Genomic DNA, 70,387 nt, shown 5'->3' on the forward strand with positions numbered 1-70,387 from the left:
TATCTATCTATCATCTATTTGTCTGTCCATCCGTCCATCTGCCTATCCATTCATGCATCCATCAAACCATCCATCCATCTATCCATTCTTCTATCTATCTCTTCATCTATCTGCTTCCCTCCCTATCTCCCTCACCAGAGTGTCAGAAATTAACCAAGTCCATGTGTGAAAGGCTTCCTTCCATAGGGCTCAAAATTACTATACTAGAAAGTTTCTTAATGTTCTCCTTGTAATGAAAACTCTTTAAAATATAGAAACTTGCCTCTTTTTGGCCTCATTTGTTTTTGACCTTTAAATTTTCTGAGATAATATCTTGAGATCATTTATTCCACACCCTCTCTACCCCCAACAAAAGTGGTGAAAGGAAAGCATTAAAGGAACAGAGCCCGGAGAGAGGAAATGATCTTTTCTCTAACCCATCCATTGAGACACGTGTATGTGTCCTAGAGATTGCTCTGGAATCTAGTAAAGACTAATCCCATTCATGCTGTGTCACCTTGAATAAACTACTTCCCCTCTTTGGGATTCAAAAAGGTATCATTCTAGTAATTTCGATTCTTTCAAAGAAATGATTTGACCTCTAAAATGGTAGGACTCCACAAGGGAAAGTTTTCTGTCCAGATTGCGCAGGACTAAGTTTTAGACGAATTTTTCCGCCCTATCTGCTTTTCTCCTTTCTCAGGTAAAGGGACATAACAATAATACGTCTTTTCTTAAAGGTTTGCAAAGATCTGGCTTCCCAACAACTCAGGGAGATGGTATTTTCCCAATTTATAATTAAAGATATTGGGAAATTAGGTAACATATATAGATTTATTGTAACTTACAAATGGCAGCGAAGTTATATGATTCCAAATTAGCCGATTCGGAATCTACAGCTTTTTAATCGCCCCAGAATAATTAAGCAACTATCCATATCATCTACATTCATAAGAAAATCCAGCTATGGAGGGGAAATTTTTTTTTTCCTAAATGCACCGCCTCCACTAATAGAAGCCATTGCCTCGTTGCCCAGAGCGATTGCTTGCCCTTGGCTGCAGGCCGCTCACATTTGGTGGGCAACCGAACTTCTTGCAGATTAGGAAAAGGACGCCTCTATAGGAAGTCTTTGAGCCTGAATACACTATTTCAGTCCCTAATTGCCTTGCTTAGCCTGACTGCAAATTGCCTCCCCCCCCCCCCACCTTGTAACCGGAGCCTGGGGGCTACCACCCACTTATGGAGGAAGAAAAAAGAGAGAGAGAGAGGAGGAGGAGCATCAAAAGAAAGAAAAGAAAAGACAAGGAAAGGAGAAAAGTCCTGAGAAACACGTTTTGGCAGGCAAGGACTTTCAAGACGACCATGTGTTCTCCATATTGTGAAGTCCCTGCCCTTTGATGTTTTTTTTTCTTCTGAATGTAAAGACATTATTCTTTTTCAAACCAAGCGTAAGTATTATAGACATTAAAACAATGAGGCCCGGACGAGGCCGACTCATTGTTTAACTCGCCCTTTCCCAAAATGCTTGCTTCAGGATATCTTTCCTGTGTGAGCACATAGTCAGGGGCAGCTAGAGAAACTGGGATACTTTCTCCCTAAATAGTCCTGGGTTTGTTTGGAACCCTTCATTTGGCACCAAGCTAGGAAAGAATTTTTTTTTCAGAGCAACAGGGGCAAAGTCCCCAAGCATCTTCTCCTCCAGCTAAACAAGAGGTCTATTTGATGCTGAACTTTCTTACCGGGAGCGTAGCAGGAGGATTCCCAAAATTCCCAAAGATGCTCTCCGGATTGCCAGGGGGAAATATTGGGGAAGGAACTTCTTGAAATGAGGACCCAGAATGCAAAGGACTTGCCAAATTCTTGGAAGCCCCAATAGGTTGAGATAGTATCTCTGACCACAGAATATCTTAATTTCCCATGAGGAGAGTCTTCTTCGGGTATTGGCTTCTTGCCCAAAGGACCTGAAAGGAAAAGAAAAAAGGGAGGTTTCAGTTTATGATGTGAGGAATTATGAATCGCAACCGAAGATCTTTGTGAATTACATTCAGATCTTTGGGGGAGTTGTTCAAATAGTCTTTGTCTCTTTGTCGTCTGTCTCTCTTTTTCTTACACACACACACCACCACCACCACCACCACCACCACCATCACATCCACTTTTTACTATTTTACCTTCCTAACAAGCAGTGGGAAGCTCTGAGGTCTAGTCATTTCATCAGGGGCCAGAAAACTAGACTATTTCTAAATCATTCAAACTGTATGGAAGGAGAAGTTTGACAAGGTGGGGGCAAGGGACAATTTTATTTCAAGAAGCATAGAGTATTGGTTTCTACCCCCACCACCCAGGCTATCGACTTCACTACTAAGACAGGGACAAGAAAGGTTCTGGAGTCTTTGATAAAAAGAAAACAATCTGTTCTACAGCACTTTGGATCTGAACTGCTTTCCAGAGAGGCTGGCACTACCTAATCTATGTTTGTTAGTAATATTGCTACTACTGGTGATGACAAAAATCAGATGAAGTCTGTAAAGCTCTTTGTAACTAGCTATTGAGTGTCATATAAATGTCAGTTATTCATAGCAACTCACTTACATGGTACTTATGTTACTAATGTTGTGAGATGGGAAACTATGATTTCTTCCTTGTGGGTGAATTCCTGGTGTGGAAACTTGCTGCATCTAGGCAGGTAGGCTGCTCCTTTAAGGAATTTGTATTGGAGGTATTTCAAGTATAAGTGACTTACCTAGGGTCATACAGCCTGTATGTGTCAGTCAAGACTTTGTCTAAGTCTTCTTTATTCAATGGCTGGCCCTCTAACTACATTACTAATTCACTCTAAATAATAATAGTGAGTAGTTACATAAGGTTTTGAAATTTACAAAGCACTTTACAAATATCTCATTTTATTCTCACAACCTTACAAATTTTTCCTCAACTGCCTCCAATCCTTGGCTTTAGGCCCCTTTTTACAGATGAAGAAACTGAGCCAGTCAGAAGCTTGATTTGATCAAAGTTACATAGTGAGTTAGGCAGGGTTTGAAATCAGGTCTTCCTGACTTTAAGTAAAAAGCTATATCCATTTTGCTATAAATAATGATAAAAATGATAGTGCACATAAAAGTATTTGTAATTATGAAGTAGTATACACATGCAGCTACCACCATTGTTATTAATAAGAAGGTCAATGGAAGTATCTTGTTGGGCAATTCATTTTCCTTGTTTTGTTATACCGAAAGCTCTACAATATATTATTATGTATGGCTATTTGGCCCTGGCTAGCTTGAGTCACTATTGTAGGATCTCTCCTGATCTTTACTGCTCCTCCCCAACTTTGGTAGCTGCCAATCATTCAGACAGAGAAGGTCATCCTTTGTAGTTTGCTCTTTGGGCAGAGGTTTAGATGCTTGCCAACTAAAGGGTAATATAGAAAGAATCTGAATTCAGTACATAATAAATTTACTCAAGGAACTCTGCTGTCTGCTTTGGGAGAAAATTCCACCACCAGGGAGAAATATGTTGGGTACTTGAACATTTAGAGCAAGTCCAGTATGTTTAGAGTCAATTTAGAATAAGTTAACCTAATTCTTGGTCCTCAGATGTTTGGATTAGCAATATTTGTAGGGTGGAATTTTCCAGAATAACCACACCAGTATTAAAAAGGTGAATTGGGAGCACATATTCCTAATGCTAATTTCTCTTAGACCTCTATACCCCAATTGGTGAGTGAAGGTGGTGTAAGATGGAATTGCTAAATGGCCATCCTTAAGACAAAATGATTTAGTAGAGGGAAAAAACAAAAACAAACAAAAACAACAACAAACTATTTCCATAAAAGGAAATTTCCCTCATATCATCTCTTCAAAGAAAGAGGTTTGGTTTTGGAGTCAAGAAGACCTATTTTTGAAACATAATAACTTTGTGATATTGGCGGAGTCTTAAACTCTCTGTGCCTCCCAGAAAACTTTCTAGAGCTACAAATTACAGACCGAGCCTCCACTCCAGGGAGTTCCTTACATTAATGAAACCTCTGCTCTGAACGACAAAATTACATTCAAATAATCATGGCTTTCAATACAATTTCTTGGTGCACAAACTAAATATTGAAGGGCTCAATGGAGCAATTATTTCTTATCTGCATGAGTTATAAAGGAAAGAGACTCATCTCTGTCCTTTACCTATTTAATAGGGAATACGATTGAGTAGCACTGGTGAAGGCAGAGGGGAACATGACTACTGAAATTCCTTTGCTATATTTGCCCTGGAATGAATCAAAGGCACGGCAGAAAAACTCTTAATATTGCAACTACAGAGCTGCGTTTCTTCCTTTCTGTGACCCTTTCCCAACCCAAGTCCCATTCCAGGAGAATTGGCGCCCACGATGTATTAAAACACACACAGAGAACCCACATCCAGGTATGGAGACCACATGGTTCTGCAAGTAGAGTGAAGAAAAATAATCTCCAAGTGAAACCAGGCCCGGAGATGGAGGAAGCGGAGAGAGCTGAATTTATTTCCTTTTTTTTTTGTTTCTTTTTTTGTTTTTCTTTCCTTTTTTTCCTTTTCTTTTCTTCTTCTTCTTTTTTCTTCTTTGTTTTTTTCTTTTTTCCTTTTTTCACTTTAAATTTTCTTTTCTTTTTTTTTTTTTTTTTTTTTAGCTATTTCTTTTTTTTTTTCTTTTCTCTTTTTCTTTTCCCTTTTTCCTTTTTTTCTTTATTAATTTTTTTCTTTTTCTTCCCCTTTTTCTTACATGCTTTTCTTTCTTTTATTTTTTTTTTCTTTTTTCCTTTTTCTTTTTTTTTTATGCTTTTTTCTTTTTTTTTTCTTTTTTCTTTGCCCTTTTTTTTTTTTCTTCTTTCTCTCTTCTTTTTTCCTTTTTCTTCTTTTTTCTTTTCCTTTTTGCTTTTGTTTTTCTTCTTTTTTTCTTCCCCTTTTTTTTCCCCTTCTTCTTCTTCTTCTTTTTTTTTTCTTTTCTTTTCCCTTCTTCTTTTCTTCTTTTTTTTTGTTTTCTGTTTTTATTTCTTCTTTTTCTTTTCCTTTTTCTTTTCTTCTTCTTTTCTTCTTTTCCCTTTTCTTCCCTTTTTTTTCTTTTCTTCTTGTTTTTTTTTCCTTTTTTCTTTTTTGGGAAATTTTTTTAACCCTTGGCCCCCTTTTTCTTCTTTTTTTTTTTCCCCTTTTCTTTTTTTTTTCTTCTTTTTTTTTTCCCTTTTCTTCTTTTTCTTCTTTTTTCTTCTTTTCCCCCCTTTTTTCTTGTTCCCTTTCTTCTTCTTCTTCTTCCTTTTCCTTCTTTTCTTTTCTTTTTTCTTTTTTTCTTCTTCCCTTTTTCTTCCCCTTTTTCTTCCCCTTTTTTTCTTCTTTTCTTCCCTTTTCTTCTTCTTTTGTTTTTCTGCTTTCCCTTCTTTTCTTTCTTCTTCTTCTCCCTTTTGTTTTTTTTGCTGTTTTTCTCTTTTCTTCCTTTTTTTTATTTTTTCCCCCCCTTTTCCTTTTTTTTTCTTTTTTTTTTTTTTTTTTCTTCTTCTTCTTTTCTTTTCTTTTTTTTTCTTTTCTTCTTTTTTTTTTTTTTTTTTTTCCCTTTTTTTTCCTTTCTTTTTTTTTTTTTTCTTTTTTTTTTTTTTTTTTTCTTTTCTTTTTTTCTTTTTTTCTTTTTTTCCTTTTTTTTTTTTTTTTTTTTTTTTTTTTTTTTTTTTTTCTTTTTTTTTTTTTTTCCTTTTCTTTTTTTTTTTTTTTCTTCTTTTCTTCTTTTTTTTTTTCCCGTTTTTTTTCCCCTTTTCTTTTTTTTCTTTTCTTTTTTTTCTTTTTTTCTTCTTCTTCTTTTCTTCTTCTTCTTCTTTTGTTTCTGCCTGCCCTTTTCTTCTTCTTCTTTTCTTCTTCTTCTTCTTTTCTTCCTTTCTTTTTGTATTCTTCTTCTTCTTTTTTCTTTCCTTTTCCTTTTTCCTTTTCCTTCTTCTTTTCTCTTTTCTTTTCTTTTTTCTTTTTTTTTTCCCTTTTCTTCTTTCTTTTTTCTCTTTTTCTTTTCCCCTTTTTCTTTTTTCTTCTTCTTCTTTCTTTTCTTTTTTTTTTTCTTTTCCTTTTTTCTTCTTCTTTTTTCTCTTTTTTTTTCACTTTTCTTTTTTCTTTTCCTTCTTTTCTTTTCTTTCTTTTCCCTTTTTTTTTGCCCTGCTTTTTCCCTTTTTTCTTCTTCTTCCTTTTTTTTCTTCTTCTTCTTCTTTTCTTTTCTTTTTCCTTTTTTTCTTCTTCTTCTTCTTTTCCTTTTCTTTTTTTCCTTTTTCTTCTTCCTTTTCTTCTTCTTTTTTTTCTTTTCTTTTCTTCTTTTCTTCTTTTCTTCTTTTCTTCTTTTTTCTTTTCTTTTTTTTCCTTTTCTTTTTCTTCTTTTCTTTTCTTTTCCTTTAAAATTTCTTCTTCTTTTTCTTTTCCTTTTCTTGTTTCCCCTTTTCTTCTTCTTCTTTTCTTTTCCTTCTTTTCTTTTTTTGGGCCCTTTCTTTTCCTTCTTCCTTTTCTTCCTCCTTTCTTTTTTTTCTTCTTTTCTTTTCTTCTTCTTTTCTTCCCTTCTTTTCTTTTCTTTTACCCTAATTCTTCTTCCTTTTTTTGTTTTTTGCTTTCTTCTTTTCTTCTTCCCTTTTCTTTTTTTCCCTTTTCTTCTTTTCTTCTTTTCTTGTTTGCTTCTTTTTCTTTTTCTTCTTCTTCTTCTTCTTCTTCTTTTTTTTTTCTTTTTTTTCCCTTTTTTCTTTGGCTCTTTTTTTTCTTCTTCTTTTTTTCTTTTTCTTTCTTTCTTTTTTCTCTTGTTCTTTTCTTTTCCTTGCTTTTCTTCTTCTTTTTCCCCTTTTTTTTTTCTTTTGCTTTTCTTCCTTCTTTTCTTTTTTCTTGTTTTTTTCTTCTTCTTTTCTTTTCTTCCTTTTTCTCTTAATTTTTTTTTTCTTTTCTTTTTTTTTTTTTAACCCCTTTTTTTTTCCCTTTTCTTCTTTTCTTCTTTTCTCTCCTTTCTTCTTTTTTCTTCTTTTTTTCTTTTTTTTTCTTCTTTTTTTTTTCTTCTTCTTCTTTTCTTTTTTTTTTCTTCTTTTTTTTCCCTTTTTTCTTCTTTTTCCCTTTTCCTTTTCTTCTTTTCCCTTTTTTTTTTCTTCTTTTTTTTCTTTCTTTTTTCTTTTCCCTTTTCCTTTTTTCTTCTTTTCTTCTTTTCCCCCCTTTTTTTTCCCTCTTTTTTTTCTTTTCCCTTCCCAACGCCTTCTGCCTATTTTTTTCCCTTCTTCTTTCTCTTTCTTCTTTTCTTCTTTTTTAATTTTTCCCTTTTTTTTTTTTTCTTTTCTTTTTTTTTTTTTTTTCTTTTCTTTTTTGGAAAATTCTTCTTCTTTTTCCTTTTTCCCTTTCTTTTTTTGCCCGGTCTTCTTTTCTTTTTTTCTTTTCTTCTTCTTCTTTTTTCTTCTTTTTTTTCCCTTCTTATTTTTTCTTCGCTTTATTGGGCTTTTCTTCTTTTTTTTTTTTTTTCTTCTTTTCTTTTTTTTCCTTCTTTTTTTTTTTTCTTCTTTTTTTTCTTCTTTTTTTTCTGTTTTCTTCCCTTTTCCCCTTTTCTTCTTTTCTTCTTCGTTCTTCTTTTTTTTCTTTTTTTCTTTTTTCCAAATTTTCTTCTTCTTCTTATTTTTCTTCTTTTTCTTCTTCTTCTTTCTTCCCCTTTTCCTTTTCTTTTTTTTCTTCCTTCTTCTTTTTTTGTTTGCTTTTTTTCTTTTCTTCTTTTGTTTTTTCCTTTGCCTTTTCTTTCTTTTTTTCCCTTTTCCTTCTTCTTCTTTTTTTTTTTTTCTTTTTTCTTTTTTGCCTTTTTGTTTCCTTTTCCTTCTTCTTCTTTTTCCCCTTTCTTTTTTTCTTCTTTTCTTTTCCCCCTTTTTTCTGCCTTCTTTTCTTTTCCTTCTTTTCTTCTTCTTTTCTTTTTCCTTCTTCTTTTCTTTTCCTTCTTTCTTTCTTTTTTGGTTTTTAACTTGCTTTCTTTTTTCTTTTTGTTCCCTTCTTCTTTTTTTGTTTTTTTTTTTTTTCCTTTTTTTTTTTTTTTTTTTGTTTTTTATTTCTTTTTTCCCCTTTTTTTATTTTTTTCTTTTTCTGCTTTTTCTTTCTTCTTTTCTTTTTTTTTTTTTGTTTGCCCTTTCTTTTCTTTTTTCTTTTTTCTTTCTTTTCTTCTTTTTTTTTTCTTAATTATTTTCCTTTTTTTCTTCTTTTCTTTTCAAAGCTTTTTTTCTTCTCTTTTTCCTGTTTTCTTTTTTTTTTCCCTATTCCCTTTTTCTTCTTTTTCCCTTTTTTTTCCTTTTTTTTTTTTTTCTTTTCTTCTTTTCCCCTTTTTTCCTTTTTTTCCCTTTTTTTTTATTATTTTTTTCGGGGCCTTTTTTTTTTTTCCTTTTCCCTCTTTTCTTTTTTTTCTTGTTGCTTTGGGCCTCTCTTTTTTTCTTCTTTTTTTCTTTCTTGCGCCTTTTGCTTTTTTTATTTTATTTCTTTTCTTTTTTAAACTTTTCTTTTAAATTTTTTTTCATTTGGCTTTTTTTTTCTTTAAAATTTTTCCTTCTTTTTTTTCCCTTTTTGGCTTTTTTCGCAGGCCTTTTTTTCCTTTTTTTTTTTTGCTGTTTTTTTTTTTTTTTTTTTTTCCCCATCTTTCTTTTCCCCTTTTTTAATGCTTTCTTCTTCTTTTTTTTTCTTTTTGCCTTCTGCATTTTTTAACCTTTCTTTTTTTTCTTTCCCCTTTTTTTGTGCGTGGCTTTTCCCTTTTTCCAAACTTTTTTCCTTCCTTCTTCTTTTTTTCCCCTCTTTTCTTTTTTCTCTTCTTCCTTCTTTTCCAATTTTTTTTCTTTCTTTTTTCTCCTTTTTTTCTTTTCTTCTTTTTCTTCTTCTGTTTTCCCTTTTTTCTTTCTTTTTTTTTTTCTCTTCTTTTCATTCCTTTTTCTTTTTCCCTTCTTTTCCCCCCTTTTTTCTTTTTTTTTTTTTTCCCTTTTTTCCCCCTTTTTTTTTTCTTTTCCCTTCTTTTTTTCCTTTTTGGGCCCGTTTTCTTTTCTTCTTTTTTCTCTCCTTCTTTTCCCTTTTTTTCTGGGGTTTTTTTTCTTTTTCTTTCCTTTTTCCCCCTTCCTTTCTTTTTGGGCTTTTTTTTTTCCCCCGTTTTTCCCCAAAATTTTCTTTTTGTTTTTTCCTTTTCTTTTTTCCCTTTTTTCTTTTCCCTTCTTCCTTTTTTCCCCCCCCCTTTTCCTTCCCCTTTTTCCCTTTGTTTTTTTCCTTTTCTTCCCTTTCTTCCCCCTTTTTTTTTTTGTTGGGTTTTTAATTTCCTTTGTTTTTTCCCTTCCTTTTTCCCCACCCTTTTCCCCCTTTTCCTTCTTCTTTCCTTTTTCCCCCTTTGGTTTTACCCCCTTTTTTTTTTTCTTTTGGGGTTTTTCCTTTTTCTTTTTCTTTTTTAACCCATTTTCCTTTTTTTTATTTACTTTTTAAAGGCGGCCCTTTTTTCAAAATTTTTTTTTTCCCCGGTTTGGTTTATTTTTTTTTTCCCCTTTTTTTTTTACGGAAACGTTTTTCATTTTTTAAAACTGTTTTTTTTTAATTTAAAACGCCAGGGAAGGGCTTTTTGGGCTTTTTTGGGGGGAAAAACAAGGGGTCTTTTCCCAAAAACCCCATTGGAACCCTTTGGTGGTGGTTTTTATTTCTTTTAAAACCCTTTGTTTTGCCAACCCCCTTTTAAAAAAAGTTTAATTTTGGGTTTGGGTTCACCCTTTTTTTTTCCCCCTTTTTCTTTTTTTTTAAAGGCCCTTTTTTTTTTTTTCCTTTGTTTTTTTTAATTTTTCCCAAAAAAGGCCCTTAATTTCCCTTTTTTCCCTTTCCTTTTTTTTTGTTCTTCCCCCTTTTTCTTTTTTTTGGGCCCGTTTAAAGTTTTTCCTTTTTTTTTATTTTAAAAAGGTGTTTTTCCTTTTTTCCCTTTTTTTTCTTTTTTTTTTTTTTCCTCTGTTTTTTATTTCCTTTTTTTTTTTTTATTTTTTTTTTTTAAACCCCCTTTTTTTTAAAGGGGGAAATTCTTTCCCAAATTTTTTTTTTCGGGCTTTTTTAATTTTTCTCCCAAAACAAATTTTTTTTTTTTTCCTCTTTTCTTTCCTTTCCCCTCCCTTTTCCTCCCCTTTTTGTTTTTCCCTTTTTTAGCCTTTTTTTTTACTTTAATTTTCTTTTTTTTTTTTTTTTTTTTGCTCTGCCCTTTTTTCCCTTTTTTTTTTTAATTCTCGGGTTTTTTTTTATTCTTTTCCCCTTTTCCCTTTCTTTTTCCCCCCTTTTTTTTTCCCCCCCCCCCCCCTTTTTCCCCCCTTAAACTAAATTCTTCTTCCCCCCCTTAAAAATTTTTTAACATAAAACCCTTTATTTTAAAATTTTTTTTTTGTTTCCCAATTTTTTTCTTCCTCTTTAAAAAACCCCCCCAAGTTTTACCATTTATTGGGCCCTGAATTTTAACGGGGAAAACTTTCCCTTTTTTAAAAATTTGCCCCCGGGTAAAAAGGAATTTTTTTTCCTTTTTAAAATAATTATCCTTTTTTTTTCTTTTTCTTTTAAAAAGTTGGATTTTCCCTTTTTCCTTTTTTTTCCCCCAAAATTTTGGGTTTTTTTTTTTTTCTTTTTCTTCTTTCTTTTCCCTTTTTCTTCTTTTTTTTTTTGCGGCCCCTTTTTTAATTTATTTTTCGTTTTATTTCCTTTTTTTTTTGGGGCTTTTTTTTTCCCTTTTCCTTTTTCCTTCCCCCCTTTTATTTTTTTCTTCCTTTTTTCTTTCCCCCTTCCCTTTTTCTTTTCCTTCGCTTTCCCCCTTTTTTTTTCCCCAACCTTTAAATTTTACAAACCCCAAAGGGATTTTTCCCGCCAAAAAACATTTAAATTTTTCCCAAAAACAATTGACTAATTTTTTTTTTTCTTTTCTTACAATTTTTTCCCTTTTTTTTATTTAAAATTTTACCCCTTTTTCCCTTTCTTATTTTTTTCCCCTTTTTTAAGCTTTTCCCTTTCTGTAACAAAGGGTTTTAGCTTTTATTTTGAAAAGGGCCCGGGGTTTTTTTTCCCCCTTTTTTTTATTTCCTTTTTACCCCCCCCTTTAAATTTTCCTTCCTTTTAACTTATTTTTCCTTTTTTTTTTTCCTTTTTTTCCCCTTTTTTTCTTTTTTTTTTTTGAAACTTTTCTTTTTTTTCCTTTTTCCGGTTTTTCTTTTCTTTTCTTCAACCTTTTCCTTTTTCTTTTTTTCCCTTCTATTTTTCCCCTTTTTTTTCTTCCCCTTTTTTTTTTATTTTCTTTTCCTTGTTTTTGGCTTTTCCTTTTTACCTTTTCTCAAAAATTTTTCCTCTTTTCTTTGGGCCCCTTTTTTTTCCTTCTTTTTTTTTGTTAAAACAAATTTTTCTTCTTTTCCGGGCTGTTTCCCTTTTCCTTTTTTTCTTTTTGTTTACCCTTTTTTTTTTTGCCACTTTTTCCGTTAACCTTTTCCCCAAAAGGGCTTCCAACACCTTTTTTCCCTTTTTTATCTTTTGGCTTTGCTTTTCCCCCTTTCCTTTTCTTTAATTTCCTTTTTTTTCTTTTTAATTCTTTTTTCCCCTTTTTTTTCTTTCTTTCCCCTTTAACCCCCCAATTAAATTTCAAATTTAAAAATTTTCCCCGGTTTCTTTAAAACTTAAGGGGTTTTAATTTATTTTAAAACTTTTCCTCTTAAAAGTCAACCTTTTTTCTTATTGGGATTTTTCCCCTTTCCAAAATTTTTTAAAGTTTTGGGGGGTTTTTTTTCCCGGGGGGTTTTTAATTTCTGGGCCTTATTTTTTTCCTTTAGCCCTTTATTCGGGCCTTCTTCCTTCTTCTTCTTTTTTATTTTTTTTCTTTTTTCCCTTTTTTTTTTGTTTCCCAAAATTTTTTTCCTTTTTTCCTTTTTTCCCCCCGTTTGTGTTTTTTCCTTTAAATTTTTAAAGCTTTTTTTTTCGTTTGTTCCCCCCCCTTTTTGTTTATTAAGCATTTTTTTTCTTTTCTTCCCCTTCTTCTTTTCTTTTTTTTTCCCTTTTTTTCTTTTTTTTTTTAAAAGCAAAGTTTTTTTTTTCCCCTTTTTTCCGGCCCTTTTTCCTTTTTTTTTTCCCTTTTTTTTTTCTTCTTCTTTTCTTTTTTCTTTTCTATTTTCCTTTTTTCTTTGTTCTTTTTTTTTCCTTTGGGATTTTTAAACCAAAATGGGTTTTTTCCCCTGTTTTTTTCTTTTTTTGCCTTTTTTGGTTTTTTTTCTTTTTTCTTCTTCCCTTTTCCTTTTCCTTCCTTTTTCCCTCTTTTCTTTTTATTTTCTTCTTTAAACATTTTCTTCCGCCTTTTTCTTTTTTTTTTTCCCTTTTCTCCCTTTTTTTTTTCTTCCCTTTTTTTTCTTTTTTTTTCTTTTCTTTTTTTCCCTTTTAAAAATTCTTTTTTTTTCTTTGGTTTCTTTGGGCGCTTTTTTTTTTGCTTGTTTTTCTCTTTTGGGCCCAAATAGTTTTATTTTTTTCCTTCTTTCTTTTCTATTTTTTCTTTTATAGTCTTTTTTTTTTTTTTTTGCCTTTTTTAATATTTTTCCTTTTCCTTTTTTTCTTTTTGGTTTTCCTTTTTTCTTTTCTTTTCTTTTCCCCCTTTTCCTTGCCCCTTCCCTTTTGCTTTTTCCCTTTCCTGCCCTCCCTTTTTTTTTTTCCTTCTTCTTTCTTCCTTTTCTTTTTTCTTTTTTTTTTTTTTCTTTGTTCTTTTTTTTCCCTTCCCTTTTTTCTTTTTTCCCTTTTTTTTTTCCTTTTTTTTTTTTTTTTTTTCTTTTTCTTTAATTTCTTTTTTTTTTTTTTTTTTTTTTTTTTAGTTTGCTTTTTTTTTTTTTTTTTTTTTTTTCCCCAGCCCTTTTTTCTTTTCTTCTTCTTCTTTTTTTCTTTTCTTCTTTTCTTCTTTTTTTTTCCTCTTTGTTCCTTTCTTTTTTTTTTCTTTTTTTGCTCTTTTTTTTCTTTTCCCTTTTCCTGGCTTTCTTCTTTTTTCTTCCTTTTTTTTTTCTTCTTTTGCTATTCTTCTTCTTCTTCCACAAAACCCTTTTTCTTTTTGCTATTATTCTTCTTCTTCTTCTTCTTCTTCTTCTTTTCTTATACTCTTCTTCTTTTTTTTTTACTTCTTCTTTATTTCGTTCTTCCTTTTTTTTTTTTCTTCTTTTCCTAACTATAAATTTTTTCTTCTTCTTCTTCTTTTTTTTTCTTTATTTTTTCTTCCTTTTATTTTTTTCTTCTTCTTCTTCTTCTTCTTCTTCTTCTTGTTCTGCTCCCTTATTTCTTCTTCTTCTTCTTTTCTTTCTTCTTCTTTTTTCTTCTTTTCTTTTTGTTTTTTGCTGTTTTTTTTTTCTTTTCTCCTTTTTTTTTTCTTTTCCCTTCTTTTCTTTTTTCTGCGCCTTCTTTTTCTTCTTCTTTTTTTCTTCCGCGCTGCTTTTTTTCTTTTTTCTTCTTTTTTTTTTTTTTTCTTCTTCTTTTTTTTTTTGTGCCCTTTTCTTCCTTTTCTTCTTTTTTTTTTTTCTTTCCTGGTTTTCTTTTTTCTTCTTTTTTCTTTTTTCTTTTGTTTTTTTCTTCTTCTTCCTTTCTCTTTTCTTTGCCTATCTTCCTTCTTCTTTTCCCTGCTTCTTTTTTCTTCTTCTTCTTCTTCTTCTTTTCTTCCTTCTTTTTTCTTCTTCTTCTTCTTCTTCTTTTCCTCCCTTTCTTTTCTTCTTCTTCTTCTTCTTCCTTTTTTTCTTCCTTTTTTCTTTTTTTCTTTTCCTCTTTTCCTTTTTTTTCTTCCTTTTTTCTTCTTTTCTTCCTTTCTTTTCTTCCGCTTTTCTTTTCCTTTTCTCTTCTTCTTCTTCTTCTTTTCTCTTTTCCTTTTCTTCTTCTTCTTCTTCTTTTCCTTTCTCTTCTTCTTGTATTTTCTTTCTTTTTTTGCTTTTTGCTTTTCTTCTTCTTCTTTTTTCCCTTTTTAACATTTCTTCTTCTTCTTCTTCTTCTTTTTTCTACTTTATTTCTTCTTTCTTTCTTCTTTTTTCTTCTTTTTCTTTTCTGCTAAATTTTTCTTCTTCTTTCCTTCCTTTTCCCTTCCTTATTTCTCCCGCAACGCCTTTCTTCTTCTTTTCTTTTTTTTCAACTATTTCTTTTCTTTTCCCTTTATTTTTCCATTTTATTTTTTCCTTCTTGTATTCTTCCTTTTTCTTTAAAAAGACCTTCTTCTTTTCCTTTTCTTGTTCGAAAGCCCTTCCTTCTTTTCTTTTTCCCTTTCTTTCCGTTTGATTTCTTCCCTTTTCTTCTTCTTCTTTTCTTCTTCTTCTTCTTCTTCTTCTCTTTTCTCTTTTTCCTTTTGCTTGTGTTCTTTCTCTTTCTTTTCTTTTCCTTTTTTTCTTGTTCTTTTCCTTTTTTTCTTCTTTTTTCTTGGGTTCTCTTCTTCTTCTTCTTCTTCTTTTCTCTTTCTCTTCTTTTCTTCTTGTTCTTTTGCTTTTCCTTCTTCTTCTTCTTCTTCTTGTTCTGTATAAAGCTGCTCTTTTCTTCTTCTTCTTTTCTTGTTTAAATTCTTCTTCTTCTTCTTCTTTTTTTTCCTTTGCTTCTTCTTCTTCTTTTTCTCTTTTTTCTTCTTCTTTATTTTCTTTCTTCTTCTTCTTCTTTTCTTTTCTTCTTTATTTCTTTATATTTTTTTTCTTTATAAAGCTATTCTTCTTTCTTTTTCTTCCTTTTCTTTTCTTCTTTTCTTCTTCTTTCTTTCCTTTTCTCTCTTCTTCTTCCTTTTTTATTATTTTCTTAATATTTCTTCTTCTTCTTTTGCTCTTAAAGCTACTTCTTCTTCTTTTTTCTTCTTTTCTATTTTTTATCTTCTTCCCCTTCTTGCTGCTATAAGTTTTCTTCTTTTTTCTTCTTTTCTTCCTTCTTTTTCTTCTTCTTTTTTTTATTTCTTCTTTTCTTGTTCCCATGCCTTTTCTTTTGTTATTCTGTTTCTTCTTCTTTTTTTCTTAACATTTTTTAATTTTTTTTCTTCCTAAATTTTCTTCTTTTCTTTTCTTCATTTTTTCTTCTTCTTCTTTTCTTCATTTTTGTTTTTTTCTTCTTCTTCTTCTTCAACTTTATTTGCTTTTCTTCTTTTCTTTTTTTTCTATTTTTTCTTCTTTCTTTTCTTCTTTCCCTTTTTATGCTTTTTTATTCTTCTTTTCTTCTTTTTCCTTCTTTTTTTTCCTTGCTTTAACGCCTTTTCTTTTTTCTTCTTTTTTCTTTTTTCTTCGCTTTTCAACTGTTCTTTTTTTCTTATTTTTTTCCCCTAAATTTCTTTTATTTTCTTGCTTTGCTTTTCTTCCCCTTTTTTTTTCACTATTTAAACCTAGCTTCTTCCTTTTTCCCTTTTGTTTTCTGGTTTTTTTTTTCTTTATTTTTATTCTTCTTCTTTTCTTTCTTTTCTTGTTACTTTTTTTTCTTCTTCTTCCTTTTTTCCCTTCTTGTTTCTTAAATATTTTTTCTTCCTTACAATTTTTTTTCTTTATCGGGTTCTTTTTTCTCTTTTCTTCTTTTCTTCTTCTTTTTTCTTTTCTTTTCTTGTTCTGTTATGCTATTTTCTTCTTCTTCTTTTTTCTTCCTTTTTTTCTTGTTTTTAACCCTTTTATTCTTCTTTTCTTTTTTTTAACATTTCTTTGGAAAACTTTTTTTTTTTCTTGTTTGGCCCTTTTCTTCTTCTTCTTCTTAATTTTTTTCTTTTTTTCTTCGCATTCTTCTTCTTCTTCTTCTTTTTTAACAAGCTTTTTTATTTTTTCTTTTCTTTTTTCTTTTTGGCTATTCTTTTCTTCTTCTTATTCTTTTTTTCTTCTTCTTCTTTTTTTTTATTTTTATTTTAATTTTTTTTTCTTCCTTTTCTGTATCATTTCTTCTTTTCCTTTTTTCTTTTCTTCTTTATTCTTTTCCTTTTTCTTTTATTTGTTTTTAGCTTTTTCTTCTTCCTTTTCTTGTTCTGTTATCTTTTTTCTTTTTTCTTTTTTTTCTTCTTGTTCTTTTGCTTTTTCCCTTTTCTTCTTCTTTTTTCTTTTAACTTTTTCTTCCCTTTATTTATTCTTTTCCTTTTTTCTTTTCTTTAAGTTTTCTTTTCTTTTCCTTCCTTTTTCTTCTTTTGTTTCTTATAGCTTTTTTTCTTCTTTTCTTTTTTTTCTTTTCTTTCTTTTTCTTCTTCTTCTTCTTCTTCTTTTCTCTTAATTTACATTTTTTTTCCTTTCCTTTTCTTTTCTTAAATACTATTTTTTTATTTGCTTTTCTTGTTTCTTAACTAGCTGACTTTTTATTTTTTTCTTTTCCTGTATTTTCTTTTCCTTCTTTTCGTTCTTATTGCTTCTTCCTTTTCTTCTTCTTCTTTTTTCTGTTTCTTCTTCTTCTTCTTCTTCTTCTTTTTGTTTCTTTAAGCTATTTTCTTCTTCTTCTTCTTCTTCTTGTTCTTTTGCTTTTCCTTCTTTTCCTTCTTCTTCTTCTTTTTTCTTGTTTCTTTTTCTTCTTCTTCTTCTTCTTCTTGTTCTCTTAAATAGCTTTTCTTCTTCTTCTTTCTTCCTTTTCTTTTCTTATACTTTTTTTTTTTTCTTCTTCTTCTTCTTGTTCTGCTTTTTTTCTTTTTTCTTCTTCTTCTTTTTTTGCCCTTTCTTCTTGCTTCTTCTTCTTCTTTTTTTTCCTGGCTATCTCCTTTTTTTTCTTCTTCTTCTTCTTCTTCTTTTTTTTTCTGCTCTTAACCTTCCTTCTTCTTCTTCTTCTTCTTTTTCTTGTTCCTTACATCTTTTCTTCTTCTTCTTCCCATTTGTTCTGCTTCCTTTTCCTTCTTCTTCTTCTTCTTGCTCACTTTTCTTTTTTTTTTTTTCTTTTATCTTTTCTTTTTTTTTTCTTTTGGCTTTTTTTTCTTTTATTTTTCTTGTTTGCTTTGCTGGCTGTTTTTCTTCTTCTTTTTTCCCTATTTGTTTTATTCTTTTCTTTTCTTCTTGCTTTTCGATTTCTTCTCTTTTTTCTTCCTTCTTGTTATTTGCTTCTTTTTTCCTTTACTTTCTTTTTTTCTTCTTTTTTATTTTATTTTTTTCTTTTATTTTTTTTTTTCTTTATCTTTATTTCTTCCTTTTTATTTTATTTTCCTTCTTCTTTTCTTTTAATTTTTTTTTATTTCTACTTCTTTTTTTTTTATTTCCTTATTTTTTTTTTTTCTTGTTTTTTAAATAGCTTTTTTTTTTTTTTTTTGGTTTGGCCCTCTTTTTACTTTTTCTTTTTTCTTTTTCACTAAAAATATATTTTTTTTTTTCTTTTCTTTTCCTTTTTTTTTCTTAATTTTTTTTTTTTTTTTTTTTTTTCCTTTTCCTTCTTGTTTTGTATTTTTTTTTCTTTTTTCTTCTTCTTCAATTTTAAATTTGCTTTTTTTTTTTTTTCTTCTTCTTTCCTCTTTTTTTTTTTATTTTTCCCTTTTTGGCTTTTTCTTCTTCTTCTTTTTCTTTTTTTTGGCCCCTCTTCTTTTCTTTTTTTTTTCTTTTCTTCTTTCTTCTTTTTTCTTTTCTCTTTTCTTCTTCTTCTTTTTCTTTTCTGTTAATGTTTCTTTTTTCTTCTTTTTTCCATTCCTTTTCTTTTCTTCTTTTTTCTGTGGCTAGCTTTTCCTTTTTTTCCTTCTTTTTCTTTTTGCTTATTTTTTTTTTTTTCTTTTTTAAGCTTCTTTTCTTCTTCTTCTTCTTTTCCTCTTTTGGTGCTTAATTTTCTTTTCTTTTCTTTTTTCTTCTTCTTTAATTCTTGCAACTTTTGTCTATTTTTTTTTTTTCTTTTCTTCTTCTTCTTGTTCTTAAATAGCTATTTTTATTTTCTTTAAATTTGGCCCTGTTTATTTTCTTTTCTTTTTTATTTCTTAACCTGCTTCTTCTTTTTTCTTTTTTTCTTCTTCTTCTTCTTGTTCTTTAATAAGTTCTTCTTCTTCTTCTTCTTCTTCTTCTTCTTTTCTTGTTTGTTCTTCTTCTTCTTCTTCTTCCTTTCTTTTTTCTTCTTTCTTTCTTCTTCTTTCTTCTTTTCTTCTTCTTCTTCTTCTTTTCTTTTCATTGGTTTTTTCTTTTTCTTCTTGTTCTTCCCTTTCTTCTTCCTTTTTTCTTCTTTTTTCTTATTGTTTTTTTTTCTTTTTCTTCTTTTCTGGCCCTTTTTTTCCTTTTCTTTTTTTTTTGTGGCCTACCTTTTTTTAATTTCTTATCTTCTTCTTCTTTTCTTCTTCTTCTTCTTCTTCTTCTTTTCTTCCCTTCTTCTTCTTCTTTTCTTCCTTTCTTCTTCTTCTTCTTCTTGCCTTTTTGTTCTTCTTCTTCTTCTTTTCTTCTTCTTCTTCCTTCTTCTTCTTCTTCTTCTTCTTCTTGTTCTGCTGCTGCTGCTGCTTGCTTCTTCTTCTTCTTCTTCTTTTCTCTTCTTCTTCTTTTTTCTTTTCCTTCTTCTTGTTCTGCTGCCTGCTTCTTCTTCTTCTTCTTCTTCTTCTTCTTCTTCTTCTTCTGCTTCTTCTTCTTCTTCTTCTTCTTCTTCTTCTTCTTCTTCTTGTTCTGCTGCCTGCTTCTTCTTCTTCTTCTTCTTCTTCTTCTTTTCTTCTTCTTCTTCTTCTTCTTCTTCTTCTTCTTCTTCTTTTCTTCTTTCTTCTTTTTTCTTCTTCTTCTTCTCTTTTTCCCTTTTCTTTTCTTGTTCTGCTGCTTTTCTTCTTCTTCTTCTTCTTCTTCTTCTTTTCTTCTTCTTCTTCTTCTTTTCTCTTCTTCTTTTCTTCCCTTTTCTTCTTTTCTTCTTCTTCTTCTTCTTTTTTTTTTTTTCTTCTTCTTCTTCTTCTTCTTTTCTTGTTTCTCTGCTTTTCTTCTTCTTCTTCTTTTGTTTTCCCTTATAACTCTTTTTTTTCTTCTTCTTTTTTGTTCTCCTTTTTTTTACTTTTCTTCTTCTTTTCTTCTTTTCTTTTTTTTTGTTCTGCTGCCTGGCTTTCTTTTTTTTCTTCTTCTTCTTCTTCTTTTCTCTTTTCCTCTTCTTAAATGTTTTTTCTTCTTCTTCTTTTCTGCTCCTTTTCTTCTTCTTCTTCTTTTCTTTTCTTCTTGTTCTGCTGTTTCTTCTTCCTTTTCTTCTTCTTTTTCTTTTTTTCTGCTTCTTCTTCTTCCTTTTCTTCTTTTCTTCTTTTCGTTCTGGCTTTCTTCCTTCTTCTTTTTTTTCTTCCTTTTCTTGTGTGTTTTCTTCTTCTTCTTCTTTTTTTTTTTTTGTTCTTGCTGTTCTTTTTTCTTCTTCTTCTTCTTTTTTCTTTTCTTCTTCTTTTTTTTCTTCTTCTTTGTTCTTTTTTCTTCTTCTTCTTTTTTTCCCCCTTTGCTTTTCTTCCTTCTTCTTCTTCTTCTTTTCTGCTTTTTTTCTTCTTTTTCTTCTTCTTTTCTCCCTTCTTTTTCTTCTTCTTCTTCTTTTGTTCTGCTGCTGCTTCTTCTTCTTCCTTTTCTTCTTGTTCCCCTTTTCTTCTTCTTCTTCTTCTTCTTCTTCTTCTTCTTGTTCTCTTTTTCTTCTTCTTTTCTTTTCTGCTTTCTTTTCTTCTTCTTCTTGTTCTCTGCCTCTTCTTCTTCTTCTTCTTTTCCTCCTTTTCTCCTCCCTCTTTTCTTCTTCTTCTTCTTCTTCTTCTTTTTCCCTTTCTTCTTTTTTTCTTCTTCTTCTTCTTTTGTTCTGTTGCTTCTTCTTTTTTCCCTTCTTCTTCTTCTTTTCTTGCTGTTTTCTTCTTTTTTCTTTTCTTCTTCTTCTTCCCCCTTTGTTCTGCTCCTGTTCTTTCTTCCCTTAACTAGCCCCCCTTCTTCCTTTTCGCGCTAATTTTTTTTCTTTTTCTTTTTTTTTTTTTGGCTTTTTTATTTCTTCTTCCTTCTTCTTTTTTTTTTTCTTCTTGCTGCTTTCTCTTTCCCTTTTCTCCTTGTTGCCTGCTTCTTTTCCCTTCTTCTTTTTTCTTTGTTTTCTTCTTCTTCCTTTTTTCTCGCCCCCTTCTTCCCCTTTTTCCCTTTGTTCTGTCCTGGCACCTTCTTTTCTTCTTCTTTTTCTTTTTTGTTTCTAACAAATTTGCTTTTTTTTTTCCCTTTTTTTTTTTCTTGTTCCTCCTTTCTTCTTCTTCTTCTTCTTTTCTTTTTTTTTTTATTTACCCTGCCTCTTTTCTTTTCTTCTTCTTCTTCTTCTTTTTTTGTTCTTTTCTCCTGCTTTTTCTTCTTTTTTTCTTCTTTTCTTCTTCTTTTTTTAACCTTTTCTTCTTTTCTTTTTCTTCCCCTTTTCTTTTCTTCTTCTTCTTGTTCTGCGCGCCCTTCTTCTCTTTTCTTTTCTTCTTCTTCTTTCTCTAACCTTTTGGCCTTTATTTTCCCTTTTCTTCTTTTCTCTTTCTTCTTCTTCTTCTTTTTTCCCCTTTTCTATTTCTCCCTTTTCTTAAATATTTTTCTTCTTCTTTTCTTTTCCTTCTTCTTTTCTTTTTTGCTGGCTAGCTATTTTCTTCTTCTTCTTTCTTTCTTCTTCCTTTTTACACTACTTCTTCTTTTTTCTTCTTTTCTTTTCTTCTTCTTCTTCTTTTTTCTTGTTCTGCCTGCTTTTTTTTCCCTTCTTCTTCTTTTTCCCTTTCTTCTTTTCTTTTTTCTTCTTTTTCCCTTCCCTTTCTTCTTCTTCTTCTTCTTCTTCTTCTTCTTCTTGTTCTGCTGCCTGCTTCTTCTTCTTCTTCTTCTTCTTCTTCTTCTTTTCTTTCCTTTTCCTTTTTTTCTTCTTCTTTTTTCTTCTTCTTCTTCTTCTTCTTCTTTTCCTGCCCTTTTTTTCTTCTTCTTCTTCTTCTTCTTCTTCTTCTTTTCTTTCTTTTTCTTCTTTTCTTCTTCTTCTTCTTCTTCTTCTTTTCTTTTTGCTTCTTCTTCTTCTTTTTTTGCTCTTCTTCTTTTCCTTCTTTTCTGCTTTCTTTTCTTCTTTTCCTTCTTGTTCTTTTGGCTTCTTCTTCTTCCTTTTCGCTGTTTCTTCCCTTTATTGCTACGTTTTTTCCGCTTCCTTCTTCTTCTTGTTCCCTTTTGCCTTTTGCTTTTTTCTTCTTCTTCTTCTTCTTCCTTTTTTTTTTTTCTTCTTCTTCTTCTTTTTTTCTTCTTCTTCTTTTTTCTTTAACCTTTTCTTCTTTTTCTTTTCCTTTGTATTCTTTTTTTTTTTTTAAAACTTTTCTTCTTCTTTTCTTCTTGTTTTTTTGCTTCTTTTTTATTTATTTCCTTTTTAATTTCTTTTTTTTTTTTATTTTTCTTTTCTTGTATTTTTCCTTACTTATATACTATTTATTTTACTTTTTCTTTATTTCTTGTTCTGTTTTTATTTTCCTTTTTTTTCTTTTTTTTTTTTTCTTTATTTTTTTCTTCTTTTTTTTATTTCTTTTTTCTTCCTGCTTTGGGCCTTTTTTGCTTTTTTTTAGCGGCCAAAGGGCTTTTTTTTTAAGCGTTTTACAACCTTTTTTTGGGGCCCTTGGGCACGGCTTTTCTTTTTTTCTGCCCGGCAAACATGTAAATTTTCTTTTCTTTGCAACAACCCTTTTTTTTTTCTTAACAACCAACTTTTCTTTTCATGGTTTATTTTTTGGGGCTTTAATGGCCTGAAGCTTTCATTTCTTTTTTTATTTTGCCAACGGCTGCATTTTTTTTCCCGGCTTTTTTTTCCCTTTTTTCTTCAACAGGGACTTTCTTTTTTCTTGTTTCCAAAACCCTTTCCTTTTTTTTTTTGTTTTCTTCTTTTATTTATTTCAGCCAATTTTTAAGCTCTTTTTCCCTTCTTAAAACCTTTTCTTTTTTTTTCCAACCAAGCTTTTTTTTTCGTACTACTTCACTGGCCTTTTTTTCATGTTTTTTTTTTTTTTTTTTCCGGCTTTTATTTTTCCTTTTGTTTTCATTTATTTATTTATTTTTCTGCCAAGCGCAATTTATTTGTTTGCTGCAAAGCATTTTTTTTTAAACAACTGGCCTTTTTGGCTTTTCCCCTCCCACAACCCCCACAAGTGTTTTTTGGATTTTTTGGGCCCCTTCTTCTTCTTTTCATGCTGCCTCCCCCTTTTTTTTTGCTTTTTTTTTTTCTCTGCCTGCCTTTCTTCCTTTTCCTGATTTCCTTTTTTTTTTTTCCCCAACCTGCTGCTTCCCCTTCCTTCTTCTTCCTTTCCTGGCCTCCTTTCTTTTTCTTTCCTTTCTCCTTTCTTCCCCTTCTTCCTTCTTCTCCCTTTTCCTTCCTCTTCCTTCCTCTTCTTTTCCCTTTCCTCCTCCTCCTTCTTCCTTATTGAACTAAGACCTGGAAAGTGTTTGGGTGGGGGTTGCAGTGCTTAGGGCACATCTTAAGGTCCCGGAATTGGGTTCAGGTTTCCCTGACCCAAGTCTCCTCTTAAAATGCTGGGAATTCACAGGTGTCTGGGCAAGGTGTATAGAGGACCTGAATCCACCCAGCTCGGAGGGTCCCGGTGAGGCAGAAAAGGAGAACCCAGGGTTGGGGGAGGCGGGAAAGATGTTTTTCTGAGCCCAGGGAGGTATCTGGTCAAATATCTTTCATTTCTTCATTCCCTTTCAGGCAAAAAGCAAGGCTTGGTTCCAGGACACTAAAGGTCCCTGGTTCCTTCTCCTCCTCACCGGAAAGTTTGTGGGTAGGGATAGGAATGGGATCTGAGATTTCTTTAGAATAGAAACTCCCTTGGGGCTATTCCCCCAAAAGAGATGACCTCCTTGGCAAAGTCACAGTCAGAAAAACAATCGCCTACAGAGAACAAACAGGTGAATTTTTGGGCGGGTCGTCAGGTTCGTTTGGGAACTGGGGAAACCAGGTCTCTAGTTCCAAGTCGTTCAATTACACCATCCACAAGACCTGGCTTTTTCAGTAAATTTCTTAAACCCGGTCTTTGGCTCCTAACCCTCCCATCTTTTTAGGCTTTTATCAAAGTGAAACCGATCATTTCAGACAAACAAGATGTATTTTTAGAGTATAGACACTGCCAAGGGGTAAGGGACTTTTTTGGACATTTTCCCCCCAGGGGGAGGAGGATTTAAAAACAAAACGAAAACAAAAGTCCATGTTAAAAATAAACAAAAAATAGGCAGGTTGGATCTTAACTGTATACTCTAATTATCCATATTTCTATAAAGGACTTCGGAGAGTAAGTGACGCAACACGCCCCCCTCCCCCCAATTTTATAAATCCAAAAAATTAAGCCTGGAGAAGGTAAATCCATGGCCCAGATGGCATTGAAGATTGGATTTCCCAACAGTGTTTTGAAATAATGTAGGCTAGTTGCTTTCTGGTTAAAAGGTGTTTGAATAAATGCTAGAGTTTAGTGATAGTCAAATTAAGCTCCCAACAGGATTATAAACTCATCCAAGGTAGAAATCCATCTAGTTTCTTTTGTATTCCCTTCCCATCCTAGGGACATATTCCTGATAGGGCATCAATATAACTAGTAGTAAAAATCCTTTTTGATTGATTAGAAGACAAAGTGGTGTAACGTCAGGGGTGGTCAAGATGATCTTGGCTCAAGACTTTGCGTGGAAAGTCAAGTCCTTTGTGATCGAGTGACTTTCAGTGAGTCTTTTTAGGTTCCAACCTCATCTGAAAGTCAAGGGTAAAATTCCCCTCGTTTTTGGGCTGGGGACAAACCTCACCAAAAAGAATTTTTATGGCTTTGCTTCTTCTCTTGTTCTCCCCGGCTTTTCGGGAACCCTCACACTAAGTCCTACAGAGAAAAGTTGTTTTTCCCCTCTTTCCTTTGAGCCTTATTTTTGTAACTCTAGGCTTTAGTGATCATTATTGTTATTTAATAATTTTAATATTATCGCCTCTGGCCAAAGGACTGTTTCCAAGCTTGCATCAGGGTGTGAATCTCAAGGAAGTGAGTGGGAATTCCCTGAAGTTCTTCAGGGCACTAGGTCGGATACGGTTCAAGGCCGGAGGCTGATTGTGGCGGCTGCCCCCAGACCAGGCTCCAACACCTGTGAGAGCTGGAAATATAGCTGGAACTCCCAGGGCTCGAAGACTCGAAAAAGCAACAGCATCCGAGTAGAGCAGATGGGGTACAAGCTTTCTGCTACTTTATCCCAATTTCCTTCCCTTTGCGAACCTGGTGTTAAAAATAATTTTTGTTCTTAGCTACTAACAAATGTCAGATCCCTCCCCCCCCCCCCACGAATTTTTAAAATATTCAAATTAATACATGCATCGGAAACCAGAAAAACCTAGAGATATCTATATACCGAATAGGAAAATCTTTGCAATTTATCTTTAAACACTAATGCTTTACTCCATGTCAAAAAGTCAGAGTCCCAGTTAATGGTTCTATATTGGCCATTACATTAGCTGTCCGATTCTCTCTTCGTCTTAGTTTGCCTTCTTTTTAAAATTTTCCGTGTTCAGGGGATTGTTCTGCCTCCTTCCTCCCGGCTGCTCTTCCAGTTTCCAAGGGAATAGAGTTTGCAGTCCTGACCACATCTCTTATCCACTGGATTTCTTAGTTTACAGGTCTCTTATCACTTGTCTTGTAGTTTCAAATCCCAGACGTTTAAATATCTGTGCCACCATAGGCAAGTGTCTTGATCCATCTGTATCTCAGTTTCCTCAAATGTAAAATGAGGTGACTGGATTCTGAGGTCTCCCTGCCAGCCTTAAATCTATGATTCTATTCCTAGCCCGAGTTCCTGTTGATCAGGAAGAGATATATTGGAAATTCAATTCATTTTGGTACAACAGTATCATAGCTGGGCCAAAGAATTTTGTTGGCAGAGACCAGGATTTGTCTTCATCATGTCTAGATGCAGAGACAGGGCAAATCAGTGAAGTAATCCCAGGCAAGGTTTGATAATTTTGCAATTCCTCTCATCCCAAATTCTTTGTACAAAATACCCCATGCTTTCAACTTGCACTAAAACATACAGAACCTTCTTCATTACAAAATAAGTAAATTATATACTGAGGTAGTGACCTTAATATATACTGCCATTCTTCGAAACCTTGAAGTGATTCTGAGGATATCTGTGAGGATAATATTTGCATTTGTAAAAATATGTAACTGTTGCCCATTTGCTTTTTCAAGCCCCAAATATTTTGTTCTAAGTATTAATTGGTCACCTTGTTTTGCCCACCCATAGTTCTCTCTGTACCAATAAGACAGCAGAGAAAAAGATAGCATGAGCCCAGTAAACAATCTGGAAAATGATAATGATGACGAAATACAAACATAAGTTAAGTCCTGGAAGAGGGGTTGCAAATCTATGCATTACAATCTTGGTACCAACAACCACAAATAGCTAATTTGGCCCATAACATCTTTGTTTATTTAAATGAGAGGAGGAGTGATTGTAAGACATGGCAAGTTCCACTTATGAGAACTTACTCTTCCAATGTAAATCACATCTATCTTTGCCTTAGTGGATCCCTCAGATACTCCAAGGTTGGATTACTTGCTCCAAATCACATAGTGTTGGAGGAATAATTTTAACTGAGGTCTTCTTTATGCCAGTGGAGTCTGGCACTCTATCTAAGTCACGCTAGGAAAAAAAATATTGTTTAATGATTGAATAGTAATAACTGGCCAGGTAAGGGAGAGAGGCACCATGGGTATTCAAGAAGTGAGTTTTCTTTTTTAAATAACCAGAAAAGAAGTTACTACAGTCAAACTGTCCTTTGAACAGCTCTCATTTCAGTGCTGCCAATCTCAGAATTGTCTTCCACCTGAAAGAAATCAGGGGCCAGCGTTTTTTAAGAAATGTTTCTCAGATGCAGAGAAATGAAATGAAAAACAGTGAGAAGTCTCACCCTACTGAAAAAGGGAAGGAGAGAGAGAGAGAGAGAGAGAGAGAGAGAGAGAGAGAGAGAGAGAGAGAGAGAGAGAGAGAGAGAGAGAGATTGGACCAGTTCTGTGATTGAGTTGAAGTATGGGTTTGTTGTAAATGAATGCATCTATGAGCTTTGCATGGGGTACAAAGTGCTTTCTAGGGTAAAGATAATGAAGGTAAGGAGGGGAATATGGCTCCTAAGGGAAGACAGGTTCCTGAAGTGCATGTTTCAGTAAGAGAGAAAGCATAAAAAATATCCTGCTCCCTACCAATTCCATATAGTAAAATACTCTTCTACACTCACCCTGATCTTGTCCTCTGCCCTTCTTGCTTCGATTTTCTACTGGATCCCAAAATTCTGCTACGTATACCATCTCCCCCCCTCCAAGAATTTTCTATTGAGGAAACCTAAGTATTAAGAGAAAACAAAATAGAACATCTCATTGAGTGGTTCAGGACATAACTTTCCATTCCTATCCCACTTTCCAGGGCACCCTTGATATTCATTAAGATAATGAAGTCATGGCTGCATGGAGTCCTCTCATGTAAATAAATCTGAGCAAGTTTCTTATTTGGTTGTTGTTCAGGGTGAAGATAAATAGGGTGGAGAAGAAGGGGCAGCTCAGTGGAATGGAGTATAACTGTGGAAGTTTTAATTTTAAATGATTTGTTATTCTCTCCTCCCCAATCTGCCCTCCCACTTTCTTTCTCTACTGTAATATTCCAAGGAAAGTATAAAAGCAGAAGAGGAGAAAACATTTATAGAAGATTCTTAGCCCTCCTCAAATTAATCAGCATAGTTGAGGCAACCTTTACATTCCTGTAAATGATTATAAATATGATAATGTGTGGAATTCCTTTGTACAGAGCTAAAGTGTTACTAACCCTTTGAGTCAGGTTTCCAGTCCGTTCTAAATCATTCCTCTGCAGTATTTGTCAGCCCTTTAAAGAGGTAAGATCATCTTTTCACGTCACTAGGAGACTATACTGATTGTCCACAGGAATGCAGAGTTTTTTGATAGCCACCTGGATCTGGAGTTCTCAGATGAGATTCAAAAGAGTCTCAAACAGAGTAAATCCCTGAGAATAGGGAAGGATTGGGGGTGGAGGGGAGGAGAGACTGAAAGATTCATAAAACCAGGGGAACCTTAGAGAACTTCTATTTAAGATGTCCCCATCCCCATTACAGAGATGAAAAACTGAGAAGTCAATGTTCCCAAGCTCATAGTTTATTAGTGGTGGGTTGGGGATTCCAACCCACTTTTCTAAGTTCTAGTGCAGTGTTCTTCGAGGTTTCTGCCTCTGTTAATCTTTATGTTTTTTTTCCCCTTCAGCATCCCTCCATTGAATAACTACCTCAATAGGCCACCAAGCACAACCTTTTAACTAAAGATCAAGAATTTAATCCACATTAAAAAGTATCTTAGGAGAAAAGATATGCTCTTTTTCTTCTTTTGGCTTCTGGGATACTAAGCCTCTACGTGCTGCTTCACTGTGTGTATGTGTGTGTGTGTGTGTGTGGACAAGTAGAAGAAAACTTTTTTAAGGGCAAGTGTCTAGCCTTTAACTTTCCCTTGTGGTAATCTTCTTGAGACCCTTTGGCTCATTCTGAAGTTAGGTAAGAGGGAAAAGTAGTAAGTAGTAAGGGTCAGGACTAGAATGATACATGTTAAAAATGCTGTCCATTTTTTCCCTGATATTTATTAGTTTTTTATAATAATGGGCAATCCACTGAGCTTCTCTGGGCTGGCTTCTTCATCTGTAATATGAGGGAAATGATAATCTGTCTATTATATAAATTTGTTGTCAAAAGACTTCCTTGTAAGGAGCTATCTTTGTAAAGGTGTTATTGTTATTCTTAAATTTGTGTAAAAAATTGACATCATTAAAAGTCTTTAAATTGGGCAGTCAGAGGTACTAGAAGAGCAGTCTACAATGTAGTTTGAGCTATAAGTCTGGTGATATAGAAAAGGCCCCAAGTTAGAAGACTCTCTGTTAATTTATGTAAATCTTTTCCTGTAGAATCAGAGTTCCTACCCTCAAGGCTCTCTAAGATCTCTTCCAATTCAGGTTAGGGTCTCCCCTTCCGAGATGTCTCAGTCATTCACTGTGTCCTCATTCTGAAGTTCATCCTGGAGCACTGCCATGAACAAAATAGGAAAAACAAACAAACAAAAACAGATAGAGTACAAACAGGTATGAAAGAGCAAAAGTCTTACGGATAGAGAATTTGACCTTAAACGACTGGTATTAGAGCTGGCTCCAAATATCTGGAGGGATGTTATGTGGATGAAAGATTATATTTGATTTATTTACTTTGATCGGTCCTATTGATTTCTCATATTTGAACTAGGAGAAATAAGTGAATACTTCAGAGTAGCCAGTTTTAACTCAAACAATATTAAGTGCAAGCTACTGTAAAAAGTGTTGGGGATAAAAACAGAGACAAAAGACAGTTCTTGCCCTCAAATAACTTACCATCTAATGGGGAAGAAAGCAAGCAAATGAATCTATAAAAAGCAAGTTGTATATAGGATTAATTGGATTTAATTGATAAAGGAAAGGCATTGGAATTAAGAGGGTTTGAGGAAGGCTTTCTGTAGCATAGGATTTTAGCTGAGACTAAAAGAAAGCCATAGAGGTCAGCAATCAGAACAGAAAATGACGAGCATTCCACAAATAGGGAACAGCAAGGAAGAATTCCTGGAACCAAGAGGACTCTGATAAGGTAAATAACAATCTGAAGTGTTCCAAAGTGAAATGGTCTGCTTTATGAGGTAATGAGTTCAGCATCACTCAAGATCTTCAAGCAAAATCTGAATGATCACTAAAAAGGAATATGATAGAAAGAATTCCTCTTTAAGTTTGGCTTGGACTAGATCGTCTCTGAGATGTGAATACTAGCTTCACCACTTCTGCCTTTGTGACTTTGGACAAATCACTTCTAATATTATGATTTCTGTTTTCTCAGACCTAAAATGAAAGGTTGGTTTTGTTTTAACAAATCAAAATCCATAGGTCTAGATATATCAGGTTAACAGAGATGCATTTTTTGATTCACATTTCTAAAAATTGGCTTCAAACAAAAAGCTCTTTGGCAGTCCACTATTTCTATTCCCTTTGCTAATACCACCTTTTCTTTATGCTCCCTCCCTCTTCCCTCCACCCCTGAGTTAATACTTACATTATTTATTTAAGAAACAAACCAAGAATGATGCATTGTGGACTTTACCATATACTTTAAGTGGAATTTGTCCTTGCTAGAGCAGAGGTTGGTCTTGTTGATTTCCCATATCCTAGCTCTAAAATTCTATGATTCTAAAAAAGGTTCTCCTACTATAGGCATATCATATAGGCTCTTCCCCTTACAAGACTTGCTTCTTTTAACATCTCATACCAACCACAATCCAAGTGCAGAGAGAGTACTTCATTGGGAGGGTGTTCTATTCTAAGCCTCCTGGGAGAGTTCAGAAATGTTGTGGGAGAATTGAGTGGTGTGTTTGGATTTGCTCTTTGTTCAGGGATGTCTTCTTTTCCCTATCCATATTGGTACTGAGATACTGTACTTACTTGTCCCAAAAGTATGGGGCTTCTATGTTCATTGTCTATAACACCCTGAGAGAGTTCCATGAGGATTCAACAGTATGAATGTCTGGGAACAAATGTTGAGCAGTATATTTTCCTTTTTACCTCATATCTCTGAAGTATTATCAAATCTGCAGTAGACGTTAGCTCCAAACAATTGCTCCAAAAATAGACTTGTATTCCAGTCCAGCCTGACCCTTTAATTCTACCTCATTCTTAGATGTTTGGAAACAGTGAAAGGGCTAATAAAGCTTCCAGAGAGGAAACAAATTCCCTAATTAAAAAACCTAGCACCTCTTTCAGATCATGGTTCTAGAAATGGAAGGAAAAAAGGAGAACAAAACATGAACAATAGAAAAAACAAGAAAAGAGAATGCAGACAGGTGTGGGAGAGCAAAACTTTCTGATAAAGAATCAGACTTTAAAGAACTGGCATTGGGGTTGACTTCAAGTATCTGGAGGGATGCCTCATTTCAAGAGAAATTATATTCACTTCGTTTGATCCTAGTGAACTAGGAAAAATGGGTGAACATTTCAGATTAGCCAATTTTAACTTAACCAATCAATATTTATTAAGTAAATATCTACTATGTGCTAAATCCTATATTGGGGATAAAAACAGAACCAAAAGACAATTCCTGTCCTCAAGGAGTTTACAGTCTAATGGAGAAGAAAACAAGCGAATAAATATATAAAAAGACAAGCTATATATGGGATAAACAAGACATAATTAACAGAAGGAAGATGGTTTAATTGAGAAGGAGGAAAAAAGAGGGGGAGAGGAGTGGAGTGGAGAATAAGAGACATGAAACCATTGCCTACAGAAGGAAAAATAGCTTAAATCTTTTAAAATCACAGGGGGAAGCTGAGGGGATCTGATAGTCTCAGGAGAGTCTCTGGAGAGCAGGCACAGAGCATGGAAGTATTTAGCAGTTTCAGTGCTATTACTGCCTAACAGGGTGTGAAAAGTAATATGAATGTAAAATACTGTGGGAAAACGAAATGTTTCCAGACCAGCAGCAAGACACCCGCATGCCTCTCCAGAAAGGATTCAAGCACTCAGGTCCTAGGGCACTAAGTTAGACCTGTTCCTGAGCAGCAATGTTGGGGCAAGGAGAAGGCAGTGCAGAATGGAAGGGATCTATTTTTAAGGATGGTGTAGGTGGGCCAGAGGAGATGGATAAATAAGAATCATTGGAATGTTTAATTAGACTTTTAACTGGAGGGACTGTAGGGAAAATTGTCATGTGTCTTAATGCATAGACCCATTGCCATAAAGAAACTACAAGCTAGGTGCTGTTGGAGGCTGGGTTCTTTAAGTATGAAAGTGGCACACTTCAAAACTTTAGGGAAAAAAGCTGTATTTTAAAAGAGATTGAGATTCAAAAAGGAGATAGGTTAAAACATTTCCTCTACTCTTTTGTAGAGGTTTGGGGTTCCTGGATGTGGAACATTGCATCTAACACCGGACTTTTGATATGTTGGTCAGTTTTGATGAAATTTTTTCTTTTTTTTTTTAGATCTTTCAAATTTCAAATATATATATATATTTATATTTATCTTAAAAGTTTTTAAAAAGAAATGAAGGGACTAGGTATAAGGCAGAAGAATATTATGACATACCAAGGTTAAAAGATGAGTTAGTAGGAGAGAGATTTTTGTAATTTGAAGAAGCCAGGTGACTCTTCTCTAAGAGAATTGAGGGCTGAAATGTTCAGATTTCTGCCAAAGGCTCTTTTTCCTCTCACTTTATCCCAGCCTGTTATTTTCCTCAGATGGATCTGAGCATGTACATGTATGTGTATATATCTGTGTATATGTGTATTTCAGACTGACCAATTTGGCTAACTACCTGGAAAGCCATTCTTTTCCCTTCCAGAGAGTCCTTTAACACTTTCTGAAACTCCACTTTCAAGGAGTTCCTTTTTCAACTGGAGAAATGTGAATCCCGAGTCATAGAGGCAAGAGATGGAAAAAGGAAGAAAAGAATGGCATCAATTGGGAGTGCTAACAGCCAGGGGGAGCCAGAGGGAATCTGATTCCAATTTTTCTCCAGCCACCTCCTGGGAGGGTACAAAGAAGGACCCTGGCCTGGAAGAAAATGTTGTGAAGAACTTTGGAGGATTTCTCTGATTAAAATAAAGATTAAAGTAAAGTAATCTTACAGTACCTGATGCATTGCAATAGCTTGTTCCTTGACTGATTGATTCCTGGACAGGATTGAGACCTAGGATCATCAAACACCAGGTTTCTTAAATTTTTGTGTCACGAACCTCTTCAGAAGTCTAATGAAACCTGTGAACCCCTTTTCAGAATAATGCTTGTAAATGCATAAAATAAAATGCACAAGATTACAAAGGAAATCTGTTATCTTGAAATTCAATTATATACAAAAAGTATGTAATTCCTGACACTTCTGCTAGGGTTTTCAGAAAAGGTTTATCATTCAATACTAACAGTAATTAGATGAGGAAGGCAGAGCGAGGCATTGCTTAGTACCCTCATTTTACTACATAGAGGCTGAGAAAGACTCAGGGAAAAAAATAACCTTGAAAGACTTAAGAACTTTTATAGGTAATCATAATTTTGGAGGAAGATTAAGCGATTAAGCTTGTTACATTCTTCTTGATGGTGACTGTCTTAAGATGCAGAATGAGAAATTCATTTTCAAATAGTCATTGTGGTATTTTGTTCTATTTAACTATATATATTTGAATTTCCCTTCCTTTCCCTTCCCTCTCCTCTCCTGTCTTCACCTCTCCTCTCCTCTCCTTTCCTTTCCTTTGGAAATGGGTATAAGAATAGTATAACATAAAAGAAAGAAAAAAAGACAAGAGGGTTATTGAGACATATCCATAGAACAGAACGAAGGCCCACTAAGCAAACTACCTGAGTAATACAGCTTTGAAAATGGTGACTGAATCTTATATGCCTAAAAAAGAAAAGTAAATTGTATATAATAGAGATCTGCCACTGTATATACTATCCTCTCCTTCCCCCTGCCCGCCCCCCCATTCTACTTATGTGAAAATACCTGGTCTATTTGGTGTTTGTTACATTTAGACATTTTTGAAAAAAAAATTTTTTAAAAAGATTCAGAGACTTGTCTAGAATCAAAAGGCTTAATAAGTGTCAGAGCTTGAACTAGAATTCATTTCTTTTGACTCCCAGTTGTAGGAAATTATTCAGTATCTCACACTGACTCTTTACCAATAAATTCCTAGTCAAATTCTGGAAATTTGATCTGCTGACTCTGTAGTTTTTTTGGATTGCCCCAGCCATATGATGTTTCTAGCAAACTCAAACTATCCTGGGATTGATGTGTCATCACTTTTGGATAACAGACTGCTCTTTATATTAATATTCTTTAAAAGTATAGGGATGTAATCAAAAATTGGTGGCAGGGAGTGGCAGGCATGTATTCTTTAAGTTCTGACCATAAATTCAAACTTTGTAAGCTGCCTTGCAAGATGACCTGAACTGCATGGCATTGGAGTGTTGCACCTGTCTATTTTAGAATGGAAGTGAGGGTGATGGATTGCTTTACTCAGTTTCAGTCATCCCTACACCTAGAACCACAATCCCCTCAGGCTCTACATTCCCTTAGCTTAAGTTTTGTCATCCCTTCCCTGATATGTAGCAAAGAACTTGAGACCTACAAGTCCCATTTCAGCATCTAAACTCCAGGACTGTGGATCCTTTAAAGTCTGGATCCAAGAATCAGAATTTGAAAAAAGCCCTTAAATCTGATTTAGAGAAAGCTTTTTCTGGATCCCTTCTGGGGTCTTTATTGTCAAGTTGATATTGTGGGGTCTCTGAGCCCAATTCTCCAGTCTCTGAACTAAGCCACCACCTTTCTTGGACTCTAATAGAAATCTCCTTTCTTTTCTCCATTTAAGCAATACTATGACTGAGATCACTTCCTCTTTTCCAAGCCTATCTTTTCCTGCAGCTGAAAATCAACTCCTTTTAGTTGGGTTACCCAAGGGAAAAAGACAGAAGCAGATGCGATATTTGCTTTGGTCCTCTTTTCCCAGATTCCCTGTTTATCAGCAAGGTGCCATCTCTTCTAAAGGAGATGAGGTCGGAGGTGAAAAAGGCAAGGAAGTAATTCTCCAAATCCAGTTTAGACAGATGACTTAAAGAGCCAGGCATTTTCCCTTTTCATGACACAGGAACAGAAGTCCAGGCTGAATTGTGGAGAGCACAGCTCTTCTTTCAACATTTGAAGAAAGCAGCCTTTGCTCCTCCCCTCCCCCCCCCCAATTCAATCTCCCTTTCCCCATGTCTCTCTCTTTCTCTCCCTCTCTGTCTCTTTGTATATGTCTGTCTCTCTCCATTTTTTTTTTTTGTTTCTTGTCATTTTGTTTTCTCACTTCAATGCTAACTTTCAAAGTATATACTCACTTGAATCTGGCAGACTAAAAAAGGGAGATATCTTACAGTCAATAACAGCAGAACTATTCAAAATATGATTTGATTTAATTAACCATTAACATGTTTTTTCCATTCTTCCATTCCATTATATAATTAAGTAGAAATTTATTCCTCAATGAGAGTCATAAAAGTGATTCTTAGAAATCACAAATTATATTTACATTAAAAAAGCTCTCTCAGAGGATAACTTCTAGATCTAGTCACATTTATCCATTAAAAAAAAAAACTTAAACCATGGTACCCCAAAAGTCTTTTCTATTCAGTCAGGTTGTCATTGTCAATTTTTCCTGTCTTTCTTGGGAAATGACAAGATAGTTCCCAGAGACACTGCTTTTGACTAACATGATGCTCACAGAAGTACCGCAGAACCTCACTTATATGGGCAAGGTTGATACAAAGTTAAATGGAAATGTAAATAATTATTTGGTGCAATGTAAATAGACAGTCTAATATTTCAGATCTTCCTCTACCCCTTAGCTCTCCCCTCCCACATTATGTCAGTAATTTGTTAGCTATAAACTGGCAACAAACTAAGTCAACTTCTAAATTTTGTCCAAGCCTGGAGAAGATTCATTTAGAAGGAAATAAATGTTCCGTGTTTCATGCTCTCTTCCTGTCTTTCTATTTCTCAATGTCGCTGTCTCTCCGTTTGTCACTTTCTTTTTCTGCCTCTTTTTTCTCTAACTTTACCTTTAAGAATTTCAGTAAAATCCTGAAACTACTATTATCACAGAGACAGAGAAATATGTATTGGTAGGTCCCAGCCTTCCCTGGCCTTCTCTTTGATCTGGTTGCATTATAATAGCATGCGATTTGCGATTAACCACTGGAGTTCTCTTGCATTTGATCAACTCCAGAGGTCTGTCTATATGTCTGCTCAGCATCCTCATCTCCAGACATTCAACTAGTCTTAAAATAAAACTCATGATACCATGTCAATAGATCCACCAGTGCTTTTGATGAGAACAAATATACAGCTTCCTTTTCTGAAATCCTTAACCATTTTCTTTCTTAGAAAGATAAATCTACTTTCCTTTATATGTTAAAAAAAAATCAAGTATTTGTTGTTGAAACAGCTTTTACTTCTTTGGCTAAATAAAGTCATTGGGGAAATAGCCTAGACCTAACTGTTGTATTATGTAAATTATCCTGAAGCTGTATTTTAATTGGCCAATATTTTCTCCTTCTACACCATATTTTTGTTTAAAACTGTTTCTAAGTGAAAGAGTTCTGTATTTCAATCGACTTTTCAAGCAATCCTGTGTTGCAAAGGCGTCAAGTAGATTACAGGATTCTGCTTAAATAACTTTACCTAAGGTACCATCACAGAGGGAACAGGCTGCTGCTGATTCCTCTTATACTAGGAATCAGTAGACTTTGGTTTTAGTCCTGATACTAGGTAAGTGCAAATCACTTCAATCGAGAGTTTTGTTTTTTGATTTGTAAAATGGAGGGGTTGCACGGGATTATTTGTAAGTTCTCTTAGAGCTGTAAAATTTTCCGCAAAAGCTTCTTATTGCAACGAAAGAAAGCGGTGGAGAAAAGATCTTAGAAACTCTAGAGATAAAGAGAAACATATTTCAGTTATTTTCTATAGTTGTAAAAAATGAAGTTTTTCACTTTTGCTACTCAACATTGATACTTATCCTCTCCACTCCACTTTCCCTTATTTCTATAAAGTGAAAATAATGTTCCAGTTTGAAAATTTCCTGGACAAAATTAATTTCAAAGTCTACTAATGGGCTCACAATTCATTAGGTCTGTTACTTCTGATCACTTAGACTCTGTCCATTAATATAGCACAGTCAAAGCGAGGGTCCAGCATATAAACACATTTATTAAAGTTATGTTACTTGAGCTGGACGTCTGAGGAAATGGCCATATAGTGTTGCAGGAGGCAGAAAAGATATTCTCCATCCTGTGGGAGTTGGGAAGGCAGAGTTGATCACTATAAACAGCCTTATCAAGGTCATAGGATTCATGATGTTGGAGTAGGGAGATTCAGCTGTTGCTTTTCAAGATAGGTAAATGAATGAACCAAATTCCCTGACTTCAACTGAAACTGCCACTCATAGACCCTTAAGGAAGATAGAAGGCAAACTAGTCAGTAATGGTTTAAGGAGGGTTCGGATGAAGGGACAGAGTGGAGACTGACACAGAATTGGACATACAGCAAGAGAGACGATGGAGTCGCATTTAGCTCTGACAAAATGGGGGCCCAGTGTTTTTGCCCTTGTCATCCCCCAGTTCTTAAGACAGTGTCTCGTGAGTAGGAGGCACTTATGACATACTTATTGACTGATTGATTGACCAACTGATTGACAAGCAGTCAGAAAGACGTTGATAAAAGAGAGGAGAGAGAACAGTGTGCACTTGGCAATTTTCTTTATAAAGGCATTGCTTGGTATTCCTTGAACTCCCGATTAGTGGCGGTTCCTCATCTGTAAACTACGAGAAACATTATATTTCTGTGTATATATGTATCACCTGCCAGGATATAGAGTCCTTTGCCCAAAATCCTCTTTATCACCTAATTTAAAACCCAGCTCCACTATCTGATACCTATGGCCCAATTTTCCAGTGACTTGGATAAAAATCATTGATTTCTAATAGATTTTGTTTTCATCAGAAGATTAAGGACCAATAGGGTCCAATGAGGGGGGAGGAGATACTCTATTAATAGAGTTCATTGTTGTTCTACCTCAGTCTGCCTTTTCTTTCCCCACCAACCTACACCGATAATTAAGGAAAAGCTACTGCTCTGCCAACACGGAACAGGAGAGATTAAGAGATTCTTTCTCTAAGTCGATTTTGCTCTGAGGAATTTGCTTGCAACTAGTCAAAGAGCTTTTGAGAATCAAAGCATAAATAGCAAAACAACAATCACCAGACCTCTTGGTGAGCCTCATCGGACTGTACTATTTCTAGATATTACCTTCTTATCCACATTGGAATTCTCAAAGCTCCGAGACTGCCACACATGGTCAGTAAATACTCCAAATGGGCAGATTGGAAAGAGTGGGGAATCAGTGCAATACAGGTAGAATGTACTCTGTCTATAATAGTATGCATGGATTTATTTAAACATGACAGAATTTACTTCAGTCATTTGATTATAAACTTCTCTCTCCTCCCACCCCAGGTTTATAACTCATAAAAAGTATTTCCAGGCAGGAACTTGGCAAAACCTATCATACAGCAGGAACAAATTTTATTTATTAGTTTATTTATTTTACACATTAAAAAATCTCTTAATCCTTTGCAAGTTGACTTCCAAGAGGATAAAGAAGAAAACCACGAAGTATAAGAAACTGACTCATGATTAGAGTTGGTGATTTACCCCCCTCTACTTTCATCCCCCTCTCCTCTTCATTATTCTTTCTATAATCTTTGTTGCTTCTCTTTTTCTATGGTCATAAAATATGAGAATGAAAGGTAGCTTAGTGCTTGTTATTGTTCAGTCATTTTAGTCATATCCAACTTTTTATGTTCTTAGTAACAATGTTGTATAATCCCATCATTTTACAAAATAAAGAAATTGAGACTCAGAAATTAAAGTCAAGCAGTTAAGAAGCAGAGTCAAGATTCAAATCCATGCTGTCTCACTAAAACTCATCCCTTCCTTCCCTCTTTCCTTTCTTTTCCTCTTTGTGTCCTTCTTTCCTTTCTTTGCTCCTTCCTCTCTTCCTTTCCCCTCCTCCCTCCCTTCTCTCCTTCCCTGTTTTCTTCCTTCCTTTTTTCCTTTCCCCTTCCTTCCTATATTCTTTTCTTCCTTCCTTCCCTTCTCCTATATTTCTCTCCTTTTCCCCATTCTTTCTTCTTTCTTATTTGAATTGAGCCTTGATGAAAAAAAAAAGTCAAGCCATATGCTCTTTGGAGCCAGAAAAAATAATTTGTTTTGCATGTGCCTCATCTCTTTTCCATATATTTTTAATTATGCTTAGGAACAGTCTCATGTCCTGGTCACATTGTGTATCGGTGTGAGCTTTTTTAGTTCCTTCAAAGCTTCTAGCAGCCCCTTCCCTACCCAAGAGAACAGATATAATTGGTTTGGAGCAAAATATATCTTTCTAAAAATATACTATATACAGGCACAAGATCACAAGGAGGGGAGGAGAAAGTGGAAGATTTAGAAAGTCATCCAACAAATATTAATGGATTATCAAATATGTAATGAATCTTTAATCACTAGACCTTAGTCACTTGGAAATAGTCCATCTACCTTAACAAGGCATTGTATTTCCATGTAGATAGCTAAAAAAGGGGGTGGGTACTTGATAGAACAGATTTTATAAAATCAGAGAGAGAAAATGAACATTTTTGCGGGTCCCTCACAGTGGGAAAAATTCGTATTTTAAAAAAAACACCCATCTGACTGGGATAGATAAGAATAAAGACTTAAAAGATGGGTTTGATCCCTAGCAGTGAAATGCCGAAGTCCGGTGTGGGACTAATAAGAGGACTACCATTTTCTACTGTATCTTGGAAACTGTCTTTTTCAGAAAGATGGAACTTTTTTTCTATCGATTTCTATTACTCTGAAAATTATGGAAGGAAGACAGCCAACCAGAATTCAGCGATCTAAAGTGTGTGCAAAATGTTCCTTTAGTCAAATCTTTCCACTGAAGCTTCACGTTTTAAAGCTATCTGTATAACGAAAAGATGATTTAAACTAAGAAATTTTTAAAATGATCAGAAAAAGAAGGGAATTAAATAACTACTTCCTCTTCACTTTTGTATATCATTATATGATTATCTCGAGTTTTATAGATTGGAAATGTTATTTTATTATATTTACATGTTACCGACCGTAAAATGGGCATTCATCAAGTTTCAGTAAAGATTTGGGCAAACAAATGAATGCTACCCCAATTGAGACAGGCAAGATATTATCATCATCTTATCATTTTGCTTCTTTTTCGGTTTTCTCTGTCAATTTGCTGGTTTGCATATGGACCAGCAGACTACATAAACTTGTCTTTATTTCGACGGCCAAATTCAAGGAGAGAATAGTGGCATACAACTGTATGCCGTCGGAACGACAGGGACGGAAAGAGCAGAAACTTACTCTGTTCACCTGTCTTACTAAATCCTCAGGCAGAGTATGAGCACAGATTCCTAAGCATGAAGTCCCTTCCAGTCCCAACGTGCTATGATACTATAGATTATCTTTCGCAATTTAAAAAAGAAGAGGGACAACAGCAACAATAACAGGTGGTGATTATTTGGGATTTTTTTTTCTGCTGCTGTTGTTAATAGGGCAATGGGTTTCGATGGAGAATCTGGAAAGTTTTCAGCAAAATAAGCCCTTGAAAATAACGTGTTTGAAAAGAATTAAAAAGCGACGGTGAAGGAGCTGTGGGAGGTTGGTAGATTGTCAAGGATTTGATGGATTCCCCCAGCTGTCCAGAGCAGTTGAAGTCTATGCTTGGAGGGAACTAATTATAGAAAGGGGAGAAAAGGCAAGGTGATCTTTCCAACGCAACCTCCGCCCTCCCCCCATTGCCCCATAAAGATAAAACAGGCAATAGATCAGGCAATTCACAATAATCCTAATGCTTTGCTTGGGGAGGGGGAGAACCTCATTCAAAATGATAGAAAATGGTTTTCATTGAGCAGAGGTCACTTGGAACCAATTCTTAGCATTTAGCAAAAATAACAGGGCAATTAAAGAGCAACAGAAAGAGTCAAGGTGTACGGCTGAAATGGTTCAAGATCAACTTTAAAAAAAAAAAAAAAGAAAAAAAATCTATGCGGGCTCTTCATATTTCACGTTTTATAGGCAGTATTTTCCCCAAAGGATACATTTTGATTAGGTCATAAATGCACCAACAGATGAATGTGTGTGTGTGTGTGTGCGCCCTTGTGTATCTGTAGGGGTCTGTCGGTCTGTCTGTGGGTATGTGGGAGGTCTGTGTGCTTATGATTGTGTACACTCCATGGACAGAAAGCACAGAGAGACTGGTAGGCGTACATAACTAGTTTAAGGAGTGATCAGTAAGACAGTTTAGCTTCTTAAGTGTCGGGTGGGTTTGGGTCTCAAAGCCTTCAACTAGTTTTGTTGCTTTTTCAAGTGTCTTCCAAGTGGCAATTCTAAGCCCCTAAGCCTTCCGAATTTACTTGCTTAAAGGAAAATGAGAGAAGTAAAGATCTACTTTAGGGTTTATTCAGCGCTTACTGAGTATTGATTTCGCCCAAGCTCATTTCTAGGAGTTAAATAGCTATCAGATTCATTCCTGAGGGTCCAGGAGATCAAGGGAAGCCTAAAATTGATATGTATCTTTCACTTGCGTCCTGGCACTGGGGAATTTGTGATTTGCAGAGTTTTTTGTTTATCCCGGATTAGATGCCTTTGCTTGAAAATTTTTAGGATTTCAGTGAAGGGAGGACTCTAACTGAAAGGGAAGGAAACTTTCTCTAGATGTCTCTCCTCTATTCTCTCCAACAGTTCCCTTCTAAGCTTTGTTTCAGGAGAGCATGCTGTAGGCACTGCCTATAAACTACTGACTCATTGCCTTCAGGGAGAATGTTTTATGAACTAAATTGCCATATAGTTAAATGCTATTGATTATTAGAAAATAACTGTATATCAGTTGATTATCCCTTCCCTTGTACTACTAGAGCATATATAGTTGTTTTGGAGTATGTGTGCTCTGTGTGTGTGTAAACTGTAAAATGGGCATTCATCAAATTTCAATAATGATTTGGGCAAACAAATAAATGCTACCCCAATTGAGACAGGCAAAATATTATCATAATATTATCATTTTGCTTCTTTTTCGGTTTTCTCTGTCAAATTTGCTGGCTTCCATATGGACCAGCAGGCTACATAAACTTGCCTTTATTTAGAAGGTCAAATTCCAGGAGAGAAGCATATCCATTCTTTCTCTGGAGGCAGATAATATGCTTCATTATTAGTCCTTTGCATTTATCTTGCAACATTATATTGCTGAGAATAGCTAAATCATTCACAGTTCTTCATCCAGCAATATTGCTGTTACTGTGTATAACGTTCTACTCGGTTCTGTTCATTTCAGTATATGTATATAGTGTGTATGTGTTCTACTCGGTTCTGTTCATTTCAGTATATATATATATATATATAGTATGTGTGTGTGTGTGTGTGTGTGTGTGTAGTAATATAAATACATACAGGCATCTTGGAAGGGCTAGTGAGGGAAGGGGAGAAGATATAGAAACTCACCCAACAAAGACTATTGAATTGAAAACCGTATAATGAACCAGGCTTAATCACCTGAAAATAGCTAGTCTACATTTCCTGGACGTTATATTTGTACAATAGCAACCTATGTGCCTCTATTTTAAATGCTATCTAAAATATGGAAAGACATTTAGTTTGAAAAAGAAGGGTGTGAATAACCCAGCCTCTGCCCCTCAACATCCACAGCTCTTCAGGATTCTTTCCCTCTAAATCAAGCAGAGCTAAGTGGGAATTTAGGTAGCTAAAAGTCCACTAACATGAAAACAGGTAGCTGCAGTTTGATAGGAAGTTGGAGAATTTTATTTTACACTCATTCTTTTAACTTAAGCATTGTGCATGTTTCTATCTTTATTTAGGTTCTTTCAAGGGTTCTTGGAAATGTTTACTTCTATGCATACAAACAAAACAAAACAATCTATCCACCTCTAGCGTCCTACCCCTAGCCCAGTTCATTAAGATGGTTCTTTGAGATCAAGTGTTGCAGTAGGGCTTTTTCGTCCCTTTGTAAATCGTCATATTAACAGATCTCCAGGAAAGGTTACAATTTGTGGTTCTAACTTTATGGGGGGGGGGGAGAGTGCTTTATGGTTCTGAATCTTGGAAGTGGAAAGGAGGAGGGAGGGACTGGAAAAAATAGTGTGCAGCAATTGTGAAATAGTTTCTTCAAAATGCTAAGAAACATGTTCAGTTGACTGTGGACTTAAATGTAAAAGAGAAATGAGGAGAGAGAAGCGGGAGTAAAAAAGAGAAAAAAGAGGTGCATCTTATTAGAGAGAAAAGGTAATCAAGGAGGGAAAAAAATGGGAGAGCAGGATAATGAAAATGGGAAAGGGGAACAGAGGAGAGTGGACAATATGCAGAGTCCCAGCCTATGACACCAGGCCACCGCCACTTGGGAGGTCCTCAGCCCTAATGTAACCCCAGCTAACAGTTCCCAACAGGAGGCTCTGAGGACCAGGAACGGTCACAATTACACCTCTGCTACAGGCAAGAACTTAAAACACAAGGGGGATGGGGTCTGAAGTCTGCAAGAAAACTCCTTCATTCATCAGAGAAAAGACTGGAACTGCCTTCAGTGGGAGCCTTTTACAAGACATGTGGGTATAAGGGGAAAAAAAATCAAAATAAACCACTTTCATCCAGCTTGTGCAACGAAAAAAAAAAAAAAAAACCTCTCTTTCCCTACTCTCCCCTAAGGGTAGAGCAAGCGGGAGTTTTGAAATTCAGTTTGTGTTTTTTTCTTTTTATAAGGCGCTTGGGATTTTAACTGATAAAGGAGGAAAGAGGAGACAGGGAGTGGAGAATGAGAGATTTGGGAAGAGATCGTCAGGAGATAGACATTTTATCTTACGTCTACTCATAAATGGCTAAGGAACATCGACGTACAATTAATATAATTAATTCTACGAGTGTAATGAATTTTCTTTTTGAGAAAGTAAGGGTTAAATCCGGCAGATTTTTTATATATAAAGTAAGGTCTATGTATCTTCCCCGATTTTTCGTTGAGTGGAAAGGAGAAGGAACGGAAGTAGAAGATTGGAAAACTTTAAAAGTTTGGCACCCGATTTTACTAGGAAGCCGGGCTTCAGCATGCAGGAAGGTTTGGCTTCTTTGAAATAAATAATCTTCATAAAATGCTGGACTCAGGAGTAGGGTGATGGATTTGCTGCCGGCTGCCAAGTAGGGCGTGTTTTCTTAGCTGGCATCATTGTATCCCAGACGTGTCCCTAGCAGTTAGTTGTCCCCTTGGAAAGAAGAAATTTCCCAAAGGGGTCCCTAAGATTCAAGAGGAGTTCTATACAAATCCCAGGACTCCTAGCAGACTCCAAAAGGGCTCTGCAAATTCAGAGCCATTGGCTAAATGATTAAAACTTCAACTTTGTTAATTCGGAGTCCTTAGGGGTGATTGTGTGTGTGTGTGTGTGTGTGTGTGCTCGAACTCTGCTCCATTTTTAACTCCAGTATAACTAAAATTCCATTGTATGAGTAGAGCTCCATATCCAAAGCAAAATAGCAAGAAAAATTTCGTGTGATGAGACCCCAGCAGCTGAAAGTTAGCCTTTAAGGGATAAAGCTCATTTCTTGTATCTCTCTTTATTCTGTGCCTGAGACTCCAAATAAAGTCAGAAAGTTAAGAGGGTGGCGTGACTATACTCAGTCATATAGCATCCTGGGGGAGTACGCGCGCGCGCGCGCGTGTGTGTGTGTGTGTAGAAATTGGTAAAAAGAAAAAAAGGAAGAATGTGGGTGATTTTTCCCCTTCCTTTTTAGACCACTCCTGTGAGTCCTTTCATCCTCCCTTCATCCTTTCCTTCCAGTTCCAAGGCCATCCCTTTAAGCTCGAGCTCTCGATTTAATATGTATTCTATACACAAACACACATGTTACATATATCTGAACTTATAGCTGTATCTTTATCATCTATATCTATAGCTATCTCTAACTACAATTGAGTTTCAAAACTCGAGTTTCCTTTCCGGCAGCAAAAGAGGACCTCTCCAGTAGGATGGAGGGTTCAGAAATGCAGACCAGCCTGAACATTTCTCCTTTGGAAAGTGGAAGTCCAAGCCTTCCTGAGCTTGGCTTCTTATCCCATCTTTCCCATCCAGGAGAGGCCCTGCGTCCAGTCTCCCCGCTTCTGCCCCAGATAATCTCCCAGAACTCACCTTTCTATCTCCTCCTTACCTTCAGCCCTCCTCCCCACTCCACAGCTCCGCCCCATAGGACTTCTCTACCCCGAGCTTGTCTTCAGTTCTTAAAGGACACCTCGGGTTCTCTTCTCCCATAACCCGGGTTCACCCTACTACAGGCTCCGGGAGATCTGGAGCTTTTGCTTTACGCTAACGGCACTCCATCTGTACCTAACCTATGCTACATTCTCCGGTTTTCGGAGTCCTCTCGCCTACTCAAGACGCCTGGGGTGGGAGTGGGTGGACCCGGCAGCGAAATCTTGTGCAGCTGGCGGAGAACCCGAAGGAAATCTAGCTGAAGGAAAGAGAATGGAGCGGCTCTCTTGTTTCGCTTCCTCTGCAGACTTCTCCCCTACTCTCCCCTCCCCTCTTCTTCCTTCCCTCTCTTTTCACTACCCCTCTCCGTCGGCCTAAAGAGAATTTGAGCCGGTGCCATTCTGGCACCTCTTTACTGAGATCCCCTCTTTAAGGAAAATTCATCAACAACACGCATCCCAAAAGTAGGCTATTCCCACCCGGTTCTTTACCCTCGTTCCAACTTGTTTTCTCCTTTCCCCCTCACCCGAGTCCCAGCACCTACCCGCCACAGGATTTGCTCCAGGACGACTCAGTGTTTTGGTTGTCTTGGTAGTCATTCGGCACCAGCCTTGGACTGGGAATACCTATATAGGTGACTGGGGGCCTGAGAGGGGGCAGTCAGTAGCCCAGGCAGGGCAGCTTTCTCCGATCTGGCACCCGGGGGCGGGGGAGAGTAGTAACATCTGGCTACAGCTGCAAAGCTAGCTTTCAGCAGCAGCAGCAGCCTTTGGAGTCCGTGCTGGGCGAAGAGACAGGCAGACAGAGAGGCAGCGCAGAGAAACTACAGCGTATTTAAAAAAAAAAAAAAATGTAGTAGAAGAAGCCCCAACCTTTGAGGTCGAGCTTTTTCATTTTCAGACGAAGTGACCTAGAGTATCTGGAGAAGGTTTTTGAGGACGTTTAGAAGGGAGGGAGAGAGTTTTCTGCTGGGAAACTCAATCTGCCATACAGTAGCGGCTCCATCTGGGATCTGTCACCGCTGACAGCACCGTGGGGCAAAGACATGATCTTCTGCACAACACTGCAACTCCCCAAATACCCTCCTCAATCAAAGGGTGTCTGCTGGACTGCAGCAAGCCTCCGAGCCTCTTTTTACCAGGCTAGGGAGGAAGAAAGAATAGTGCTTCTTTCATCCTCCTGCTTCCACCCACCCACCCCACCACCTTTCCAGCATTCCCGCCCCACTTGCTAACCCCAATATCTTTTTTTTTGAGATATTAGTTGAATTTTAAAAAAATACGGGGGATGGAGATTGGAGTCATATCTCGTAAAGAACCATTAATGTAAAACAGTCATTTTGTGAAAGTCTCCGAAAATTGCATTAATTAATAATTCCAGAGGCTTGAGGTGATTACTGGAAGAGTATATGAAAACCAGATTCTCAAAGCGGATGGTCAGGAAGGGCCACCAGCGACTCCCTTCCCCCCCCCCCCCATCCCCACCCTCTCCCCTACAGCCTACTGGAGTTTCCTTTTGCAGTGGGCACCATTTTCCAATTTCAGACCCAAGTTGCTTTTTCTAATTTCTTTTTTTTTCCCTCCTTCTTCCATCCGGCTTTCCTTCTTTCCTCTCTTAAGTGGTGGAAACAAGGGGATGGAGATTTTCAGGAGGGTCATTTTTCTTCTTCAAATACTGAAGTGCAAGATGTCTGATAAAAGACGATAGCTATCTTGTTAGATCAACTGTATTTTTATTATCATTTTTGTGATTAATATTTGGAAAGTTGATTTCTTTCTTCCCACAATACTCTGGGGCTCGATTGAAGTAATTTAAATGGCCAGTGACTTCAGTTTTTCTAGGAAAAGCGAAGTTGCTGCCATTTATACTTAGACTAAAGCCTCTTCTGGCCCTCTTTGCTATTCTGGAGTCGTTGACGGAGTCTTTAGAGTAGTCCTATGTCCCCCTCCCCCCTCACACCCCTATCTCCTACCAGTGACAGGTTTACTCTAAATTGTTTCATCTGGTTCAGCAGTGTCTCATCAGAGAGAATCTTCAGTTCTCTTTGGTCCCTAATTTCTTATTCACCACAACTGAATTGAAAGATGATTTGGCGCTACAACAAAGACAGATATTTTTAAACCCTAGGGTCCTGTCATACAGAGACATCCGGTCGCACGTGGTTAGTTTTACATTTAAAAAAGAAAGTCTTCTGGGACGAGTGGTTTTAACTATAGTTGTAGATTCCAGAGTTTCCTAACAAAGGTGATTTACCTGGGAGGTAAACACTTCCTTATTCCCTTATTACATATAGACTTGAACTCGACACTTGGCCTGTATTTTATAGAAATCGATGAGATTATATGGATAATTCGAACAAAGAAACTACGTTTTTATTTTCAACATCTAAACACATTTCAGCATCTAAACATATCTGGAAAAAAATATATATATATATATAATTAATTTAGTTTTCTGTACACAGGTTACAAAGACTGACTAGGGGTTGTGGGCCATTTTAAGACTGAACATTCTCCTTGGGGTTGATATCCCAGGCCCCTGAAGGCAATTGAGGACCCAAGAATCATCCAGATTGCTTGCGGGTAGAATAAGATAAATGTTTCAGACTTGTTTCTCTTCCCCCGCCCCCTCCACAGCTACTCCTCCCAGCCTCCCCACCTCCCACCAAAGCCACAAAGTTCGATGTTTCCTTTCCTCTTGACGAGTAGAGAACTGAACTCACAAAATGCCATTTTCCCTGGCTTAGCAAGGAAATGTTCTTTTTCCTTTTTAGATTACAGGGCGACACGGTGGAGTTTTGGTGTCTTGAATTGGAACAAAGAAAGAATTGGGAGGGAGCGATTTATTTGCCAGCATAACCATTTCCATCTCCCGCATGCATCCTTTAATGATAAGTTGAACATTCAGTTTGGATTCCCCTCCCTACCAAAAAAAAAAAAAAAAAAAAAGTTATATTGACTGCCTGCAGGTAAAGAGTGCTGGATTTTAGAATAAAGATCTTAGATTAGAAAGTCACAAGAGACCATCTAGTATCTCTCTCCCCTCCCTCCCCTGTCCCCAACACACGGACAAGGAAAACTGCGACCCAGATAATTCAGGTGATCAATCCAAGATAACTAGCGCTGGCATGAGAATTCTTAACTTCTAACTAAAGCTAGCAGTCTTTCTGCGACAGCATACTGCCTGGCTGGCTTCAGTCCTTGCTACTTATGTGACTTTCGCTAAGTTATTTAACTTCTTTGGGCCTCAATTTCGTTATCTGTTTAAAAAAAAAAAAAACCAAGTCGTCGGACTAGATAACATTTAAATGTCTTTCTTGCTCGAAGTTTACGATTCTGAGCGCTGAGAAGCTTGCTGGGCTAAGAGTATGGAGAGATAAATGTGGAATAGAAATGACACTCAAGGACCTTTCAGGTAGAATGGAGTAAGGCAACAGATAATGTGGCGCAGTGAATGGTCTCAGCTTGGAGTTTGCTAAAGAAGATTGATAGATTAAACATAAATAGCAACTCCCTCGTACCTTCCTCCACCCCATTGAACCCAAAGAAAAAAAGTACAAAATCCAGTGAATCTTCGTGAATATTGTTGCCCAATCGACCGCTTTGAAACATCCAGGCCTCCTTAGTCTCGCTCCCCAAACAGTCTTCAAACTTAAGACCCAAGCAAACCCCAACTACAGCCGCCGCCCCCGACCTTTAGTCTGGCTAACTGCGGGTTGGGGGCGGGGCGTATTGCCAGAACTAGTCAGCTCATTGACTCAGCAGTGCACTCTAGGCCCTTTACTGGGCTAGATCCAACTCCTTCCACCCCACCCTCATCCCCTGCCTGCAGCACGGCGCTTAAGAAAAAAAAAAGTAGGCTTCATAGAAAATCATTCGAAAGTCTGGGAAGCCAGTTTAGGAATCCCCGATTCATTAGAATTTAATAACAGGTGCAAAGTGAACACCCGGGCTTGGCCGAAGATTCCATCGAGAGACATCTTGTTCTTCAATCAGCTTAGTCTTGGACCCGGGAGTTCATTAGAAAATCCATCGACTACCACTTTGGCTGCAAGACTGGGGGAGCGGCCTGGGGCGCGGCTCTGCGGGGGTGGGAGGCAGCCAAGCCCGCCGCCTGGACCCAGTCTTCCTTTCTAGGCGCTAGTTGGCTTCCAGTGCTGGAAAGGCCGAGAACCGCGCTACCCGATTGCTGTTTGTTTTGGAAAAGAGTGGGGCTGGAGTAGAGACAAGTACCGGGAGAAGTCCGCTGAGAGCGGCCCGGAGAGTGTTTATTTTCGAGATGGGAAGCATTGTGCACTATCCTCTGGGCTGTCAGAATGGAAAGAAAAAATGGAAAAGAAAAAGCCTTAAGGCTCTGGAATATATGTGTGTGTGTGTGTGTGTATACATACACATATATACATCTATATTTTAAAATTTACCATCTCTACTTCCTCTCTCTACTCTTAATTTAAAAAAAAAGTCACCGGGCTTAATGTTCATATAAATGTATGCGTTTGAATCTTTGTCCCATCACACCTGAATTCTAGCAGCCGGACTGGACTTTTGATGGAATTGGAAAGCGACGCGATGATTACACCCAACTAGAGAGCAGGATGGCTCCGAGCCGTCTGATCTGACGTCAACATGTCTCTAGGCCCTCACTACAAGATAGAGGGAACGAGGAGTGGGGGAGGGCCGGAGCAGGCTCCAGGCTTTAATCACTCCCAGATGTGTCTAATAGCAGATATTAAGACTTATATGGTGCCCAAGAATAAATTTGTAATCAGGGCTCTGCCATCTGATTATCAAGGCGATCTAAACGCTGGGAGAATTTAAAGGGCAAGTGTGTGTTGGTGAGGGGGTCGGGGGGAAGAGGAGCACGGTGTTAGGGAAACGTGGGGCTTTAGTTTAGGAGAAAAGGCTAAGGCGATTTTTCGAAGGGAAACTGTTTTTGACTGTTTGACTGTTTAGGGAGTGGGGGTAGGAAGAAATTATAAAACTTATGTACGTATGTAATTCAGATAACAACTGCACTTTAATCTCCATTATACTACGCAAGCTAAAACAGCGGAGCCGTAATTGGCCAATTAGAAATGGAAAAAAGATTGGAGCTATTCTTGAGAGGGCACATATTTCATATTAGGCAGAAATGATAAGATGGCCGGAATCTCAAAGCGAGTTAGCTTTGTAGCAATGTGGCATGTGTTTCTTTTCTTAGTTTTGCCTTTTATTTTGGGTGGGAGGGGGAATGAAACAATTTAAAGCTGTCTGTCTGTCTCTGTCGGTCTGTTTCTCACTTCCCCACCAACTTCTTTCTATCTTCCTCTAATTTCTCTCCTTTTCTTTTCTCTCGATCCCCCTCTATCCTGTCTCTCTCAGTCTCAGAAGACATAACTTTTCTTAGAGACATTTCCAAGTGTCATGAAGGCATCCTAATAATAAGGCAGGTCTACACTATTGCCAAGTCCCTTGAGAGAGTTGGGACGCCCCCGAGCATTTCCTTGCAGCAACAGCTTAGACAATTTCTGCAACGGTCTCAGGGTCGGGGTCGAGCCGAGGGTACAGAGCTAGGGAACTGCGGCCCATCAGCCTGCCTGCAGGATGTCTCAGCCCCAATCTCCCCTTCCCCCTTTATCGGTGACGCCATCTTTGACACTGATAACATATGAACCACCATTAGCTACCCCTCTCCACCCCCATCAGATCTGGAAACCGCAGATTACATCCCTGTTTCTAGAAGGATAGAGGCTGTGGGCCAAAACAACTGGCCCCTCGGATATCGTAAAATATCCAACGGTGACAGGCCAGGGTTTGGCTGAGGACAGTATCAACCCTCCATCGGTTGCAGTTTCTTGCTCCAGCCTCCCGGATTCTGCCAAGTCTCCGGGGCTGAATGGCTGAGCATTCTGCGGTTGCGTGTTTTTGACTTGTTTTGTTTGGCTTTTCCATCTCAACACCGTTCCTGGCGTGGAAATGAGTAAGGTGGGGCGGAGCGGAGGGGGAGTGGAAAAGCATACTGTATAACTGATCCCTTTTTAAAATTAAGGACTAAGATTTTGAGCCGGACCTTCAGCATCAGGCTAACTCAGGGAAAAAATAACCACCCAGCCCCGCAGGGCGGCCTCCTTTCCCCACCCAAGGCCCTATACACAGTGTTTCATTAGGGCTGGATAAAGGCATTGTTCAGCTTCAGAGAGGATCCGAACTTGCAGGGAAAACTTTGTTTTCCTCTGTGAACCATTTTCATATTGTGTGAGAACCTTCTTGTGTGCCCTCCCTACCTTCTCCAATCCTGCCTGGAAACCTAAATGTGTGTCAAAACAAGAAACCAAGGTCCAGGCAACTACACAGTCTCTTCTTGGGAGCACTTTGTCTGAAATGTGTGTTTATAGTTGTGTTACACTCCAAACAATCGTGTTTAGAAGGGAGGTGATTCTACGTTTGCCCTTAGTCGATCATGTGAAGCGGCAAAGAATTGGGTCTGGACACACACTCAATCCTTGTTACCATCCATTAAGTGTGGATGGACTGGGAAGGAAGAGATACTTGATATTCTCCTGTCGATTTTGAACAAAAATAGCTGAGTTCTATGAATCCCCCATTTCCAAACTCCAAGATTAGATGTAGCTTAAAAGATCGAAAAGGGCATAAAACAGTTGGCCTTGTTTTAACCAGGCTAGATTCTGTTTGATTCCTTTTCTACAGTCCTCTCTCTCCTTCCTTTTTTTCCTCTCTCACCCTCTTCTTTCTCTTTCCTTTTCTCTCTTTCCTCTTTCTCCCTCTTTTCCTCCCCCTTTCTCTCTTTCCTTTATTTCCTTTCTCCTCTCACTCTTCTTATTCCTCTTTCTCTATTAAGCCTCTTTCTCTGGCTTTTATTTTTTTTTGGCGGGGGGGGGGGGTTTCGCAAAATCCTACGAATGGATTGGCCTTGGCGGTGTAGTCGAGAGACAGTTCTAAAATACTTGAAGGTAAGGTAAAGAAACACAAAGAAAGTGAGAGCGAGAGGGGGAGACCAAGACAGAGAGAGACACAAACAGAAAGACAGGGACAGAGAAACAGAGACAGGGTAAGAGAGACAGAGATAGAGACAAGGACAGAGAGAAGAGGAGAGGAGAGGAGAGAACAAGAGAGGAGAGGAGAGGAGAGAAGAGGAAGGGAAAGGAGAGGAGATAGGGCGCCTTCTCAGTAAATGCTCCAAGGAGCATTCTTCCAGCTTTTCCCCAAGGAGATGATAGTGTTGCTGAACCAAAACACAGACACACACAATCACATAAACCACGACCACGACCACCATCCACCATCACAAACAATTCTCCTGCCCATTTCGTATTCCCAAGGTTATCAAGCACGCAGCTGAACTCGGCGGTCTGGGGCCAGAGCACTGACATCCCGATCTACCATCAATTTACCTTCTGCCGCCCTGCTTCCCCATTTAGCTTTTAACGTCAAAACCTACATTTTTGTCGGCTCCGGTCTGTCTAGAGCTCTTGTGATTTCGCTCCAGGAGTGATTGCTTTTAAGAAAATGGCAACATCCACATTATCCGAGCAATTAAAATAGATTCCTTCTAGCTCGTCTCACGAGGCAGACACTTGGAAAAATTAAAAAATGGAGAACAAAGGGGCAAAAGAGAATTTTCGATTAGTTGGTGGGTGGGGAATCACCTGAACTTCGCATCCCCCTCGATCGGAACGAGTGATCCATGGACTTAAGGTGCAAGGAACGAGAACAGTTTTTTAGAACGGCACCAGAGCCCTTCTCCAAAGGTGTATCGGGTGGGGCTGAGGCTGAACAGTGGGGGTGACAGGGAATCCGGAACCGATTCAGCTCGAAAGCCAGAGTTTTCAAGGAGAGATTTTTGAGTTATATTTACTACAATGCTGCCAATGTAAACTACAAATTCCTTCGTGAATTTAGCTGGCGTTTATTAGAAAAATAACATGAAATCCGCCAGTTTTAAGTCTTGAGCTGATTGAGGGCAAACATGCTCACAAACTCGAGATAAATTTAATTATTCTCTCTCTCTCTCTCGTCACATATACTCACACGACACACGCACTGTTTGTTGCATATTGTTCAGAGAGAACTAGCAACTTCTCAAAGACACATTCGCATCTATAGCAGCGCGGTGTGCAGAGAATTAATTCTCGTGTCTGTTTCTCCCTTAAACACATTTTAACACTATCACCCCAGGCTTACAATTGACATAAATGGATCCTGTGAAAGAAATGAAGTTAAGGGCACCATTACGTGGAAAGCTGGGGCTTGTTGATTGCCAGACCAGGAGAGTTAAAGAAAATAAGAGAGGGATTCTCCTCTCCTGTGTTATAAACAAAGGCAAGTGTCTGTAAACACAGACCCATGCCATGACCGGCCAGCTCAAGCTGACCTGAGAGGAGAAAGTTCAGATCGCTTTGGTCTAGTTGTTCTAACCCTTCAACCTCAGCGTTGTCAGAGGAACAGAAGAAGCAGTGAAGAGACTTTTCTTATCTTTTTTTTTTTTTTTTTTTTTTAATGGGCCTTGCAAATCTGCCCTTTTTCCTGGCTCAGGCTCACCTCAAACCACTGGTCAGGGAAGGGCGACAGGCAAGATAGGGTAGAGCCAGCCTGGTATTGATGGATCATTTATGAGCCAGGAGGTTTTTAGACAAGATGGAAACTTTAGTAAGCTTTGCCAAACACCAGGTATATAAATATATGTGAGTTTCCTGAACAAATCACTTTGCAATACATTTTACCTTTCCCCTTACCTTCCTCCTCCCCACTACTACCATCCCAACTCTACCACCACCACCTCTAGGTTTACTGGAAAGTCCTTTATGACCCTTAAGTTTCTCCCATTATTTGGGATTGAGTGGATTCACAAAAGCAAGACTTAGATCTCGTCTTGAGGCAAAATTAATTTCCTTCCAGTCCACAGGACCAAAGACTAGGGTGTAGAGGAGAGAAAAGAGAGGAATAAAATGATAGAAAAGCAGAGCAGTCCATGCTGGCTGAGGACTGCGGGATAACAGCAGGGAGCAGAGGGGGAAAAGATATTGCCTTTCTTTTGACCGCCAGCAGCCCAAGAGAATTCTGAGAATCACAAAAGTTCATCTCTATTTCCTTCTAACTCACTGTAAATCTTTAACAGTCTGCTCCCACCCCTAGCCCCAACTTAAATCCCTGATCTTGTTCACGATTTTTAACTTGACATAAAATTACCTGTTATCTAATCAAAGACATTACTCTAAACCTTTCTTCCACCTCTATTCCAATAGCCTGAACAGATTAGAGGGGTTCTGAGATGCAGACTCCTGGCAAAATTTCACCCCTGTGTCTCCCAGTCTCTTTATCCTCTGTCTCCTTAAGACTCTCTCTTCCTCCCTCCCACTTTTGGTATGTACCTTTCTCCTTGAAAAAAAAAGAAAAAGAAAAAAAAACCCTACAAAATTTTATCAATGGAATAAGTGGCGAGATTCTACACTGGTCAAGTCCTGCACCACACACACACACACACACACACACACACACACACACACATCATTGGATTACAAAACTCTTGAAAAAGGTTATTCCATCTTTCTGGAAGGTCTGTAGGTGCTCCCACATTTTGAGCTAACCAAGGATTCCTGATTATTTTCAGGTCTGACAGTTAAAGCCTTGCATCTAAAAGATCACTCTGAGTTGACCTGGAAAACCCTATGCCTTTAGAGCTTAAGACTGCTATCACCAACTCCCTAGGTGTAAATTCAGAGGGTCCTGGAATGGGGGGCATTATATATGTGGATTGGTTTTAATTAGTGACTTCTTTAAAATAAAATTAGAGGCAATCTTTATAACTTAGTTTACTTCTGAATCTTTTAAATAGTATGAAAACAAGAACAACAATTTTGTTTTCAAAACACTGAGGTATAAAACATAAAAAGATTTTTTTTTGTAAAAAAAAAACACACAGTGGTTTATTGAATACTTACAATGTTTACATCTTCAATATTAATTAAACTCCACTAATTCTTTTTAGAGGACGGAAGTGCACAACACAAGTAGCTGTTGGAAACATCTTCAAATAAGGAAAGTCCACTAATAAAATGGCAACACTACATACCGAACCAACGGAACAACATTAGTGGCCTCATTTCTGCTTTGAAATATAATTTTGTCATCCCCAGAAATATTTATATCCAAAAAGGCCAAGAGTTAAAGATACACTTCACATACACACTGATGTCAGGAGTCTTTTAGCTGGGTTGCTTGAGTTGCAATGCTGTGTCCTATATAGGCAGAAAAGGAACATTCACACACGGACACACACTCTTAAAAAAAAAAAAAACCCAACAACAACAAAACAGAAACAACAAAAACCCCCAACACAAATCAAACCTATGAGACGATAGAACCCCTTACCACGCTGGAGTTTCCTCTTCATATTAAAATATGGAATGCTTTTCTTCAAATATCCACTTTTTTTTTTTTTTTTTTTTTTTAAGGAGAGGATGGAGATAGGGTGCTTCAAAGGGGGAATAGGAGAAAGGGGAGGGAAATTGCACATAAATAAACTGGCTGATTCCAAATACAAAAAGTCCTCGGAGCAGATGTCTGCAGAGCTTCCAAGAGAGGTTTTCCTTGAGTCCTTCATTCAAGTCCAGCGATGGGACTCTTTCTTTCTTTTTCTTCTTCTCTTTCTTTTTTTCTCTCTTTCTTCACTGCTTGAGCTCCAGGGCCCAGACATGCTGTGGCCAGCCCGTCCTGCCTTTGGTTTTCTTGTCGTTGCTGCTCACTGTGCTTTTCAAGATTTCATTCTGAGTACAGAGGAAGCAAAGGAGAAATTCAGAGATGAGATGAGATTTCCTTCAACAGCCCTATTCCATCCCACCTTAGAGGAAAGAGCAAAAAGGGGCCGGGATGGGGGAGGGAAAACTGCAAAACGTTCCACCAGGGCCAGAAGAGACAAACCAAACTACAAAGACCTATGTGGCTCGAGCTCAGGCAGAGAGAGGCCTCCTGTCTGCAGCAGGAACCCTCCTGCATCGGAGGAAAGTTTATAAAACCACCGCCTGTTTTTAAAGTTTTTTTATAGCAAAGCTGGGGGCCTTTTCCCTTATGCCAGATGTGTACCTCTGGTGGGGGTGGAGTGCCTCTGGGGGGTAGGGTGGGGGAATCTGTTTTTGGATGTTTTTAATGGCAACCGAAAACTTGTGGTGGAGAGATTTGGGCAAAGACTTCCCCAGTTCAAAGTCACACACTGCCTAATTCTCGGCCTCCCGGCTTTCCCTTGTTGGTTTGGGTTTTTGACTGGCCCAAGGACCCTCGGACAACCCCAATTCTACGGGCCTTTCTGGTATCCATTGACATATTTAAATGTCAGCCTATACTTATCACACATATATAGTGGAGCCGAGTGAAAGCTCAAATAGGCAATATTCACTCACTCTCTTGTAGTTTTACTAGTTAGCAAAGATTGAGGCATCTTAGCCCCCAGGGAAGAAAGTGGGATAATTTTGAAGATTCTCTTCTGAACAATCAAGACAATGAATATCACCCATTCTTGTTCTTAAGAAAAAGAATTTTGAAAATGGCTTGAAAATTCTTACTTGTGGAAACAATAAAATTTATTATTGTATCTCAAATGAAAATTCATAATCGAATTTAAATAAAACTGTACATGTCCAAGAATCATACCCATCTACATGACTCCAGTATTTTCCTGCTGGTCAACCCTGGGATGTGGGGCTATACCTTTCAAGACTTCCTTATCTTCAGCCTCACCAAACACGATGTTGTACTTTTTCCTTTCTCTAATTTTTGATTAACTCAACAACAAAGCTCTTAAGACCCCCTAAATCATGGAAATATAATTATTTTCATTGGAAAAAAATGTGCTCACATGTTGAAATGGCAAATTAAGTTGATCTGGGGGTTATTAAGGAATTCAATTTAGGGGAAACAGAAGGAATGGCCGAATCTGAGACAAAAATAAAGGATGAAATGTGGAAGTTAGTGAAAGAGAGTAGGCTTTTTTTGGCGGGTAGGAGGAATAGGTTAGCTAAGGAGGTATCTCTGCTTTATAATATGTTCCTTTTGAGGCCTTTAACTCGACCTTGCATTAAATTCTGAAGTTGAAAAAGAGCTTTGTATTACACTCTTTTAACAAATAACACTTAAAGGTAAAAACAAAACAAAAAATAAATGCAACTTCAGAATAAAAACCTCACTAGCCTGTCTCCAAATTCTTCTCAAATGATGAGTCTCCTTTTTAACTAGCAAAACATTTTGATATTAAAGCTCTACTATTGCTTATAGGTGTTAACTAAGATTATAATCCTGCAGCTAACATGGATGCTAGCAATCTGGCCTGTGGAGTAAATTAGCATAAACGAAGTCTGCTCTACTGCAGAGACGGCTAAAGGTGGAAGGCTTCCTCTTCCACAGAAAAAAAAGTGTGAAAATAAATAGAATAGAGAATATTGTTGTTATTCTGGATACTGATAAGGCCTTCAGCCAGCAGTAACATAGCCACCCCTCCCCCATCTCTCCTCCTTCTCCTCCTCCCCGACCCCTACAGTTACTGACCAGCTCCTTCTTCCTTTTTTCCTCCTTCACATCTGTCTTCTTGATTTCTGCCTTGAAGGCCTCCGCCTCCCCGTTCTGGTCGTCCTTTGCCAGCAGGTCCATGAGGTAGGCGATGTAGCTGGTAGCCAAGCGAAGCGTCTTGATCTTGGACAACTTGGTATCCGCGGGTACGTTGGGGATACATTCCCGCAGCTCTGCGAAGGCGCTGTTGATGCTCTGAGTCCTGCGCCTCTCTTTGCGGTTGGCGGTTCCCCGGCGCTTCACTGGACGGGGTCCCCCCAGGCCCGGAGGCCCGCTCCCGGGTGGCACTCCCCCGTAATGGGAGTGGTCGAGCCCTGCCGCGCCGTTAGCGTACTCGGGGCTATAGGACAGTGCCATGCTGTAGTCAGGGGGGGACATCTCCGGGTGACTGATGAGCCAGCCGTGGAAATAGGGGTTCTCCTCGTGGCCACAACGGCTGGCGGCGGCTGCAGCGGCCGCGGCCGCAGCGGCGGCGAAGGGGTAACCCTCATGGTGCACCACCGGGTGGTGTGGGAAGCCTCCCACTAGACTCATTTCGCACGTTGGGCCCCAACCTAGCGTCCCACGGTGTCCTCAACCACGAGGCCCTAGAGCCTACCGGTTGCACCCGGGGGTTGGGGCCAGGAGCTGCCGCCTCCTCACTCCTCTTCCTCCTCCACCCCGTCCCACCCCCCACCCCCCAGCCTCCCCTACCTCGCAGCAGTAGCAGCACCCCTTCCCCTCCCCCCAGCCCCCGCAGGCCCTCAGAGGGGCTTCAGCAGCACCGGTCCAGCCTAAGGCTATCCATAGAGCTGGCCAAGTTCCCGGCGTGGTCACGGATGCGCTGCGAGGCTCTCTCCTTCCTCCTCTTCTCTGCCTCTTCCTTCTTCCTGGCTAATCGAGGCTACTGCTGCTGCAGTGTGGAAAGGGTGTCCTTTCGTGCTCATGCAAAAGTCCCTGTTCTCCTCCAAAAGTATCTCCGGGGCCCTGGGTTTCCAAATCTCAGTTTCCGAGGAGGCGACAAAGCAGTAGCAGCAGCTGGCGAACGAATTTTACCAGGTTGCCCCTGACTCAGATGGGGCAAGCAGGGAAGGCAGTTCCTCTCTCCCGCTCTTCTCCACTGCTCGGCGGATCACTTCCTAGAGTTGGATCCTGTAGGGCCCGCAGCGCAGCCCTGAGGGAAGCAGGCACAGAGACTATGGGGAGAGGAGTCTTGCTGGACTGGCCGAGTCTCAGAGGCCACGGGAAGGGGAATCTACCAGTCACAGTGAAAACACCTCCATACGATTCTCCCCTCCCCCTCTCTTCTTCCCTCTTCCCTCCCCCCAACTACCCCCCCCCCCCCCGGTTTTGATTCTTGGGTCTTTTTTTTTCCCCCTTTAATGCTTTGAGGGGTTGGGGATTTGTTTGTTTCTGCCTGTCCTTGAATGTGATTTTTGCCGCTAAGAACTCGTTCGCGTTCCCGTTCCTCTTCTCTCTTCTTGGATCCTTTGACGTTCAGAGCGATATCAGCGCATCCATTTTTCCTGGCCGCTTTCTTGCGTCCTCTGGGGCTCGGAAGGCGCCGGGGCCGCAACCGCTTTTCAGGGAGGCAGACCGCTTGGTTCTGCTGATTGGGCCTGGCTTGCCTGAATCGGGGATAAGCTCGCGATCCGTAGAGGTAGAGGCGGCGGCGGCAGCAGCGAAAGTTCTGGTGGCGACTTTCTTGGGCTGGTGGCGGTGCCGGGAACAAGCCGATTTCCCCAGCAAGAACTCCATGTACAGCTACATCTTTAGGGCAGCTCGGGTTAATATATGTCGTCAGAGGCTGTCCACGCCAATAGCGGCGAGGCAGGGGCGGTGCCTTGGGCTCTCCGCAATAAAACTTTTTGATGTTCACGTTGCTAATTGCTGAAGTCCTCTTTTAGGATTGGCTATCCTTTCATATCCATAAGATAATTAAAACGAAGGGGATTTTTTTAACTTTTTTTTTTAATCAGCCAGTGGTTAATGCAACAGTTTAGCAGATGCTTTACTATTTTAAAAAAAAAAAATATCCTCTAAAATAACCGGATCTTCTCAAGCCAGGTATGGTATCATTTCCCTTTGTCATTATTATCATTTTTTGATTAAGCACAGATACGAATTTTAAAAGCTTTTAAAAATGGATTAAAAAATAAAAGGAAACCCCGACATGCATTCTTCCTTATGTCTTTGGAGTAGCAAAATAACGGCGATTCTGTGCCAGTCCCAGGACCAAGTTTAGTCTAGGTTTTTATTCATGCCTTCATATGTATTCTATATGTATACAACCAATGACGTTAGGAACAGTCTTCCCTTTCTCGTCCCGAAGCCCAGAGCTGCTCTCAAGTAAGGGTTTTACTTGGGAGAGGAGGCTACAGCATCTGCAAGAGTATTTCTTTTCCTAACCAATCTCCCATTAATTAAGCTAAAGTCTTGAAAGGGAAGGCTAATTTTGTGAACATCGATCAACTGACTGCAGAGTCAAAAGGTTGTGACATCCCTCGATTTTGAATACGGCTATGGTTAATGTAATGATTGTCACTGTTCTTGCAGGGGACACCAAGAAGACCCGCAAATGGGTTTGCTCCGGCTTGCGGAATGTTTAAAAACTCGGCACTTCGTTCCCCTCGAATCAGTGGTGTGGCCAATATCGGTTTTCTGCCAGTTTAACTAGCCTGTTTGGTGAGTAACTGAATATTTTTTACAGCGTGTTCAGAGCTTATTTTCCAGTTTTTACGAACAAACATATAAATATATCTGTGCATTCCTGTCTCACCCATAAAAGCAGGCATCTGTGGAAACCAGGTTTAGTTATCGAAGGGGAATCATTAAACCCCAGTTTTAACAGCCAGGCCGAAGGAGAGCCAGGAGATGTTTGGATATTTAGGCTGGGTGATCTCAGACGCATCATAACGAGAAAATGTTTCTCCAATTCTAATTCACTGGAACTCACGGGTAACTTGCTGAAGGGCACCTTGAGCCAAGCCTCCGTGGTCATCTTTTTAAAAGAAACAGGATATCATCAGTGAAAACAGCTAATACCAGTTCTGGACTGGCTTGGCACCGAGACAGGCAAGGACTTGGATTTGGTGTGTATTAGAATTCAGCATAATATAGTTCTGGGCGGACAAAGGTGTCAACAGGACTGTGCGAGCCATAAATGGGAGAGAGCCAGGGAGAGAGATTGGAGCAGACAAAGAAACCCTGAGCCCAAGTTCTGCCAAAGCTCAGAGAGAACGGCAATGTCGTTGGGGAGATCCATGAAAAGGGAGACTTGGGGCTTCTGGGTAGGTAAATAAGAGAGAAACTGGCGCTGAGACAAATACTTTTTATCAGTGGATAATGATCCACTGGATTAAGGTATTTTATTAATTTATTCAATTCACAATAGCTCATAACGTCATTACCGTAGAGCTGCAGAGCTCTAAGAGAATATGCAATTATTTTAGGTTCCACTATTGTAATTGGTGCGACCTATTTTCCTACCAAAACGAGGGACTCTCATGGCGAAGCTGGCCGAGTGAAAGCAAGGGCACCATGATGAGGCTGTGCTTGCTTTGGAGGGTTTATGTTCACGCTGCCTACTCCAGCACGGCGTTGGGTTTCAGCTGACGACTTCCATTTGAGCATCGAAAGGAAGGGACCACCACCTCCAGATCACCTTTCCCAGGGCAGCAGACATCTACAGGGAAGATGTTTAGAGTTTCACTTTGCTGGTTGGATTCTACGAAAAGAGTATAAACTCTCTTTCACCGAGAAGGCCAAGAAACGGAATGCATATTTGCATAAATGCCCACTTACCTTGAGGGCCAAAGTTTCCTAGAAGTCTAAACTATAGGCCCTAAAAGGAGAGAGACAATATATATATGAAGCCAGGTTCTTAGTGGGAACCTGTGTCCTCCCACGCTTTTCCACTATATCCCTCTTCCACACCCCGCGTAAAGAAAAAAAAAAAAATGGAAAAGAGAAAGAAAAGTAATACCCCAAATCTCAAACCAAACTCAGCTACAACCTAGGCAGGTCTGCAGTTCCGTCTTTAAGATGTAAATATTCTTTTAAAGGCCAGCACCAAAAGAGGTCTCTCTGGTTTCCAGTTGCCTCATCAAGGGAACAAAGCTGGTAGTGTAGTCAGCGCGTATTGTGTATAGGTTCACGGCAGAGGCAAACACCGAATGCATAAATACTAGGCCTTCCACAGAATGACATCTGATATATTTCTTAAAATGTCTGTGTTTATAAAAACAAGTCCAGGGCAGCCAAGCAGGTAGATGAAGCAAGATGTTGTTTGAATTGGACCAGGAGCACATGAGAAAGGAGAAAAAAGTAGAATACTGGGACACGTTCTGGCTGGTTGCATGAAGAGTTTTGGGGGTGAAGAGGAGGTGGAAATTTTTTTTTACTGAAGCCGAAATGGGTTAGAGAGGCCACAATGGCCAGAGGTACTTAATCTATTCTTAAAAGCAAAGCCTCGGGAGCTTTCTATTATACAGGCTTTTTGACTTTATTTTTAACTGAGGGGAAAAAAAAACCCCTGCGGTAAACCACTATCACTGTGCAGATAGGATCTTAAGTGATGAAAGAAATGGAAAACAGGCAAAGAAAAAGTATTAAAGGATAGTGGAGATGTTAATCTGAACATCAGTACATTGGGATAGCATCATTAGAGTTAGTTATAAGTGGTACCAAAAGGTACAGAATTCCAGCGCCTCAAGAGGTTCTGGAAACCTAGACCTAGATTCTTTCGCCTCAGAGAGAAGCAGTTCCACCAGGTTGAAGGGGAGTAGGATAGGCAGAAAATATCAAGAAAAGATTTTTGTATTCTCAACTAAATTAATTGATCAAAATTTATGATTCCGTGGTATTCTCTTTCCTTCCATTCTTGTGAAGACCTGGATTGAGAGAGGAGGTAAAAGGTCTTTCCTTGCCTTCTCTGTCTCTTTTTTTTCCTTTTTCCTTTATATAAAAAGGTCTGCTCTTTGTCTTCTCTTCTTGAAATTTTTCTCTAAGGTGTTAAACCCTGTGGTAAGATAGAAGCTAATTCTATTTTTGTTTCTAGTTCAGATGACCTAGGTACAACTCAATGGACATATTAGCACTTAATAAGGAGAGCATAAAGGGGCTGACGGTGAGGTGGGCAACAGGGATAGTGAAAAAAAGGAGGAGGGGTGCTTTTGTTCAGCAATAAAAATTTGTTTTTCCTCTTTTGTTGTTGTTGTTGCAGTGAAGCATTCCTTGATAACGTTATTGTCCCAGTATCTACCTTCTACTACTCAAACCTTGGTCACCAGAAATCTGGAGGAAGGCTGGCCATCTTGGATGCCTCTGAATCAGGCAAGAAAAGGCACAGAGTAACTGCTCCATTTGACTAATTGATTTTGGACTAGGGTCTCAATTTTAGGGAAGGTACAGTCTAACGGTCCCCTGGGAAATCTTTTTCTCTAACTCAACTGTTAACAGAGATAGCAAATCCTCATCTAAGTCCCCATCATTCCTGCAGCCTGGGCACCAGAATCTGCATCTCTGGGAGTCAACCATATTTTTAAAAAGAGGTTTTAGTTATTCTAGACCAATTGTCTTCATTCCAATTCTTCTGGTAAACTGTATAATTGTTGTTCTCTTTCCCCCAAAATAATCAGGCACAAATTCTTATCTGCGCCCATATTACTTGTCTTTCAGTTCACCTACATACATGGAAGGGACTAAAAAGGTGTTGAAAAAGGCTGGACATTACTTTGTAAGAGTTTGGTCTTTGTGTGATACTATTTCTTTAAAAAAAAATCAGTCAGACTCATCTTGTATGTTTTGAAGAAAAGCTGGAACTTGTTTTGTGGGAGAAAATAGAGCTCCTTTTCCTATATTTATGATTCAAAGCAAAGCACTGCCTCTATCTTATGTTTTGTGCTGGATAATTCAAAATAAACTGGACTATAAAGAGGAATCAAAAGAATCAGGCCAGATGGACCATAAATTTATGTTTTGTGTTGACGGAATTATATCTCAATTTCCTTTGTCATCTTTTTTCAAATCTAATTTCACATTTTCCAAATGGTCACATGAGAAACAACTTTGACCCTGCTTTCAAGCTTCCATAATGTCTTAGGATACGGCACACTTTCAGAAACTTCTGAGAGCAAGCACAAAACTGAGGGATTGTGTGGAGAACATAAAATGTTCTGAAAACAGATGGGACACTTGATTTTCAGGCCTCAGAAACATTGTTCAGGTGACATGGAACCACTCGGCTGGTGGCTAGTTGCAAACAAATTAAATCCTTCTCTGTCTTTATCTCTGTCTCACTCTGTCTCTTTCCTTCTCTCTTTCCTCTCCCCCCCCCCACTCAAATTAAATTAAGAGCTACTAAATGCCAACATTACAGTTTTAAGACTTTTAGGGAATATGAAACAATGAAAACTTTACTCTGAAGAAAAGGTAGTTAACATCTCTACACTGAGCTGTTGCATGTGTTTCTCTGTCCTTTTTTATGGAAATAATTATAGGTAAAAATTAATTTAGATCGTTACCTTTTTTACTATCACTGTAAGAATTAGACTTTTTTTTTTTTAAGATGGAGGTCATTTATTTAACTGGCATTAGGTTATCCCATTTTAAGTAAGATAGCTTGTTCTCTATATTTGGAGGGTGGGATGGATATATATTAACAGAAACAAGGACTAGAGTTAGGTAAGTTATGTAACTGCTTAGGGTTCAATAAACAAGAAGAGCATAAAGAGGAATGCTATTTTATATGACTTTTAAAATGCATATAATTTTAATACCAGAAAATTTCACTGCCGACAACACCTGGATTTTTATTCTGTGTTGTCGTCTCCTGCGCTAAAGACTTAAGCTCTACGATCAACTGTTACATGTAGAGGGCGCAGTTTTCAAACCAAGATTTACTACTGACGGGGAGAAGTGATTTTTGTAAGATACTCAGGTCCCACAAATATCTAAACATAGTTCTGAGTGGGAGTACATTGGAGATAGGGGTGGGTAAGACTGAGGATAAGAGAAGAAAGGCTCTCTCTCCTCTTTCCCCCAATGTTCTGACTTGTCCTGGCAGATGGAGCTTTCCATGCCGGCGTCAGTGGCGGTGACAGACTGAGGGCAGATGCAGTTCCTTCGATTAATTTCTATTCCCGAAACTTTAAACTCATTATAGGAGTCATCGATTACTTGAGAATTTCAATTCCTTTCCTTCAGATTATCTCTGAGCTCTGTCTTGACTCCCATTGTGCCTTCCTGTGTTTGTATTTGCAGAGTCCAGTCTGTCATAGAACAAGAGGCTGAGTGTATCAAAGTGAGAAGCAATGAATTCATTTTTTAAAATGAAAAAAAAAAACCAACAGAGAATTATCTTAATATTAATTATCCTTCTGAAGATTTCTACTTTCTATGAATGCTAAAAATTAGAGTACTAGATAATCCTAAATATAAACTTTTATTGGAGAGAGAACTTTTTAAGAGACAAGGGAGAAATACCTCAATTTTTTTTTTTTTTTTTTTTTTTTTTTTGCGTGTGGTAGGGAAAATAAGGCTTGTGGTGACCAGAGAGAACGTGTCTACACTGACTTTAGCAAGGGGTGAGCCATCTAATCTTCTCTACACTTCTGTGGGACTATAACGCATGAAAAAGTATTGAAGTGAACTGACCTTTTTGTTACTTAGACCTTTCAAGGGCTTGTCCACTCTGGTTGAAGCACAACACCAGCAAGGGCAACATTTACCTCCTGTCAGGAGGAAACCACTCGAAGTTTGATTGAGGAAGTAGTTGTGATTTTGCAAACACACCGTTTATCTGTCGAAAGTAGCGGATTTCAATTAGATTGCGGCGAAGACTCCATGACAATATTCATTTACAAGAGAAGTGCACCTTAAAGGAAGGAGCTTTGCAGTAATCTGAATAACGGAGTCAACTTGCTTCTGAATACCGAATTTAAGGTCGCATTTACATTTCTAACTCCCAGCATTGCCTGCCATCCTGGGGAATAGTGTTTTGCAGCCTTCTTTGTAACTCCACGTGGATGGGATTTCTACAGGATGGTTTTTTTCCCCCCAAACATTTTTTTCCCCTTGCAAGTTATAGGGGACTTCTTGTACAGAAAAACGACTTTAGACAGGGTTGTTAGGTTTCAAGTTAACAAAAAGAAACACTTTTATTGTCAATATTAATGGAAAAACTCGATTTTTTACGAGGTTTGGGTTTAGCAGCGTGCATAGATCAAAAGCAGCCTGGTTTGATTTTCAAATATTCTCTGGAGCTTAGACAATTACCTGTAATTTTGCTTCCAACGACACAACACAAAAATGTTAGTTATGTAAATGTTACTGCCATGGGGGGTGGGGGTGTGTGAGAATGGAGCAGGCAGAACTCTCTACCTGTTTCTGCAACGTCAGATTCTAATAAATTTTTTCCATAGAACCTGAGTTCAGTTTTTTAAGGCATCCTTCTAATATAGATAATCTTGTGATCGGTTTATTGACAATTGCACCCTACTCCTTACTCTGTAGCTGTATACATCCCACTATCAGCACATATATCCAAAGGTAATGAATCTGGCTGAGTGAGGTCTTTTTTGGTAATTTGGATACACCAAGTCTCCAGTTAATGACATATAATCAGCCTTTGGGTCATTTGGTCATTCTCTTATTACAAACCCCTCCTGCTCTCTCTGATCTCCTTTCAAACTAAATTTCACACAAACAAATAAAGCAAGACAGGGACAAGTCCTTTAAAAAAGGGAGAATATTAGAAACGCCTGATACACAACTCCAAACACGGAAAGGAAAACTCAAAGAGAATAGGAAAGAACATCTTATCAAAAAGAGCATGTTGTGTACAAAACATTAAAAGAAAATGCTCTGGTTTATGTTAAAGTGACAGAAAATTAAAATAAAAATAATTGCAAACAGAAAAGTCATAATATAAACAGAGAAGGCAGAATGCTGGCTAGAAATGCGTGAGGAGGATAATTTGTTGTTTTAGATTATGTATCTGAAATGTGATTGGTGAGGCGTTGCTTTGTTCCATTTTCCAAAGAGTGAGAGAGGGAAAAAAAAGAGATGGCTTTCTCTTTAGTGCGTGTGTGAGCCCGCACAAGTTAACACAGGCCAAGACCCCAAGGAAAGAAAAAGTGACCCAGCTGTTCCTGCATTACAAAGCCTTCGTCTCTCCCTCCCTGCGCCCCCCCCCCCCCCAGCGAAAGAATTAGTTATATAAAAATGCATAATTCTTTGGAGGAGTACACCAACTCAATCTCAGATTTTTCTGCTTGAAGTTCCTAAGATTATATTATCCTGGAGATCTTAAGTTTGATCCTGTCTGAGGCCATCACTTACCTAAGGTCCCCACTTTTCTTTCTATGAAGTTCCTAACTCTAGAAATAGTGTATTTCAAGCTGTCTAGTACACATTTAGAAAAGAAGACCATTGACTTTTGCCACCATCTTATCCTAGTAACTATGCGACCAGTATTTGGTCTAGCTGAAAACAATTCTACATTCAAAAACTCCAAAGATAAGTTAACTGTCCTCAATTCCTCTCTAAATCCTGTCTCATTTCCTTGGATCCTCTTCTCACCTTTAGACAGCTGTTGCCCCATATACAAACTTCTGAAAAGTACAGTGGAGCTGAGAAGATAGCTTGAGAAGCAACTGGATAAATCTCCCCAAACAAGATGGAAAAGTCTTGAATGAGACCATTTGAGTATAACCCCATGTATAGGCGTGTAACCCTTTTTGGTCCATGGGCAAGTTAAGCAGCCCTATGATTTTAGCTGACTCATGAATGCAGTTTAGCCTACATTTAAAAGTTTGGCCAAAATATTCTTAGCTTCCAGAGCCGACTTATTAAAATATTTAAGCCCTCTGTTTATAAACACTGATCACTTGGGACTATGCATTAAAATCACCTCCTTCTTGTTGGATCCACTGAAAAAATGGGTGTTGGACCTGACTAGGTTTTACTGCCATTTCTTTTTTGGGACCACTGAGTCCAGCTGACTTTCCTTTTTTAATTTCATGAGCCGGAATGAACCAGAATTCCCGCCTTTAATTTCTACCATCCTCAATTCTTTCTTTCTCCATATTCACAAGAGAAATGCTAGATGAATTGACAGGCAGATTTAGGAGGGAATAAGAAAGGTAGAGAAAGAGAGGCATAGAGAAGCAGAGACAGAGACAAACAATTTGAGGAGGGAGATACAAGTAGGCAAAGAAAGGAAAAAGTAAGACAAGAACCACATGGGGAAGGGAAAACGACAGAGAAGTAGAGAAGGTCTGAGACTTAGAATCGCACGCATCTTTTTTGGGGGGCGGGAGCGGGGGAAGACTTTCAACTCTCACCAGCAAAGCACACCCAGAGCTTTTTCCAGAGGAGTCAGTGTTGAGTACCCTCATGTTAGATCTCCTGCCCTAACCGTTACCCTGTTTTGCCCTAGCCATTTGGGCATACAAGACTAGGCTCGATGGTCTTTTGATTTCTCTCTCTGCCGGGCCAAAAAAGAGAAAAGGACAATGACAAAGATAGAGGGGTTTAGTCTCCAGATTAGATTTGCAACCATTTGGTTGGTATATCTATTATAGAGCATTTGATTAAAGTGCTTAAGACATCTTTAGTCCCTCCTGATTTGATTGCAGTCCATTTTCACCCTGCCCCCACCGGCCCTGAAAAAAATTTGATGGTACATCGACCCATCAGTCTCAAGTCCTGACTTCACCAGTTAGTTGTATGAGGAAGAGGGATGAGGTGGCCCTCAGAACATCCTTAGCTGCCGAGAGAACTTGCCAAGGAAGGAAGAATTCAGTATACAAATAAATCCACACACTGTCGCTCGGATTTAGACCTGCGGATTCCCCGCCAATCCCATATCATTTAGGTTTTGGGACCCTTTTTTGTCCTGATGAAATTCTCATTTTTGCCACGGAGGAGCCCCTTTTTCTTTCTACCAGGCCCGCGGGGGGTGGGGAGGGAAGGAAGGGGGCGGAGAAATCCTTTTTCCTCTTCTGCTTTCAAGTTTTTTTTTTTTTTGTTGTTTTTTTTTTTAAGCAGGGGGTGGGTAGGAAGGGGTTAACTATTTCTCCCTCCGCCTCTTTGGCTCTAGCTGCACCCCCTCGAATGCCACTGCTTTCCTCTAGAGGTCTCATTAGGGAAACCCTCACCGCTATTTTCAACATTTCCTCAATCAAGTGCCTTTAAATATAGCTGCACAAACAAATTGGCGGCAAAAAGCGTAGATCTTGTCACGATTGAGACCAATCCAATATTTCAGCCTTGTTTGCTTTGTAATTACTGGTTGGTTTGTGGCTCCGGTGCCACTGGGGCAAATCGGCCGAGGGCCCAGTAGCAGCGGGAAGAGCTTCGGTTGCCCCAGAGAGGACTGACTGATTGCCCTGGTGCCCACCCCCTTAGACTTCGGGCGGATGCAAGAGGGGGTGATGATCTCCCTGAGAGCGAGGGGGGTTGTGTATGGTAGGGACACTCGTCCTCATTTGTGAAGAAATCCACTGGACTTTAACCTCCCCCCCCCCCCCCCCAAGCCCAACCTTTCCTCCCTCTCCCCAAGAAAACCTTTTTTCCTAGCCATTCTAATATTCTAATACATTCGTATTGGTCTTGTTTCCCCCCTTTGGATTTTGGCAGTGGGGGTTCTTTCTTCCTTCTCCCTCCCCAGTCTAATCTTTACAGGATTCTGCCCCCCCCAACTGTTGGTATGATTTGTTTTATTTTCCACAGCTGCTTATTCTTGTTTGACTTTTTGTCCAAAGCCACTTTAAATCTGCTGCAGGAAGAATAAAACTCGCAGCTCTTTGGATGGGTTTCTGCATGCATGTGGCTGCCCCTGGCCCACTTTAATTCCTGCCTAATAGCTCTTCTGTATAAATCAGACCTGGGATATGTTTGGTCACTGTGCAAGCAGCCGCTAGTTTGTATCAGCAAAACAGTAGTTAACTCAAATCATGTCCTAAGCCTTATATTTCACAGACAATTAAACCTTGGCTGCTATTTAACAAAGCTGTAATATTTATTCTGTTCTATTCTGAAGACCATTTTTAAAGTCCAAAGCAAATACTACATTTCAAGAAGAAAATATAGTAATAAATCTCTTTTTATGGATTCTCTCTCCATAAGAGGAAAACAAAATGATTTAACTCCGCCCACTCCAGCTGAAGTTATAAAGATAATTATCAATGAACACACTTTATATTCAAATGGAATTAATATTGAATAGGACCTGTATGCATGTTATATTTTATTTCTTTGCAAGTGCTCTTATCATTTCTGAGTCTCATGTAGATAGATATTCTAAAGTTTATCATGTCTGAGCTATGAGTTTTTTTACATAGGGTACAGGGATAGAGGGGGATGAACATTGTTATAGGGATGATTATTTCAGGATCACTTTCTAATAGACATACTTATTTCAAAGGTAGGTATTTTTTAAAATAGGAATCTTTAGAGTATTTCCTTATTTTTTTATTTTTAATTTTTTGCCATTTAACTTAAGAATCAGAAAAGTGTGGATGAAACATAGTAAAACCACAGAAGAAGAAAATGGAACCATTAATGAGAAGAAATCCTATTATTTTAGTCAATAGTAAATTATTTTATTTCATGGTTTTATTCCCCCCCCAAAAAAAAGTTTTAGAAATTCTAGCTAGTTACTTCTCAATAATTTTGCATTCTTCCTGTCTTATTTGGATTGTTGTTTAAACAGTTTGAATTTGATGCACATTTCATAAATTGTAGTTGTCAAAACTTCAAGGGAATAAATTATAATTATTAGTAGAATACAGAGATAAGCCTGGCTGGCTGACCTCTCATATTTTCTATGCCATCTTCTTATAGGTTGGTGGCACTAGTATTTAGGGAAAGGGGAAGCAACAACTTCAAGAGATGATTTTTTTTTCACGAGAATTTTCTTTACTCAAGAGTTGTTCTGGAATATTATTAAAAATTAAAAAAAATTTGAGTGTAATTTTCATTGTGCTAATCTGTTTAGTATTATATTCTGAATTTCTTAACTATTAAAATGCTTTGCCATATTACTTTCAAATGAAGGATCTTAGATAATTATGAAAATTTTGATGTTAATGCTTTGTTAAGTGAAAAACGGGAAATGATGTATTGGAATCTTTAAAATATCTTTATGCTTTTATACACTAGGAAAAACACACACACATGATTATGGTTGGGGATGTGTATGCCATTCCTCTGAAGTTGCTCTACAAGAATATAAATATATTTACTCTTTAAAAAAAGGGGGGCAGTTTTCAATTATTTTTTAACAGAAAACTTTCAATACAACACTGTGTTTAGTAATGCCATAAACCACAGCCACTTTCTACTGACAGCTACAAGATTTTTCTTCATTACTCTTCATTACTCCGTTTGCAAACGAAGATAGAGTGCCATTCTAAAACATCAAAATAGGCAGAGTAACCATTATATTTTACATATTCATTTATATAGGTTAATGCTCTTACAATGAAAAACATATGCTGAGCATGTAAATGCTCCTTTTAGAAATGCTTTTTTCGATGCACAATTATTATTATTTTAAAAATCAACTCTCAGTTTTCATGCCACAATTTTTTACTTTAAACAAGCATTGCATTGTTTTAAACAGTAGCTACTGGAACAATACTGCCCTTAGTGTTTTAGCTTTTCCAACAACAATTGGAATTGGATAAATGCTTTCAGCTGGGAGCACTTTCCTAATACCTTTGTAGGTAATAGGTTTCCCAGTTTGTGCTGGGTGACAAAAACACAGTGCACCAGATAGGCCTCCCTGTCCTCTGCAAAGACTGTCAGGAAGTTGATCATGGCATAAAATGGAGCCTTTCTATGAGAGTAGGGTATTTCTTTGTGACCCTGTTTCTTATTTTGTTTAAAAAAATGAATTAACAGAAACAAAACTAATGTTTCTTGAGGTATAGCTACCAAGTGATGACTTAAAAAGGGATGGAAAAAAGAAAATGGGGTGGGGTGGAGATATATGGCGAAACATAAGAGGAAACCGAGGAAATTTGGTTCATCAGTGTCTAGACATGGAAAAACAGGAGAATGACAGCTTGGTTCTAATCATCTGATCTGATAAATGACTTATTTTTTTTCTTGCCAATAACTCAGTTATTTCTA

General features: G+C 37.5%; 1 protein-coding gene and 1 long non-coding RNA gene across 2 annotated transcripts; both read right to left on the reverse strand.

Moving 5' to 3' along the window:
• Nucleotides 1-26,034: 26,034 nt before the first annotated feature.
• LOC116419883 lies at nt 26,035-44,823 on the reverse strand. Its single transcript, XR_004230219.1, has 3 exons — nt 44,257-44,823; nt 27,780-27,882; nt 26,035-26,150 (listed from the first exon to the last, which is right to left on the reverse strand). It is a non-coding gene; the product is annotated as an uncharacterized LOC116419883 (long non-coding RNA).
• Nucleotides 44,824-54,126: 9,303 nt separating this feature from the next.
• Nucleotides 54,127-56,911, reverse strand: HAND2 (heart and neural crest derivatives expressed 2). The gene is made up of 2 exons (XM_003773064.4): nt 56,246-56,911; nt 54,127-54,474 (listed from the first exon to the last, which is right to left on the reverse strand). The coding sequence occupies exons 1-2, from the start codon at nt 56,798-56,800 to the stop codon at nt 54,376-54,378; spliced, it is 654 nt and encodes a 217-aa protein (XP_003773112.1). The 5' UTR covers nt 56,801-56,911; the 3' UTR covers nt 54,127-54,375.
• Between the last annotated feature and the right edge of the window lie 13,476 nt (nt 56,912-70,387).

This window comes from Sarcophilus harrisii, chromosome 6 (genome assembly GCF_902635505.1).
Source record: "Sarcophilus harrisii chromosome 6, mSarHar1.11, whole genome shotgun sequence".
Classification (NCBI taxonomy): Eukaryota; Metazoa; Chordata; class Mammalia; order Dasyuromorphia; family Dasyuridae; genus Sarcophilus; species Sarcophilus harrisii.

What these genes read in the sequence shown, in the direction of transcription:
- HAND2 (XM_003773064.4), bottom strand. Translation starts at nt 56,800, where the DNA reads ATGAGTCTAGTGGGAGGCTTCCCACACCACCCGGTGGTGCACCATGAG. An exon ending in AAAAAAGGAAGAAGGAGCTG is followed by an intron (nt 54,475 to 56,245) that starts GTCAGTAACTGT and finishes CTCTGTACTCAG; the next exon opens with AATGAAATCTTGAAAAGCAC.